This window comes from Haliotis rubra, unplaced genomic scaffold (genome assembly GCF_003918875.1).
Source record: "Haliotis rubra isolate DU_JTF1 unplaced genomic scaffold, ASM391887v1 Scf1359, whole genome shotgun sequence".
NCBI lineage: Eukaryota > Metazoa > Mollusca > Gastropoda > Lepetellida > Haliotidae > Haliotis > Haliotis rubra.
The window spans coordinates 90,953-153,110 of NW_025765291.1; the positions used below are offsets into that span (position 1 = coordinate 90,953).

At 39.3% G+C, this 62,158-nt stretch overlaps 1 protein-coding gene and 1 long non-coding RNA gene across 2 annotated transcripts; both read left to right on the plus strand.

Moving 5' to 3' along the window:
* The first annotated feature begins 13,882 nt into the window (after window positions 1-13,882).
* LOC124268046 lies at window positions 13,883-24,771 on the plus strand. Its single transcript, XR_006896186.1, has 4 exons — window positions 13,883-13,984; window positions 14,689-14,690; window positions 19,720-19,726; window positions 24,762-24,771. It is a non-coding gene; the product is annotated as an uncharacterized LOC124268046 (long non-coding RNA).
* Window positions 24,772-50,291: 25,520 nt separating this feature from the next.
* Window positions 50,292-53,241, plus strand: LOC124268047 (zinc finger protein 709-like). The gene is made up of 4 exons (XM_046703053.1): window positions 50,292-50,431; window positions 50,560-50,879; window positions 50,921-52,318; window positions 52,371-53,241. The coding sequence occupies exons 1-4, from the start codon at window positions 50,292-50,294 to the stop codon at window positions 53,000-53,002; spliced, it is 2,490 nt and encodes an 829-aa protein (XP_046559009.1). The 3' UTR covers window positions 53,003-53,241.
* The last annotated feature ends 8,917 nt before the right edge of the window (window positions 53,242-62,158 follow it).

A 62,158-nucleotide genomic window follows, 5' to 3' on the forward strand; every position in this document is an offset into this window, starting at 1 on the left:
CCCAACACTAAATTAGAGTCAACATTGAATGGTAATTTGTCACTGAATGACCACCATTGACAAAAAGTTCACATGTCTCTGGTCACATCTAATAACTGGTTCTGGTTTACTGGAAAAGTCATGCTCCGACTTGTTCTGGGTTTGCACTGAACGCTGTTCAGTCTGTGCGAGGCCACAAGAAAGTCAATGTCTGAACACACGATCTTGTCCTATCACACAGTACAACCCGTGGCTTGGGCATCGAAGTTAGAAGACGACATGTTCTGCGTAATGCGAGAGTGATCACTGGTGTTTCGCTGAAGATGTTCCCTAATTAGTACGCAACTTGTAGGCAGGGGAACATGGTAGAAATCTTCAGTGAGTAAACGCAAAGATGGGCCTTCGTGATCGGTGTGACCAAACATGTGGAACAGCGTTCGTTGGTAACAGCAGGTGTGGAGCCAGTACACTTAAATGAACCACGAATTCGTTGGTATATGGCCAGATGGTGGCCACATGAATACTTGCAACGTGTGGTAAAACGTGGACAAGCACTTTGAGAATGAATGTAGATGGGATGGACTATATCGCTGTAAATACCCATATAATAAAAAAATCAAAATAACATTCATACATTTTGAAATATAACACGCTCAAGTAAACTTCAACCTGTGTGCAAACCACAGTTGACAAGAACAACATTTTCGAGTGATGCATGCGTGCAGAATGCCAACTTGAGTCAACTATGTAGAATGACTCTTTTCTGGTATATGCAACAGGGCATCGATAAGAATAAATGAAATGGCGTATAAACCATGGATTGTTTCTGTAGTCCTATAATAGTGTATGATCTTACAACATTCAGTTAATGTTTTGCAGTTAAAAACACTAAAACGAATAAAAGATACATATGTGATGAACTGAGAGTATACATTGAAACAAGGATAAGAATGTATCCTAGCAAGTAATATTGAATCAACAGCAGAATGACGTAATAGATGAATTCCCAACTATCCATAATGTATTAGACATCAATTCCGAATACAGGCATTGTATCTATATTAAAGATATAAATATATTACCGTTGGAATGAATATCAAGATACTGAACAGTCTCTTAGTGACTCGGTAATTATAAAGGAGGGAAAACAAGATTATATTTAATGTTAAGGCAATTAACAAAAATGATAACTATAACTTTAGAACCATTATATGGTATCAAGTGTTAATAACACTGACAAAACAACTGGCCTTTAACAGGTTGTTGAACAGTACGAAATATGACGTGTCGAAATTAACGTCAGGGACAAAGCAAATGTCACATTTACATTTACCAAATGTCAGTTGTCGTTGTGTAATATTCCAGCAACTCGTGACTTTGGAGTATTCTTTTGAGACTTTTGAAAATCTGTTGATTCCGGAAACAGATTCAATGGCTTCTTCTGATGTCTCCCTAACTCCATACGATTCAACGTTGTTTGTCACTGCTACAGCAGCAGAGGCCTCAGTAGAACGATTTAATAGTTTTATGGTATACACGTGGAGGAATTATGAAGTATCAGTTGCAAATATTATGTCTGAGGCAATTCATTATTTTCATTTGTACTGATTATCCTCCTGGGAGGGTACGTAAGTCCCAAAACTTTCAAAGTAAATTTAAATTTACCAATTTTTTAACGTAGTATGTTTGTTAATTTAAATTTCGACAAAATGTTTCTACAGTCAGCAGCGAGCTGAAGTGTTGATGTAAATCCAGCTGGGGCCCATGCAGGTAGCAAAGGTACTGTAAGTCTAGTATGGTGATCTCCCTTCAGTTGTTCGGGACCTATAGCCTGTTTTATATTGTCTTAGTAAATAACACAGTTTTAGATTTCCATGCTAGTTTTAGACACCATATGTGATACTCTAGTTATTTTACAGTCTTTCGATGATTATTTAACATTTAAAATTTATTGTGTATGCAAAACCTTTCTCGTCTCGGCTGAAATATTGCCCAGGTGACGTTAAATTTTAAATCGCCCACTCATTCATTTGTACTGTATGTTCCCGTATACTTTTTTCAGGTGATCAACTTACCTAACGTGCGTGTGTCATCTGTGGGACAACATGCTAACCACACACCTACACAGACAACCGAGTGGTTGAAATCATCAGCAATACCCCAAGTATTATCCCTATAATAAATCGCAATCAGCAATTAACGCTTATCCATTTTTCGTTACCTCCTACAAGTCCTACACCTCCAACTTTTCATTGGGCGTCTATTCTGAACCAGAATATTTGTTGACAAAATGTTTCGCAAATGCAATAGATGTTAAGCCTTGTATTCACATCACTTCAACAAGTGATAAATATGGCACATTATTATGATAAGCTTTACGATAAACTGGTGTGTATGTGTAAGTACCGTACTTACATTAAATACACAACATTAACACGAAATACTCCCAAGTTCACTGAACTACGTTTTAAGGAACATCTTCATAACCAACTAACGTTTATAACGAACATCTTCATAACCAAACGACGTTTATAACGAACACCTTCATAACCGACGTTTATAACGAACACCTTCATAACCAACTGACGTTTATAACGAACACCCTCGTAACAAACTGACGGTTATAACGAACACTTTCATAACAAACTGACGGTTATTACGAACACCTTCATAACAAACTGACGGTTATAACGAACACCTTCATAACACGGTTATAACGAACAACTTCATAACAAACTGTCGGTTATAACGAACACCTTCATAACCAACTGACCGTTATAACGAACACTTTCATAACAAACTGACGTTTATAATGAACACCATAACAACTGACGGTTATAACGAACACCTTGATAACAAAGTGACGGTAATAAAGAACACCTTCATAACAAACTGACGGTTATAACGAACACCCTCATAACATACTGACGGTTATAACGAACACCATAACAACTGACCGTTATAACGAACACCTTCATAACAAACTGACGGTTATAACGAACACCTCCATAACACGGTTATAATAAACAACTTCATAACAAACTGACGGTTATAACGAACACCTTCATAACCAACTGACCGTTATAACGAACACCTTCATAACAAACTGACTTTATAATGAACACCTTCATAACCAGCTGACTTGTATAACAAACACCTTCATAACCAACTGACCGTTATAACGAACACCTTCATAACAAACCAGAGGTTATACCGAACACCTTCATAACAAACTGATGGTTATAACGAACACCTTCATAACAATCTGACGGTTGTAACCAACACCTTCATAACCAACTGACGTTTATATCGAACACCTTCATAACAATCTGACGGTTATAACGAACATTTTCATACAAACTGACGGTTATAACGAACACCTTCATAACAAACTGACGGTTATGACGAACACCTTCATAACAAACTGACGTTTATAACGAACGGACGGATCACGCCTGGGGCGTTTTCTTTTCATGGCCAGTTGTTTTATACAAAAGTCGAAATCCTTATAACGAACTTTGTCTATAAAAAAACAAACCGAAGTTTTGACTTAAGTAAACGATTCTTCTCGAATATGAGAAAACGAAGGAAAATGCATTTCCCGGAATAAACTGAAGATTTTAACTCACACATAGTAGACAAGATAAGTTTAGTAAATATTTTACTTGAGTTGTTTTGACTTTTTTGATTTTAGAAATGCATTTGTGTTATAAATTCAGCTGTTTCAAAGTGTCAAACTCAGTTTGAACTTTGAGTACAAACTTAAGTTTGTTTCGAGAAATCAGGTCCAGTGCTCCCTTTGAGTTCGTTATAAAAGCAATTTACAGCATGCCCTCTATGGCGTCATACTTACAAATGCAAATTAAGACGTTAGTGACTGACTAATAAGGTTCAACCCGTATTTACATGTGAGTGCGTGTGTGTACGAGTGTAAATACCCATATGATGAAATATTCGGAAAAAAGATCACTGGTGCCAATAAAGCTCCCATAAAGCAGGAACTACGGTACAGTAGCCATAGTCGAGTGCAGTCGTTGTGTTGTTTCAATAGGATTTCCCGAAAACAGTACCCAGGTTGAGTCTGGATAGTAACTTGCAGTGAAAGGTGAGAGATAAACATCAGAGCAAATCAGTTATATATTTACGTAACATCAGCGTTACCTAATTAATGTCATGTAAACACAGAGATTCAAACTGCAAGAGAGTAAGAGGCTCTCTCTCTCTCTCTCTCTGCGTGTGTGTGTGCGTGTGCGTGTGCGTGTGCGTGCGTGCGTGCGTGCGTGTGTGTGTGTGTGTGTGCGTGTGTGTGTGTGTGTGTGTGTGTGTCCTCATTCGTCGTGATTTGCCAGTTCGTTTCAATGCGTGTTTTTTCCTATATAATTCCAGATATAAACAACCACAATCTATTTCTATTTCAACAAGAGCAATATGTTCAAATATACAGTGCGGTTACAGGTGTGAGATGTATCAGAGTTTATCAGCTCATCGTCCTTATACTGATCATGGTAACCTACATTGGGTACTTCTTCTTCATCAGTGAAGCTATGTGTCGCATGGGCTCGCCAACTTGTTGCGCAACCGAAACAATTCAGAAAACTATCATGGGAGACATTTCTTCTAAGCAACCAACCTCCATCGTTAAACATATTCGGTTTCTCGTACACAGCTACATCTGCAAGGCATTTCCTAACAGGGACAAGAAGATATGGTTACTGGTAGCTGTAGTCTCAACGTTCGGAAACTTCAAGAGACGCAAAGTCATCAAAGAGACATGGGGATCCGCCTTACAAGACAATGCCCCAGGACACGTGTGCCTCATATTCGTTGTCGGGAAACAAAACCAAAGCAATCTTTCACACCGGAAACAATTCCTGAACGAAATACACCATTACGGGGACGTTACACAAATCAATAAAGATGAGACATATCTAAATCTTGTTCATAAGAGTATAGGTATTTTGAAGTGGGCCAACTTCTTTGTACCAAGCGTGAAATTCATCCTCAAAATCGATGATGACGTTGTATTAAATCCATCAAACCTGTACTATAGACTGTTAATGCATAGTTACCACTCTAGATTCATCATGGGATACGTCGGAAGAGGAGCAACTCCACAAAGGGTGAAAACTAAAGAGAATTATCTGCCATATAATTACTATTCCGGAAATGTGCTCCCTAACTACATCTTCGGGCCTTCCTACGTCATATCCGGTGACCTTATCCGTGACCTCTTGACCGTCATTCCCAAGATTCCCTTGTTACACATAGAAGATATATTCATCACAGCCATATCTGCTTCGTATACAGAAGCTGTTCACATTGGAAGATGTGGCTTCATCTATCCTAAAAGCCAGAATGTTGAAGAGTTTCGATGGGGAACATCGTTCGTCTCTTCACACAGCTACCAATCAGCCGAGTTATCTTCGGTCTGGAAATATGCCCGAATACAATCACATCACCTGAGCTATTCTGCCCTGTTTCTTCAGCAACTGTGAACCAGCAAAGTAAATATCAAGGAACCTCAATGTTCAAATACGGATCTTTATGTCATCAAAATTTACAGTAGTAACGACGCCGTATTTATTAAGTTTCATATTACATATTTTAAATGCAACGCTATTATTCGGGGCATTATCCTGAAAAAATAGCGTTACCGTTATTATAGCTAAAATGGATAGAATTTAAAAGAATAAAAACAAACAACGGTATCGGTTTGGAAGGATCTACTGCAAATAACAAATAACGGAGGTCACTGACCCACTTTTTACAAATATGGAAACGTCATAGAACAAGGCAGATGACGTCAGTATTGAGAGTGACGACATTCGACCTTGACCTTTGCCCATACTACCAGCCGCCATTTGTTTCAGTGCTAAGCAACGTTAGAGTTCTAGTCGATGTTTTCATTGCTGTAATTTATGGTACAATTGTTAAGGTTGGCACCGACAAGAAAGTACATAATAACACAGATACATGTGACAAATGTGAATCAGAAATATCGTCAATATTGAACCAAGTTCAAACGAGCCGTAGGTGATTGAACATCAAGAGCTGAGCTCCTTATGATGTCACCTAAGAACGGGCATGATAATGGCCCGTCGTCAAGCAATTTGGGGGCATTATCAAGTTACAGTGGCCCGCTCATTTCGGATAACATGCGGACGTTTTAATGATAATGCTATCCATTTTAGCTATAAAACAGAATATTATTAAGCGATAATACCATATCAGTACTAACTGTAACAACTGTAATCATGGTCAATTACCAAATCGTTTATCAGTTTCCTATGTTAAAAGTCGAACCGAAATACATAAACATGACGTATTACATATCACAGAATATTATTAAGCGAGTATACCAAATCAGCACTAACGACAATATTAAAGTAACAACTATAATCATGTTCAATTACCAAATCGTTTATCAATTTCATGTGTAAAAAGTCCAACCGAAATACAGTAAGATGATTTTCGTTGTTTAACAATAAACTCGTAGCACTGTCATCCGTTTTAAATGCACCTAGGCATCACAATGACGGATGTGTAGGTTGTATCTGTTATCAGCTGCCCTTGAAGAAGCCGGGGCGTCCATCCACGCTGTTGAACTCAGGTAGCAATTGGCTGATGTTGGATTATAGTCTGCGGTCTTACAAAGTAAGCTTGTCTCATTGACGCAAGCCTCTTGGCACTCTTTCTCCGAGATGGAGGGTAGTTTCTTGTCATTGTGTTCGCGTAGGATGTGACCAACATATCTGGTGAATGTCCTTCCATATCGGGCACAGTCTGCAAAGAAAAGAAAAGTAACCTTTGTAACTTGGAAAGTAACTTTGGTGTTTTAATATCACACGTATGTAATTATATATTGAGTGTTTGTAAGGTCTGAACATTGTGCGACAATGAGCTTATACATTTGTGTTTTGGTTTATTTGTTGTTGTTTTTGTTTTTATTTTGTTGTGGGTTGTGTTGTTTATTTTGGTTTTTTTGTTTTGTTTTTGACGTCGCACTCAGCAATATTCCAGCTATATGGCGGCGGTCTTTAAATAATCGAGTCTGGAACAGACAATCCAGTGATCAACAGCATGAACATCGATCTACGCATTCGGGATGATGACATGTGTTAACCAGGACAACGAGCCTGACCAAGCGATCCAGCTGGAAATTGAAAGTACGATAATCTTCGGTATGGCTGAAATGAGAAAAATCGAATTATCTCAAAACATATTATACTAAAGTAATATATCTACATGTCCATTGTCGAAAATCAACTCAGGTCAAAGGTTCGCACGTGTTCAAATGTTGGAAACACACTTACTGAAAACCTCTAGAACTGGCATATCTGATTCGAAACGGGATTTCTGAAGGATTCATTGAATGAATTGAAGTTGTGGTTTGCCTTATGTGACCGTTACTAAAATGGCTTTAACTCTTCATGTAATTGTTTAAAGATTCAGTATGTACACACTTTGAATGCATCCACCATGAGCTTCAGAGAAGATAAGCATCATGTCGCAGACACACTGTCCCTCCAGACAGGAGGTGTTGGCCACCGAGCAGTCAGCAGATGTCTCGCAGGTTCCTAAAGCTGGGCCGCCTGGAACAGTCACTGCAATAGAATAACTCTTAGGTAGAGGGGTGGATACAGCTTTTTGAGAAAGGGTGTGCACAGGTGATTTTCACCCGTTTTTCGCGAGAGTTTCAATGGTCATTTAAGAAACTTTCACTTTACCCCTGCACACACCACCAAGTGGACCAAGATCCAGATGACAATGTTCCGGAGAAATCGAGCTAGTTATATTAGATTATCTCTGATAGCCTGATAGGTCTCTATAGCTCTGATTACTGGCGTGTGCAGCCCTATTTTACTGGCATCAAATATAAATACTGACGCTAACGATGGGGTAACACCTCTTAGTATTTCACTGGTTACAGTTTACTCATACTATGTGATAATAATATAATTGTTTTGCTGTCCTTTTTAAAAGAAACATTTCATTTCAGGTACAGAGAATCGTGTTTTCTTTGGAAGTGCGTCAAACGACTCTTGCACAGATGTTTGATCACGGTCACTACACGGCCTAAAACAACATTCAAAACGTTTGTGGCAAACACGTAGAGGACTAAGTCACATCTGGAGCATTAGTGACGACAAGGAATACCGATGCAGTTCATTATTTAGATTTGTAGAATTAGTTTCCGTTTGGGGGTATTCTAGGTGAAGTATCGACTTGTCTTCGCATATGCTTGTGACATGTTCCACTGATGGTGCAGGATCCGCTCCCTTTTCGAGAACACCTGGTGTTCTCACTCTTTGATAGTGATATAAATACACATACTCATGTAAAAGACGGACGATTGCAATCTAGCCTGCCAATTTACAGAGATTTCCTGAAGCTATGAAAAGGATTTGGTCGCTTTCATTATTATGTAAACTTACATCCAGAGTAAATCATTTGACATTTGGAGTTATCAAATGTGTTATATCTGTTTTAAATATTATCAGAATGAAATATCAAATTGAGAATAATTAGTCTTTAATATTTGCCGAAACATTTTCTTTGGTGGTAAAATATACTCTGCAAACAAAGAAACACACAGGTGTGATTTATTTATACTAATGTGGGGATAACTGTACTGTGTTTGACGAATTGGGGACGTATACCGAACTGAACTGAGAAGTTTATTCAGTAGTATTTGGGCCTTATGATACAGTTTACAAATACAATTTAAATTACACGTGATCATAAACATTTGAGTTTCATATTGATCTTATTTTGAATATCTCATTGAGATAGATAGCTGTTAGATGCTGTACATTACTATTTTGTGACTAATTTGTGAGAAAATTGCCTGAATGGTTAGTGGGCCTCTGTAGACTGATTGTAGCTTCTGTAGATATAGAGTTCTGGCTTGATTATACTTGTCACAGACAAAAAATACATGGTTGCCATCTTCATTATGGTTATGATTACAGATGGGGTTGATTGCCGTTGTATCTTTATTGGTTCTTAGCTTGTTTATCTTGAAGTTTGTTAGCGAAGCTCTAAATTTGAAGTAGACTCTTATTAGGTGTTTGTTCCTGATGTTCATGATATATGATTCTCTTTCCAGTGAAAACTTGAATGAAACGTAGTGGGTAAGGAAACTTGAACTGTTTATCTCATGATGCCAGTTTTGGTGTGATATATCTTTGAGGCTCTGTTTTAAACATGATAAGAAATTATTTACATCTCCGACATCCTGTGCGATCCATACATGTGAGAATCCTATCTTGAACAATGTTTCTCTAATATCAGAAGTCCAGTTTCTTTTTCATCGAGTGATTTAAGCATTCGGTAACACTGGTGTGCGTGGCTATCGGTTGTCATTCGTAGAACTTTTATCCAGTACTTGATGACCTTTACTTGTGTTGATATATAAATCAAATGTCTTCCAGTCTCGCCAAGAATTGCCTTGTTTGAAGCAAATTTTCCAGCTTTGAGAAGGTGTTTAAAGTAGTTTGACTGAACTTTTTCAATTGAAGCTGAATACTTGCATCCCCACACTTCTGCTTCATAGAGGAGTATTGGTAAAACTTTAGTGTCGAATATCGTACATGCAGTTGAAAACGTTATTTCTTTATTTTTCTGTAGGAATCTATTTATTGCAAGGCATGCCTTACTAGCTTGCTGTGCGAGAGTGTCACATGCGTTTGTCCATACCAGTCGTGATGAGAAGATAAGTCCAAGGTATTTGTAATATGTGACGGTTTCGATAGGCAGTCCTTTATAAGTCCATTTTTCATTCTGTGCTAGTTTTCCACCATTTCTAAAAACTATAATTTTGGATTTATTAAACTTCAGTTGTAATCCTGATTCTGAGCAGTAAGCCGATGATGGTAAACGAAAATAACACAACGTCATCCGCAAAAAGTAGGAGCATCAAGTCTTCAATATCTTGGGTGACGAATATTACTTGTACATGATCTATACATGGCTGTTACAAGTTCATTTATATATAATATAAATAACACTGGGCTGAGAATGCAGCCTTGTCGAACCCCTGCAGATGTTGAGAATATTTCCGTTGCGTTGCCTTGCACCATCACACACGCCTTGATCGATGAATACATGTTCTTGAGAAGAGTAATGACTTTTCCATGACATCCTTTTTGAAGCAGTAGAGTTAACATTCTTTTCCTGTCCACAAGATCGAAGGCCTTTCGGAAGTCTATAAAACAACAATAAAATCTACCCTTTGGTTTACAAAGATATTTTGAACATAGTGATTGAAGCGTGAATAGGTGATCTGCTGTAGAATATCAGGGACAGAATCCAGCTTGACTCTCTGATATAAGTTCGTTTGTTTCAACCCATCGTCTTAACCTTTTTTCGATAGTATCAGTAAATATTTTACCCATAACGTTGAGAAGTGAGATACCCCTATAGTTGTTTGGATCCTTTGGGTCTCCTGATTTGAAGATGGGGATGACCATTCCATTGTTCCATTCTTCTGGGAAAGTTCCACTGTCAAGTACTTTAATGAAAAGCTTTTTCAGATATTTGAGGAAAAAATCACTAGTCATTTTGAACAGTTCTGGGGGTATACCATCTTGACCTGGTGATTTACCGTTGACAAGGCCGTGGATTGACTGTTTCATTTCTTCTTCCTTGATTTCATATCTAGAAAGGCATCACTGTCAGCTAAACCATCACAGTCTTCGCATGAGTGTTGGGGATTTGTCTCCTGTCGTAACATCGGGGTTCACTAAGTTCCTGAAATAAATCTGCCATTCGCCTGTGTTTATTGTATTACTTGAAAACGAGTCGAACTGACGTTTCAGAGTCCTCCAAAACTGTTTACAGTTACCGTTCTTGGCAGCGTTTTCTACTTCGTCTGCTACTTTTCTGTCATAAAGCTTCTTTTTGAGTTTACAACACTGTTTGAAATTTCGTTTTGCTGCTAAGTATTGGTCAGTATTAAAGGCGCACATATATCGTCTCATTTTATGTAGCATACTGTATTTTCCGATTTCAAATTCTGGCAATCCACATCAAACCATGCAGGTTGCATCCGTTTCTGAGTTAACTGCAGGCCAGAATAAATGGGACGTATACCGGTGGTGATATAGCCGCAAATTTAGTTATATCGGCGACGCGTAATTCTAGCTCTAATTCAACTCTTTTACGCTGTTTTTTCATGAAAGAAATTCATTATTTAAACCAGGTCAAAGTTCCTCAAGGTCACAGGTTAATCATATCACTCCTAGAACTTACACCATCGCCAGAAAAAGTAGCTCCCTTTTCAAACTTCAAAATCTCTTTTGTGCACACTGACTAAATCTGACAATGAAGAATAAATTATAGTGTAATAGCTAAAAAGGATGGAATTATCCTGAAACCGTCCTCCGGGCCGCTGCAAATTATAATGGCCCGTTGATTCCTTAAGGTTTTAATTACTTTGCGATATCTTGCTAAGGGTGGACAAAGACGTCCTTTGGGTGGATTATTTTTTATCTGCTTGAAAGGGGAAGCAACTCTCACCAACCGGAAGTAATGTAAACGCAGTATTGCTATCTTTCGCGCAGAAGATCACGATTGTAAGTTACGATTTACAATCGCGATATTTACAATTCCCTTACAATAGCTTTGAGGAACGACAATAAATTGTTATTTACGATAATTGTAAAGTTGATCGTTGGGCTTACAACTGATTGTAGCTACGATCGCTTTGAGGAACGGGGTCCAGTTCTGTTGTGACGTCACGCTCCATTTTGACGTCATAAATCTTGTACTATGATCTAACAGGGTTGGGTCAAGTAAACTTTCAATTGAATTAAGATACTGTTTTGACTCTTTTAGCACAAATTCCATCCATTTTGCTAAAATAGGGGAGTTAATTGAAGACCTCGGGCTTCAGCAAATGACAATGTTCTGAAAACATCGTTACCCCAATAGTGTAAGGATACATTAAAAGGTTTTGGTGAATCGGTTATCAAATTGTGACCGTATATGCTGATTATACGGTCGGAAATTTATAGCACTGACCAATCAGATCTCGTGTTACATACTAAGTTGAATTAGAATTTATGTATTATGTACATAACCAACAGATTAAAAAAAATTGTTCATATCTGGCACACTTGGTCACTGACCGAAGTTCACCATGGCACACATGAAACAATCGAACGTCAAGGTGAAGATCACCTGTTCTCAATATCTTGCATGGACCCCATGAGAGTCCAGAACCAATTAGATTTGTGATTTGTGGCCTGGAGAATGCTAAAATAATTAATGGATGGAAAATTGTGTTTGCTTGCTGCGCAATAGGAAGGACGAATGGCCGAAGTAACGTTGTGCCGTTAAATGGGAGAGGGCGGCCAACATTATAACACAACTGCAGCCAAACCTGTCCACTTCCTCTATGCAGTTTCGAGCATAACGTTTCCCACAACGTTATCCGTTTGTACGACAGAAGCAAAAAACGCGACTCGTCACTAAACCAAACACTTCTCGATCGCTGTTGTAGCCATGCTCTGTGTCCTTGACATCACTGTCGTCGCAGCTGGTTGTCTCGGATGAATATCTGAAGACGGTTCCTTACACTCTGGGCTCAAATCCTGATATTGCCGCGCCTGTAGAGGTGGCCACGTGAGTGATTAGCCTGTCTTGACTTGCAGTTGTGACACGTGGACGTCCAGAACAGCCACGTGTTCATCCCTACGTCTGATAACAGTACCAAAGTGTTGCAATGGTGCTTGGCGATACGTGGACAAAAACTGGCTTCGACCGAAGCTGAGTTCCCTGACTGCAGTCGGCCGATGGCTTTGAAGCGATGAGCTTTTGTCAGTCGTGGAATGTTTTTGTAGCGAGCAGTTTTGTCCGAGTCCCGTGCTGGGATTCGAACCACGGACCTTCTGATCCGAAGTCGGGCGCCTTCTCCACATGGCCAAAGAGGTTAACGTAAGGATGACTACGTGCCCTGCTACTTTTTCACATTTTGATTGCTGTAAAATTGTTTATAGACACATAAATTTAAATCCGTCACATGATTCATAATTCACGTTGCATGTCCATTTCATGTTGTTGTGCTTGACCGTCACCCTCCCACGTGGTTGCGTTTCTCCCACCTTTTTCGTACTTTTGGACCGAACTTTATTCTTCCCGCACAAATCACTCCCGATGCATACAATTCATATTTGATATTCATTTTGTAAGAATATCAGCAAAGCTCCGTCATATATTTCCAACTTTTCTACTTTTGCGTTTCTTGTTTTGCAGAGTATATGATGAAGGGCGATGAATAAGGGATGAAATAAAAGGAATAAATCACAGATGATATTTGATAAATATATCTTAAGTAATCAGTAACACCCAGCACCGAAACAATTTTCATGAAAAAGTAACTGATTGTTGCTTGACGCCGCACCCAGCAATACACGCGGCATGCTCCACACACTTGACAGGTTGTATTGATATCTATGTTAAGAGTGTTAAAGTACTGTAGTCATGGTAGCCTCTTTACAAATCTAGGAGACCTGCACCTACTTACAATGTATTTATTAATCAACGGATGTCTGGTTTATGAACTGTGAATGACACGACATGTCTCTGTCTTAAAACTTTTTTACAGGACAAGAATTATTTGTACCTGGAAGCAGTGTGTAAAATAGTTTCCACATTTTGCTAGCCAGTCGGGCTATCTATGCCTGAAAGTTACTAGCCCACAAAATAATTCACTAGCCCGAAATTTGAATGTGCAAACTAAGCGAAAGATTGCAAAAAGGTAAAATACCATCAAAAACCAATAAGAAAACACATGTCTGAAATATTTTGTTTATGCTCAAATATGTGATCTTAAGCTGCTAATATGATTTATCAGACCATGATTTAAAAGTGTATTATACCTTGACAAGTGAAAGAGTCCGATATATTTACAAAATGACCCCTGAAAATTCACTAGCCAGTCGGGCCAGTGATTGTGGAGATTTACTGGCCAGACTGGATTTTCCTAGCCACGGGCTAACGGGTCAGTGCCTATTTCGCACACTGCCTGGAAACGTAATTAGACATTCTCAATAGAACAGTTATTGTCACTGCCATGTTCTCATATTTGAGGTTACTTAGTGGATAAAGTGTTAGACACATGCCGAAGTCCTGGATACGTGTTCACACAAAGTGTGCACTCTGTAGGAAAAGGTAATCAAAAAGGGGGAAGTAATTACCTGGACATAGAGAGTACATTCTGTATCCTGTGTCGTCATAGTAGCTGACGCTTGCCGGGTCTGTCAACATGGCGCTGTAGGCGACACAGACCGCCTTGTTTGGGCTGTAGCCACACGCCATAGCCAGGTCATGTTGATTGCATCTGGCAACACACTTCAACAGACTGTCCGTCTTCTGTTCCGTCCACATTACATGGTCAGTCACTCGCTTGTGTTCAAACACGCCCAATGTCTTAACATAGCACATCCGAGTTGTGCTGTAAACTCCAGCAATTATAATGTAATTCACCACCAAGACAGTTAATGTGAACATGTTTATCTGTAAGATGTCTACACGAAAGAGATGCAACGGTCTGCATCTACCAAGCATAAAGATATCTTAAAAGGTTTATCATGTGAACCCTTGGTGAACAATGGGCATGCATGTTAAATAAACCTATTCCAATTAGAAAGAATCAGTATGAAACGAATCAATACTGACTCGTTTCAGTACATAAAGACTCGTGAGGCGTGATTGTTTATGTTTAATTTACAGGGTTTTTCCATCAACATTCAAAGACGAAACAAAAAATAATGTATATATATTCAGAAATATCATCCTCGATAATCTCCAGGGTATGCGTTACGATCAATCTCCACTATACCCTGGATGCATCCACAGCATGGCCCGATGATTTTATTACCTCCCTTTGCTGGCTCCGCACTCTCATAGTAGCCAATGATCTAAGCCGCCGTTACTTCCGAGCTTGCCAGTGTCAACAATGATAGCAGTTGCAGTCGCGAAGGTGTGTTCGCAGTGCCACTCAGATTTTGGGAGAAATAATACAGACAAATTGACAGATCTGAAACTTTAATAAAACATATGGAAGAACTCCTTCTACCTCTTTCAGAGGATGAATCCAGGGTATAGTGGAGATTGATCATAACGTATACCCTGGAGATTATCGAGGATGCAGAAATATAAGCGACCAAACCCATTGCACATCCACAAGAAATGTCTGCCAAGGGAGTCATTACCTTATGCACAGTCTTGATTCAATTACAGTTTATGCTGTTTCAATAAATAGAACGCCCCATGAAATACTTGAAGGCTAAACAACATCTGTCTGCTGGATGGTGAAGACCAGTTAACAATATTAATGTAACATATGTTATATTGGGGATTACACTTTCTTAGTAAAGTACAGATTCTAGTATTTTGGGGGTTGAAAAAAGGCACCTAATCGCCAGCACACAAAGTCAGCCGCCTAACCCACTCAGCCACCACAACTTCGACTTGTGGAAATGCGCTGGCTGAGCGGGTTAGGCGACTGACTTTGTCACGTTCCTTCAACTTTCTTTCCAAAACTTTCCAAAATACTCGAACCAACGAGTAAATACTTGAAATTTCAAGTTTTTGAAGGACAATTGAAGCAACGAGAAAATACTTGAAATTAGATTGTTTTTGAAAAATATTGAAACATCGAAAAAATATTCGAAGCAACGAGAAAATAATGGAAGTAACGAAAATATAATTGAAGTAACGAAAAAATTCTTGAAGTAACGAGTAAATATTGGCAATTTCAAGGTTTTGATGGAAACTTGAAGTAACGATAAAATGTTATAGCATAAAGTGTAATAGCATGTTATAGCTTAAAGTGATGTGTCATCTGCAAAGAGACGGATATTGCTGTTAATTCCTTCAGCGATGTCGTTGATATAAACTATAAACAATAGGGGTCCTAAGACAGAGCCTTAGGGAAACCCAGCCTAGATTGATCTTTGATTAACCATTCATAACAACTAGCTGAACTCTCGATAACTCTCAAACCATTTCAACAAGCTTATGTATAATATCGTATCTTAGAGGTTTTAAATATCATCTCTCACGTAAAACGTTACAAACAGTATACAAACAATTTATTTTGCCTATTTTCGACTATTGTTGTCCCATTTGGGACAATTGTACCAAACAGAAGGCACTAACACTTGAAAAACTAAATTTTGATGCGCTTAGAACTCTTTTCGATGCTGTTCACGGTACGAGTCATAATCAAATTTATAATGAGACCAATTTCCAACCACTAATCACTCGAAGATACATCCAAAAACTAACATTTCTTTATAAAACTCCAAAATATCCCTCCGAAGGGATCTGACACTACAAACTACAATTTAACTACTATCTGTTGGAATGCTACCCGTCATTATCACTACGCCGTTCAACTACTACATGTATCTGTGAGAATGCTACCCGTCATTATCACTACGCCGTTCAACTACTACATGTATCTGTGAGAATGTTACCCGTCATTATCACTACGCCGTTCAACTACTACATGTATCTGTGAGAATGTTACCCGTCATTATCACTACGCCGTTCAACTACTACATGTATCTGTGAGAATGTTACCCGTCATTATCACTACGCCGTTCAACTACTACATGTATCTGTGAGAATGCTACCCGTCATTATCACTACGCCGTTCAACTACTACATGTATCTGTGAGAATGTTATCCGTCATTATCACTACGCCGTTCAACTGCTACATGTATCTGTGAGAATGCTACCCGTCATTATCACTACGCCGTTCAACTACTACATGTATCTGTGAGAATGTTACCCGTCATTATCACTACGCCGTTCAACTACTACATGTATCTGTGAGAATGTTACCCGTCATTATCACTACGCCGTTCAACTACTACATGTATCTGTGAGAATGTTACCCGTCATTATCACTACGCCGTTCAACTACTACATGTATCTGTGAGAATGCTACCCGTCATTATCACTACGCCGTTCAACTACTACATGTATCTGTGAGAATGCTACCCGTCATTATCACTACGCTGTTCAACTACTACATGTATCTGTGAGAATGCTACCCGTCATTATCACTACGCCGTTCAACTACTACATGTATCTGTGAGAATGTTACCCGTCATTATCACTACGCCGTTCAACTACTACATGTATCAGTGAGAATGCTACCCGTCATTATCACTACGCCGTTCAACTACTACATGTATCAGTGAGATTGCCACCCGTCATAATCACTACGCCGTTCAACTACTACATGTATCTGTGAGAATGCTACCCGTCATTATCACTACGCCGTTCAACTACTACATGTATCTGTGAGAATGTTACCCGTCATTATCATCGCGCTGTTTATTGTCTGCTTGATAACTGATGTATATGAGGGGGAGTGGGGGTAGTCCCGTAAGTTAGACCTTTGGGTCGAGGTAAAAATCCTTTGATGTTTGATGTTGTGACAGAGGTGTTGTTTTAAGGGATCAAGACACTGGTGTTCTACAAAAGGTAAAATGTGTTCACTCAGGAAACCAAATAAGACTATTTGACTATAGATCTTGTTATTTGACGTCATGCAAATTATAATAATACCTTGTTAACCTTTCATGCTAATAATACAACAGCACTCTGTATAAGTAACATCACTACTGGCAATAGTATATCCACAATACAAATTAATATTCTGTGCCAACCAGTTAATCGAATGCCCTTGCATATCATGTACAAAATCAATTACACTCACCCTCCCCATAATTTTTAAGCATAATTTTTTAACATTTTTATGTACAAAATTGCCGACCCCCAGTACATGTGTACAAAATTGACGCTCCCACCCCCCACCTCCCCAGAACAAAATTGGTGACCCCCTCTTAAAACCATCATCACCCTCCCTTGCCATAAATTATGAACGGTCCCCTGTATAGTGATTAAAACATGTTATACATTCATGATACATAAAGCTGAATTATATATGTTACAGTCAATCTGTCAAACCGGTCATTTGGTCAAATGACTGTAACGATCAGTCATTTGGTCAAAAGACAAAAATTCTCAGTCATTTGACCAAATGACTAAATCATTTCGGTTAAAAAATAAAACACAACAAAATGAAGTGAACACTTTATTTATCCAGTTTCAACAATAGAGTTTTGCATTACTTGTTTGGAAAAGTGAGACTTGAATGACACCGTCTGTTGCACAGAAGATTGTTTTTGAAGCATTTGCATTTCTTGGTCCCACATCTCTTGCTACCAGCACAGTTACACTTGACGAAACCCTGGCCTCCCGATAAAGACTCGGCTCCAACAGCAATACGAAGGAATACTGAAGTTTCAGTGTTGACTTCTGATAAAGTTAAGAGTTTCTCTGGGCACAAATCGACCACACCCAGAATGTCCCACGCATCCTCATTTTAGTAATTTGACCAAATGGCTGAAATATTCAGTCATTTGGTCAAATGACTGGTCTGACAGGTTGACTGTAAAATATACACCAAGAACAGTACAAGAGCTGGAACATGTAAGATATCTATGTAAAACTAGCAACCTTGAAATTATTTTACGGTGGACGACAGTCAAATATAATAATGGGCTACAGATCGCCTACACCTGAAGGTAGATCACCACGGGAGCACTTATCTGCTAAACTGGATGAAATAGTCCTGGATCCAATGGCGATGGAGCTGGCTACTGCCCCACGATCCTTGGATCCATCTGTAAACATGTAAGTATCATATGTGTGTCCTAATTGATTATGCTTAAGTTGATGTATGCGTTGATTTTGTTTCAGATTTATTGAATGAAATTTATGTTAACTCCACGCTTGGCTTTATAAATTGCCATGGTGGTGGAGACAACAGATGAGTGAGGGCTTTATGTAACAGATCTGTTTTAGGAGCAGAAAATGTCAGATTGTAGTGGTATTCCAAGGGGAGGAGTAAAAGATATTCTGTTGTATTGTAATGTGTTCATAGAGAGGATTAAGTACACAGCTGTAGCCTGGATTAGATTTAGTAGAGTGTAGTTTATAAATATGCTGCAAAGACAAGTTAATTCGACGTTGTGTGTAAGAGATGGCTCATCAGTCTCCACATATATACTTTGAATTGGACAAGTCCTAAATGCTCCAAGGCAAATCCTGAGGCCTTGGTCAGGAATTGAATCTGGATTTTAATTGCGTTTACAAATTCCACCATAAATGATGGAGTCGTAATGAAGATTAGTGCGGATGAGCGGTCTGTACAGTTGGAGGAGGAGTTTTCTATGTCCTCCCCATTTGGAATTTGAATTAAATCCAGTGCCTTCAGATATGTATTCTTTAAATAATTATGTGCAATAAAAAGGTTAAGTGATGGTCAATGGGACCTCATGTGGCTTGTATTTTCTACAAAAATGAAAGCAGTTGGTTGTGGGTTTTAAAAACCATTTTCAAGACACCATCTACTAGATCTATTTGAATACAAATGTAGTTTCCTTTAAATAGTATGCATGTTTTTACCACGATAAAAATGCTAAAATCATCCACAAAAAGTAATCCATCAACTGAGACATTTCAAAACTTTTATAAAATCCTTTATCTTGATATTAAACAATGTGACAGACAAGATCCTGATTATAGTGATGCGACTGGGGAGCCAACGCGAACTTGCCTATCATTTAAAAACTTGAATATAAATTCAGGCAAACGTTATGTAAATCTTATTTTGTAAATACAGTATTCTTTTTCAAGATCCAAAAGTATAGACACTGCGTGTTGTTTATCAATTATGGCATTATTAGGTTATTGATTTCTCAGTACCAAACTAGTCGATTATCTACCATGCGTTTCATGGTTTTCCAAACGCAGCTTGTTAATGAAATTTGGTCGATAAGAAGAAGGGTCGGTTTAGGGATGGGGACAATTATAGTGTATTAGGAAATTTTCCAGACGTCCAAATGTAATCAATAATAATTAAAAATTTCTAAGCATGATTCTAGTAAGTGTTTCAGGAGTTGATTACATATGTTACCGAAGCAACGTGGTGAGCTTGATCAAGTGCAACATGGAGCTCATGAATAGAACATATTTCATTAAAATCCTCCCCATTATCTGAATCAAAGTCCAATTAATACTTTTCTTTTCTTACTACTAGTTTTCATATGTACTCATTGGAAGCCGTGACCAGGCTGTTGACCTGAACACCGCAAAAATGGAATTTTCAAATATGTCCGAGAAGCATAAAGCGTCAGTTTAGAGAATGATTGTTGTGTACATCCTTGTGAAATATTGACCGGCTTGAGTTATGAACTAAACGGCATCAAAACAAAATCCCGTTTCTATATCCCCACACCCTCCTATTCTTTTCACAACAATGATCAAACCATATTTTATTAATGGGTACCGATACACATACATAAAGGTCTCATTTAACTACGTCTAACATACATTGACTGGTTCTGAATCAATACTCCCCATCGAAATAAGTCTGTCAGATATTAATGAGTCCATAGAAAGTTAATTCTAAAATGTTACCGACGGTATGTCTCTAATATGTTTAAGTGATTGTTGATTAGACGTTTTTGTAACGTCTTGCTATTAGATATGTACTGTAAATAGACGCCTGCAGCTGACGGTTATTTAAGTCAAAGGGTCACAAAACTCAGCGCCTATTCATAAGCCGTCGTATATGCTTCAGAAGGGGATTTTTACATAAGTGGCGGTGGGGTAGCCTACTGGTTAAAACGTCCGCTCGTCACGCCGAAGACCCGGGTTCGATTCCCCACATGGGTTTAGCGTGTCGTGATATTGCTGGAATATTGCGTAAAACTTTGCTCACACATTCTTACATGAGGGGAAGGGGAAAGGCGCACGGGTACACGGAATTAATCCTTTCAGACATTCATTGGTAGGATTCATGGTGGTTGATGGCCTTTCAAGGTGCGGTCCGACTTTCACTGCTCAAGCTGATGATAATAATATTCATAGAAAAGATGAAAACAAACGCGATTCTGCAACGATGGGTATTGTTTGTTTGTTTGTTGTTTAACACCTCTCTCAGCAGTATACCAGCTATATGGCGGCGGTCTGTAAATATTCGAGTCCGAACCAGACTATCCAGTGATCAACATAATGAACATCGATCTACGCAATATTGGGATACGATGACATGTGTCAACCAAGTCAGCGACTCTGACCACCCTATCTCTTTAGTTGCCTTTTACGACAAGCATGGGAAGACCGATTGCACCGATGGGTTGACACTGCTAACATATAGTATAAGTCACTAACTCACAACGCTTGGTGAATATACTGATACGTGTGTTAAACGATACACTCCCCGTTTCACCCTTCTTCGACTAACACTTAATTACTGACGTACTCATTCAGCGGTATTATGTAGTCAGTATCAACGCAATCTATAACTTCCGTTTCTACATTGCAAACCACGACACTAATGATTGCCAAAGGCCTGGCGCTGAAATGCTTGAAGAACCATTTGAAAACTACCTGTATTTTGTATTTAATATGTTTTGAAAACATTTTATGTCCGTTTCAAATACTTACATACATCCTCAGAGATACTGAACGCAAAGATGTAAATATTGTTAAAAACAACTTCTATCAGCGTTAAGGAAATGTGTAGCTTTTACATATACTGCCTGTCTGAGTATGGTTTTACGTCGCTTTTAGCAATATTCCAGCAATATCACGGCAGGGGACACCAGAAATGGGCTTCACACATTGTGCCCATGTGGGGAATCGAACAGGTTCTTCAGTGTGACGCTTTAACCATTAGGCTACCCCACCGCCCCTCTTTTATATATAACCAGAGGGGCAAAGAAAGCATTTCGGGTAACATTTTAACTAATCGAAACTTGAAAGAACTGTTTGTTTTCATAGACACCATCCATGGTTATTGCAAAAGCTTGTCAAAGGAACTCAGTGCCTTGAAATTGTTTTGGTTCAAGGAAAACTGGGATAAAAAATAACTTAGCCATTCATATCCACAACAGGGCAATAACGGCCATCCAGTGTGTCACTGTATTCGGGTCATTTATGTTACCATTCCATCAAAACCTTTGCAAACCCAGATCATCTGTCGTTCTGAGGATATGCTTTTCAAATAGGGGACAACTATTATAACGTCATCGTCGTCATAGACATGATCATTTGTCCCAGTTACAAGCTGACTCTTCACAACAGTATCGCCAATTTCTTGTACTCATCCCAAACAGTCCAGTCCGTTGGTAAATGAGACAAACGCACGCGTTTAATTTCTTGTCAGGCACCCGAAATAATAACATCTTTCCAGCATCGTGTTGCAAAGATGTTTGGCAACAACTGGTCATCAAAAGGGACCAGTTCAGCGGTGGCTTAATATGTATGTATGCACAGTTACAAAAGACATAAACCAACTAGTTATGCTTCAAAACTATTCCTATGGTCAAACGTGTTACCTTGGAAACACAAAACCAATATTAAATCAAGTACTTTCCTGAAAGCAAAATGCACCAGTTCAATGCATGTCTATTAAACGATCGGACTCCGTTTCAACCTCCTCTTGCTAACACTAAATTACTAACGTAATGATTTAGGGTATATATTGTAATCAGTTTCAAAAGAACTTCTTATGCTTCTGCAGTACTAGCCACGATCTCCGTCAAAGCCCTGCTGCTGGGGTGGTGGAAGAGCCATTAAAATGTTTGGAAACCTCCTGTTATTAACAAGGGTTTGAGAACATTTTTATGTCCGTTTCAAATACTTATAGATCATCACACATACTGAACTGAAATATGCAAATATTATTGACAAGAGTGAGTGAGTGAGTTGAGTTTTACACCGCACTCAGCAATATTCCAGATATATGGCGGTGGTCTGTAAATAATCGAGTCTGGACCAGACAATCCAGTGATCAACAGCATGAGCATCCATCTGCGCAATTGGGAACCGATGACATGTGCCAACCAAGTTAGCGAGCCTGACCACCCGATCCCGTTAGTCTCCTCTTACGACAAGCATGGGTTACTGAAGGCCAATATTCTAACCCGGACCTTCACGGGTTTATTGACAAGAACTTGTAATCGATGTATAGAGGATGTGTAGCTTTTTTAATATAAACAAAGGGGTAAAGAAATTATTTCGGGTTTTTCTTTTATCGTAATGAAACTTTTATTGAATTTAATGTTTTAACCTCCTTCCATTCCTGCAACGGTGTGGTGGGGTAGCCTAGTGGTTAAAGCGTTCGCTCGTCACGCCGAAGGCCCGGGTTCGATTCCCCACATGGGTACAATTTGTGAAGCCCATTTCTGGTGTCCCCCGCCGTGATATTGCTGGAATATTGCTAAAAACGGCGTAAAACCATACTCAGTCAGTCAGTCCTGCAACAGTTTGTCAAACGTAATAAATGTGTTAAATTTGTATTACAATATTTGGGTCCACTGGGGTAAGACATGAATATACTATTCCCAAATGCATTTGGACATCACGGCACAGGTTTTCATTTAGTGTGGCACTGTATTCAGGTCTTTCAAGCATCGAGTGTCGTAAATCCTCTAAGAAGTTTGACAACAACTGATCATCAAAAAGGTTGTTATATATTCCAGGTTTCAGAAAGATTCAACGAACTGGTTTTATGTTATGCCTAAAAACGATGCCTATCTTCATTTGCCTTGGAAACGCAAAACATATATTTAATCAAGCCCTTGCCTTAAAACTAAAGTCACCAGTTCAATACATGCCTATCTAATAGCGACGACACCGGGTGTTTGCGAAAGGTTGAGCGTATCCTGCTCCATCAGAGTCACCCTTGGGAAAACACATGCAAAAGTAAATGTTCATCTGGAAAATCAAACCGAAACATACCGAGTCTTATTAACCTATTCAGACAATGACCTACTTTTCAGCCGATCCGAATTTTCTCGTGTTAAAGTGAAAATAGACATCACAAACAGCTATGGTTACACTGAATTTCAATTTCGTGTTTCGTAAGAAAATGGTATTTGTAAATGAATTGTAATTCTAAACTTTAATAACATCGTATTTCTGGATTTTATGGCGAGGTGTAGGCAGCATGACCTTAACTAAGACGTCACAGACTGCCCGTTTGATGAGGTCGTAAAATGATTCACAATGCATCTGGCTAACTGGTTACACCTGTTGTGTGTTTTATGGCGCTTATTCGGCGTAGTTCTGTAACACACAATGCGATTGATATAACACCAAGTCCGTACCAGACCGCCAAACTTTTCTAGCGGCAGAGCCTCGTTTGAGATTTCCACGATTTCCAGGTTTCTGTTTGTCAGTGCTAGCTGTACGACAGAGCAGGCTGCACGACATGTTTGCAAGGATTATAAGGAGCATAGTGCTGCAATATATAAGTGCTTAGATGTATCAAATAATACTGATTAATATTTATGTATCCAGTTTAATGAATTGGTCACAAAATTCTTGACTTGTTATTGAACAAAGTTGCGCAATAGGACGGAACCCAGTTAACAGGAAACGAGACTTTTGTGTAATCAATGTTTTGACTTGAGGTATTGCTTCGCACGTCATAGTTGTCCCTTATGCGTCCGATTCGGAAATGACCACCATAAAACGTTTTGATTAAAACTGGAAATTATTCAGCTGTTAAAACCCTGGATAGAGAATTGAGACAGTGATCAATGCAAGTGAATCGTTAATCGTTTGAACTACCTTTGCGTATTAATCATGTTCGAAAACGATAGTCACTGCATCCTGTTCACTGATAATGTCAGTATTTACCAATGATTCTGTGAGGACTCTGATCGATGGTGCTATACAGAAACCACATTATAGATTAGGTAATTTATTATTGGTATCTAAGTTCCATGCTACTCGACTGTAGGTCGGGCTTATGCAAAAACAACTGATGAATGAAAGTGATCGATAGTTTGACCGATAAGTACTATCTTGTCAAGGTTCCAAAAGTGTACCAACTGGCATCGCAGGGAAGAAAGTTAATTCCAGCAGCATTATTTCTTATATCAGTCTCTTTAGAAACCACGGGAAATAGTTGTCTTTGTGGATAGGTCTTTGACTTTAGAGACCCAACAAAATTAATCGACGGATCGATCATAACAGTATTTTTATATCGGTTGTGATAACTTCTCCATCCTGTGTATGACAATTACGATAATGGGGAGAATATACCACCTTCTAGCATTAAGTATGGAAGCAATTTAGGGTTATTTTTGTTGTTGGTTTGTTGTGTTTTGTCTTATTCCAAGTGATGTAAGTTGAAATTTCAAATCTATGGAACGAACCAACATCTTGCAATTTCAAGAAAAAAACATTAAACATTCACATAGCCCTATAGTTTTCGAGTTTCCATGACAACATTTTTTACTTTTGCTGGTAACTACGGTAGTGTTCATTTCATGGACAGATCGCAAAAACTGTACATTATTTCTTCACCAAAGTTATCACATAAATAGGTCTAGTAGAGATCTGGCACCTTGTGATAGTTGAGGGCTTTAGAAAAAGGCATTTCTCCAGTTTCCATGGCAACAAGTTTGACTTTGGATCCTAACTGAAGTAGTGCTCATTTCCTGGACCGAGCTTAAATCTGACTTATTCAATATTTCTTCACTAAAGTTGGCATATGGATAGGACACGTGGAGATCTGGGCATTCAGGGGGGGGGGGGGACATTTTATCAGTGTCCATGGCAACAAATTTGACTTATACATGAACTTGCGGCTGTGCTCATATCCAGAGCAGGAAAATGTACAATATGTCTTCACCAAAGTTGGTACACAAATAGGTTAAGTGGTGAACTGTTTTTAATGGCATATTGTTCGAGTTTCTGTGTCAACAACAATTCCATATCTGTGATTGTTCTTAGCTTTATCTCAACTGGGGATTTTTGTATCTTTGAGTTTAAATGGTATAGTATAGAGGTCAAGAAAACATTGTTTCATATGCAAAATAAGCATCACCCATCATGCAATGTTGTGCATAACCCATACTTATAACCCTGCAAACCATCAAAGACTGAAAAGCAGAACTCAGCTTAGTTTAGTTACTTACATATAATTTACAAGTTCAGTTTTATAGTATATCAGAGGTGATGTTATAGAACATGAAACCTAGTACAGAAGCAGTGAGGTATGTATGAAGGGAAAACGATACTTTTATCTGTACGTTTGATCAGTGAAACCTAGAACAGAAGCAATGAGATATGTATGAAGGGAAACCAATACTTTTATCTGTAAGTTTGATCAGTGAAACCTAATACAGAAGCAATGAGGTATGTATGAAGGGAAAACGATACTTTTATCTGCATGTTTGATCAGTGAAACCTAATACAGAAGCAATGAGGTATGTATGAAGGGAAAACGATACTTTTATCTGCATGTTTTATCAGTGAAACCTAATACAGAAGCAATGAGGTATGTATCAAGGGAAACCGATACTTTTATCTGCATGTTTGATCAGTGAAACCTAATACAGAAGCAATGAGGTATGTATGAAGGAAAACGATACTTTTATCTGTAAGTTTGATCAGTGAAACCTAATACAGAAGCAATGAGGTATGTATGAAGGGAAAACGATACTTTTATCTGCATGTTTGATCAGTGAAACCTAGTACAGAAGTAATGAGGTATGTATGAAGGGAAAACGATACTTTTATCTGCATGTTTGATCAGTGAAACCTAATGCAGAAGCAATGAGGTATGTATGAAGGGAAAACGATACTTTTATCTGCATGTTTGATCAGTGAACCCTAATACAGAAGCAATGAGGTTTGTATGAAGGGAAAACGATACTTTTATCTGCATGTTTGATCAGTGAAACCTAATACAGAAGCAATGAGGTATGTATGAAGGGAAAACGATACTTTTATCTGCATGTTTGGTCAGTGAAACCTAATACAGTAGTAATGAAATGTATGAACAGTGAAGGATTAAAATATCTAAAACAGTACCTTAATTACTAGGTGACTTTTTCAACACAAGTACTTGCCATTGGTGGATATCGATGACATTGTTATGTACAGCAATGCCAAGTGGACATCAGGACAAGATAAAAACGTTGGATTAGGGAATCGAACCTTGATCTTGGGAGTAACGGGCTAACGCTTTTAACCACTAATAATAACTCTAGGACATGAACAAGAGGAAACAGAATTGGCTGCTTGCATTTCTCATGAGCTCTGGTCCCTTGAATTGAGGTGAAGCTTTCAAAAAACTGTTTTAATTCTTTGAGAAATAAAAAAATGCTTATTGTTTTTACTGGTTACGATCTCAAAAGATGTCGAAAATTGGTGTCTTGACTAGTATTATGACCAAGAGTCCATGTTTTTTAACTTACTGTGTGAGATGGGAACACGTTTTCTCGGAAACTAATAAAGTTCTGTGTATCTAGGTACACTTGTCAAAGCTGAGTTCGGACCCGTGAAGATTTGGGTTCTACAGAATTGGTCTTCAGTAACCCATGCTTGTCGTAAGAGTCGACTAGCGGGATCGGGTGGTCAGACTCACTGACTCGGTTGACTCTGTCATTGTATCGATCGATGCTCATGCTGTTGATCACTAGATTGTCTGGTTCAGACTTGATTATTTATAGACCGCCGCCTTATAGCTGCAATATTGCTGAGTGCGGCGTTAAAAAACAACATTTATGCATTGATGCATGATATTTAACTTAGTGCACAGTGTCTGCAATGGGGACAAGTTATCTAAAAACAAGTCATATGGTAAAATGGCTGAATATATTAATCTATGATGTACTTGTCAAGATTGAGTTCTGGCAACTGCGAAGATCGTTGCTCATGATTACTTCATTCATCATTGGATGGTCTGGTCCAGACACGGGCATTTACAGACCGCCATCACATAGAACGAATATTGCCGAGCAACAACAAATAAACTTCCTGATGGAACAATTTGAGGAAAAACTTGATTTTGACTAATAAATGTCGTCTGCTCACATGTAAGACATCACGCGAACAATATATAACAGCATAGAGTGTGTGTGTCATTAAATACATTGAATGTGTGTGTTATTATGTTTCTTTCTTTGTTGACACATGTCATCATATCCCAGTTGCGTAGATCGATGCTCATGATGTTGATCACTGGATTGTCTGGTCCAGATTCCATTATTTACAGACCGCCGCTGGAATATTGCTGAGTGCGGCGTTCAACAAAAAATATAATAACTTTCTAATTAAACTTTAAAATAGGGCAAAACCAGCCAGTGCCCAATCACATAAATGGGCAAGGAATGTAATTAACAATTTCATCTGCTCTAATATGTTTAAATCATCAAATTCTTCCTGAGAAGCATTTCACCTAACTGTGTTGACAGAAGTACTATAAAAGTGGAATTTCTTCCTTAAATCACACCAGTAAATGTTCTGTAGACACTGGCAATAAATTATCATTACATAATTCGTGATGAATATTTTCAATCAACATCGATTAACTATCGTTATTGATCACATAAATAATGGACACATACGGCTGTGGAATTGCAGATAAACTTTGAATCAAAGAGGAACAGTAGGTTGTCTTGATAGACCAGTAGATATAGATTGGACCTACACGGAAGATCGATATAATCGTGATGAAGCACTAATTGTGCTTTGTCCACAATGCACATTGCAAAGATATTGACATGACCCTAATGTGTGTTCACTATGTTTGTGAGTTGTATATGAATGAATATAAACATTTCGGTACTCAGCATAAGCTTCAAAACCCAGCGGTGAGTTTGACAGGAAGGTACACCTTTCATAGTCTCCAGAAATAAGGTTCTTAAGAGCAATTCATCACTAGAAATCACTGCAAATTCTGCAAAGTTGAGCTTTTCGGAAAGGTAACATAACGTCAAAATGTGGCCAACGTTGTGTGTAGCTTTAGTTTGGACAACTGTGGTCAGTGCTGATGGGAGCTGTGGGAAATGTGATGTCCACGCCTTGTCCGGGTTTGAAGACAGGAGAGTGACCGACAATGTGATGTGGACGGACCAGAATACAACCACTCGAGCTGAGTGTGTTGCCCAGTGTGGCAAATATGACCTGTCTGAGATGTGTGGCTACAACCCAAACTCGGGGGTCTGTGTAGCATACAATACAACGTTCACAGACCCGTCAAGTGCCAGCTATAATGTCGACAGTGGATACAGAATGTACTCGTTATGCAAAGGTGAGCTGGACATTGTTGTAAAATACCATCGGTTCACTGTGGTTCACTTGAAACATTCAAGTTCAGCTGAATACGATTAAGTGCAGCAACAGCTGAGGCATCACGTATGGAAATGATGTTTTTTTTTCTCTCTCTGTGTGAGTGAGTTTGGTTTTACGCCGCTTTTAGCAATATTCCAGCAATATCATGGTGAGGGACACCACAAATGGGCTTCACACATTATACCCACGTGGGGTACAATCGAACCCGGGTGTTTGGCGTGACGAGCGAACGCTTTAACCACTAGGCTACCCCACCGCCCCTGTATTTCTCTGTGGAATGGAATCTATGAAATATGATAAGATGTGAGAAAACGATATTGCCCGTTTATATTTTAACATTTATCATGGGAACGAACGTCCATGACGTATTGCTGAAGTAAGGTATCATATTTTTGCACTGTGAACAGCGGTCACATTCAAGAGCAGTTGATGGTGTCTGAACGATATCCCTGATGTATTCTGGTATTTTCTTGATGAAGTTCTTTCTCATGTAGTATTACATTCTTTCCTTTATGATTTAAAAACAAATTCTTTTCTTTATACATTCCAAGCTTTCAACGAACCCGCCAAGTCGTAGTATGACGAAGACATTCTTTTAAAATGGCCTTTAAGTTATCGAAGACACTGCAAGTCCCTGTGTAGAGATGTACCAGTTTGGGGAGCCCGGAACCTGTGGTCGTGGGTTCGAATCCCAGTTAACCATAATTATGCTAATATGAAGTTTGTCAAACACCGTACACGTGGTCATGAAGTTCCCAGAAGTGGTAAAAGTGGACACATATCACCTTGGGTTGCCCGCCCCCAGCAAGCTGGGATTCGACACAAACTGGCGATTTGGTGCCTTATTCTTGGAGTGTGGGTGCGAATTCCATATGAACCCCAAAATTACTTAGTCTACAATTTTACATCATATCAGAAAATGGTATGGCACATGTGTTACATCTGACTTCTTTCTAAAAGCTTTGTTACTAAATCTTGTTTCAACTTTCAACGCAGACTATATAAAACTTAAATTCTATTTTAAACTGAATTGTAATTCTCTAAATAAACTTCCCTCAAACAAAAATGGTTTGGGGCATATATAAGATTTTGTTTTTCACCAATTTTTATAACCTGGTTTGGTATATATAGCGATCAACCATCATCATCCGTGTTTCGTTTCCGGAGCAGAGCTTTTCAACTATTTCATGTTTCAAGTTAATATCCAGATCTGGGGCGGTGGGGTAGCCTAGTGGTAAATGCGTTCGCTCATCACGCCGATTGGCTCGTCACGCCGAAGACCCGGGTTCGAATCCCCACATGGGTACAATGTGTGATGCCCATTTCTGGTGTCCCCCGCCGTGATATTGTTGGAATATTGCTAAAAGTGGCGTAAAACTAGTCATTCACTATTATCCATACTAGTCTAGTGGTACCTTGTGATTATTTGGGGTTTATTATTTTGGTGCTCTATGATGTCTGACCTATCAGATAAACACTTCAAGTTTGCTGATTAAATTGTACATGCTAGCACAAATATGAGGGTATTTATCAAAATAGTTTGGAATTAATCAGCTGGGAGTGTTCAGTTTTACGCCACTTTATCGATCTTTTGGGGTTTTTTCAGCATCTTCACCACACTTTGGCACGTGCACCTCGACTTGTTCTGGGACGAACGTGGTCTGCAATGACGGCTTTTGTGTGTGTGACATCATGTACCTGAAACTGGGCAGCAGCTGTGTCCAAGGTAAGAATTAAACGTACGTAACAGGTCATCATTACATACATACACACACACACACATACATTTGTATAGCGCCGATATCCAGTACAACTGCTCAAAGGCGCTTTGTTTTCCCTCGATCATTGGATGTCCATCACAACGGCATATCGTATTTTCAATCTCAACTCCCTGGGGATCATACATCTCTTGCTGCCTACTAGGCGCACCGAGTTAATGTGGCTTTCCCATCCTTACGAGGTACCCATTCACAGCTGGGTGGACTGGGACACATAGTCACAGTACTTTGTCCAAGTTTACTGCACGTTGCTGTACCCGCAACTAGGTGTTTGCACGTATTCATGTGGCCACCATCTGGCCATCTACCAACGGATTCGTGGGTTCTTTTAAGTGCACAGGTTTGTGTACTGTACACTAGGGGTTGTGACAACACTGAAAGAGTCTGCACACAAAGTTGACTCCAAGGTTTTTTACACCCGGTCACAGGTGGGCTCGATCCCGGCACCTCCAAGCTCGCTGGATTACTAGCCTGGCGCCTTAGCCAGCTCGCCCACCATCATTACGATTGATAATAACAAGCTAAGTAACCAGAAGATGACAGAGGACATTCCGCCACCACCCTCTCCCTGTTCAAAAACTGATTCTGGAATAGGTGGACACAATCACATTGTGTGGTATGTCAAAAACAAATAATAAGGCTTCATCGGCGTTACACTGACTGACTGACTGAGTTTGGTTTTACGCCGCTTTTAGCAATATTCCAGCAACATCACGGCGGGGGACACCAGAAATGGGCTTCACACATTGTACCCATGTGGGGATTCGAACCCGGGTCTTCGGCGTGACGAGCCAACGCTTTAACCACTAGGCTACCCCACCGCCCCTCCATCGGCGTTAGAGGTGGATGGGGTAGCCTAATGGTGCATGACCATTCTTCCTGACACGGTGAGAGGTTACATGATTTTGTCATAAAGTGCCCATAATTCACAGAGATAAATACACTTGCACAACACTCACACAAGCTCTAGGGATACCTGTGGAAACTCCTTTAGGATAAGACGGTAGTTATAAACACTGACAGGCATTCGAGTGCTTGCACAACGGAATACAGTAAACACCGTGAAGATCAGTGCTTGTCGTAAGAGGCGACTAACAGGATCGGGTGGTCACATGTCGTTGCATCCCAACTGCTTAGATGGATGCTTATTCTGTTGATCTTTGGATTGTCTGGTCCAGACTCGATTATTTACAGACCACCGTCATATAGCTGGAATATTGTTGAGTGCGGTGTTAAATAACAAACCAACAACCATCACCTGGGATACGCGAATGTGATGACAAAGATTGAGCTCAGGTCACAATCAGTTGAAGTTGAGCAATGTTGGGCGCGGAGAGTCCTTGGATGGGTAACCGTGTTTAGCCGCTTGACTCCTGTTAGTTTCTAAGACTTCAGTCCTGCCCCACAACGAAGCACATGTGATACATGTGGTCTCACCTTAGGCAAGCGAGTTTGTTCAAAATTGCCTCTGTCCACCCAGCAGTAAAATTGGGTACCTGGTATGATACGATGGTAGTCTGAATTTGAACCTTGAGCGCCTGACAGGCGACCGGTTGTATTCTCCACAGGGAGTGTTCTGTACTCGTTGACCAGGGGTAATATGTCAGCGCTTTGAGCATGCAATGTGCATGGATAAATGCGCAATATAAATGGACTATTGTTATTATAATGTTCACTCATATAATACGACGCGCTTTTCATTCCAGACTGCGGTGAATCTGGATACGGATCCCGCTTCACCGTCTTTCAGAACAAAGTACTCAATGGCTACAACGACAAAACTGTTTCATCCATTGAAACGATAGAGGCGTGCATGAGTCTGTGTCAGGCGGAAACGGATTTCATTTGTGTGACCGCCGACTATAAGCATACCACGGACACTTGCTATCTGAGCCAAACAGCTTGGAATGATGCACCATCGAGCTCTACTGTAAATAGCACAACATATCATCAGATAATTCGTAATTGTGCAGCAAATGCTTCTTGGTCGGTGTAAGGTTGTCGAGTATTCCTATAAACAGAGGGCAAAAGAAAAGATTTATCATATGAGATCAATTTCAAAAGTTTGAAATGTCATACGTTGGTGATAAAAACTATTAGTTGTACTGGCGCTCAATCAGCCCTCAAACAACAATTCTACACGGTTTGATTTATTAAAATATATTTCTATTTAAGACTATTAAATGTTAATTATCAAAATATTGCATAATGTCAAATATATTTCTTGTTTAAAGTTTTAAACATTGATAATCAAAATATTGCATACTGTTAATATTTTTCTATTAAGACTTATATGATATATGAGATATATGTTGTATAGTGGTACAATGATAAAGTATCGAGTCAGTTTTGTTCAAAGCCAATTCGAAAGATATGTTGTACTCTGCTGCAAAACGAACAGTTTTCTGCAGTGTTTCGCTTTACTTCCATGACCTCTTCACGTGTACACAGCAACTGTAATTCAGAATTTACATGTCTGTTAAATGTTTAGCATAATTCGTGTTACTAAAGTGGCACGGGGGGTGGGGGGGGAAGGGGAGCCTAGTGGTTAAAGCATTCGCTGGTCACGCGGTAGACCCTGGTTCGATTCCCCACATGGGTACAATGTGTGAAGCCCATTTCTGGTGTCCCCCGTCATGATATTGCTGGTATATTTCTAAAAGTGGCGTAAAACTAACCTAATTGTCTGGTCATGACTCCATCGTACAAGTTGTGCTGGTCGCGTGGCAGGAGTACTGTTGTGTGGCGTCATGCAAGAATTAAATATTATATTTTAATTTTTATGCAAATTATGTGAGTTGTGGGTGTTAATTATGGGACAGGACATGTTCAGTCTATTCGCGAACATCTGGAATCATCACTGACTTTCGGTGACCCTTCATTTACATTTTCTTCTGTCTGCAACGCCCAATGGAGAATAATTATCAGCTGGTCGATATTTATTAGGGTTTCATGAAGGACATTTGCACATTGAAACATCAGTGCAAGAATGGATTACCAGTGATTTCTATCCGGTGCACAATTTACTTGTCTTTTCGTGTGTTAGTGACTGGCACCACTTTGGGAAGAATTACCTTTTCGCGAACATCTAGTTTTATCTCTGTTTGCGGTGTTTCATAAACGCATGCACATAATGTTGTTACGGTGGTGGGGTAGTCCAGTGGTTAAAGCGTTCGCTCGCCACGCCGACGGCCCTGGCTCGATTCCCCACATGGATACAATGTGTGAAGCCCTAAGCAACGGGGATACGATGACCAACCGAGTCAGTGACATCACTAGTTGCCTCAAGCCACCATCATGACTTTCTGGAGATCAGTTCTAACCGGATGAACAGGCTCAATGGAATAATGCTCACATTACATTCACTAAAGAATCTAAATATCCAGTGGCATGAACGAAGAGGCGACTAACAGGATCGGGTGGTCATACTCGCTGACTTGGTGTACACATGTCATATGTCGATAGGGATGTTGTTGATCACTGGACTGTCTGATCCAGACTTGATTATTTAGTCCGCCGCCATATAAACTAGCGTCCAAAAGAATTCTCAAAATATGTCAATCTGTTCGAAAATAGCTAAAAGCACATCTCTCGAACACAAAATGTTTATGCCCAGTGAACACTTGCACGTGCATTTCGTATTTAGTGAAAAAACAAACGAATTTACACGCGTAAAATGGAAAACGTGCACAAAGTTACCTGTATGAAAACAGGGTATAAAGCTGACCAGGTGTATTCACTTTCATCGTGTTAATTGATTGACAACCAGGAACATGCCTCGATTAACCCCAGCATGGAGGGAGAGAGCAATCGGTATGCTACAGATGGGAGCAACACAAGGGCATGTGGCTAGGACCATGGGATGCTGCAAATCCACCATCGCCAGACTTGTCACACGTCTACGACAGACTGGCAGTACTGCAGACAGGCCGAGGAGTGGTAGACCGAAGGTCACTGCCCAACAAGAAGACCGGTATATACGGGTGCTTCACACCTAAGGAACCGATACGTCTCTGTGACAACAGCCTTGGACATTCAGTCAGCAGACAGACAGCAGACTCCGCCATCGTGGTCTCCGTGCCTATCGACCGTTCAAGGGCATGACGTTGACGTGCCAACACCGACAGGCCAGGATGAGATGGACCAGGACTATACCACACTGGCAGCAGCGAAACTGGCGAAGAGTGCTCTTTAGTGACGAAAGCAGGTTCCAGCTGTTCTGGAAAGTCTGACGGACGAGATCGCCCGTTCTGTCCCCAATTGAGCACCTTTGGGGACGACTAGGACGTCGTATTCAGAAACGCCAAAATCCGCCATTGACGAGGAACGCTTTGGCAGTTGCCCTGCAAGAGGAATGGCTTCGGATCCCTAATTATGACGTCAGAAGACTCACCTACTCAGTTCGACGCCGGGTTCGGGCCTGCATCACAGCTAGGGGTGTCGACACCCGGTATTGAACAATATATGCTGCCCAGAAAGTTGTAACAGCTCCCAATCGATTCTGCTTTGGTGATCGAATACTGCACAATGCACCCCAATGTCATTCATGTGCCATTAGATCACGAGCTGCGTCGTTTCTCTTCTTGTTATCCATAAATACTGTTGCTCAATTATTGCTTTTACAATAAAACTTTTAATGTCGCCATAATTTGATTTTGTTTTGTTTTAGAACAGAAAAATATTTGTTGGCGTTTCTTTTGGCCGCTAGTTCAGCTGAAACATTACTGAGTGCAGCGTGAAACAGCAAACAACTGAAAACAGTGGCATGAACAAAACGTGTTAACTTTCTGTAACTGAAAGACTGTTGAGGTTCTTGAGAGACATAAAGAAGTTGGTATTCAAGTATAAGACAAATATTATGGATGTCAACTTCTTTTTTTATTGTATACAGGGGCGGTGGGGTTGCCTAGTGGTTAAAGCGTTCGATTCCCCACATGGGTACATTGTGTGAAGCCCATTTCTGGTGTCCCCCGCCGTGATATTGCTGGAATATTGCTAAGAAGCGGCGTAAAACCCCACTCACTCACTCACTTTATTGTATACACAACGTTTCTGGGCTATTCCTTGCCCCTTTGTCAGGTGTCAAACAACGTTTCTGGGCTATTCCTTGCCCCTTTGTCAGGTGACACCTGTATACAATAAAGAAGAAGTTGACATCCATAATATTGTGTCTTATACTTGAAAGACTGTTAAACCGACTTCTTTGTGCAACAGGATCCGAATTAATCTCTGTTTTACAATTATGAACATAATCCCCGATGTAGGCTGTTTAAATTCCAAATCGCCTATGGGTAGCTCCATGCCCCCTGACCGCCATACGGTAAGAAGTTAGACAATTGCTGTTACCTTGCCTGGCAAGGGTGTTATGTAGGAAAAGCAAAGAGAAGTTGTTATCCATAAAGTTTGTCAACATTGTACTTCCCAACTTCTAAAATCCCGCTGAAGACCCGGGTTCGATTCCCCACATGGGTACAATGTGTGAAGCCCATTTATGTTGTCCCCCGCCGTGATATTTGCACGAATATTGCTAAAAGCGACGTATAACTAAACTCACTCACTCTAAAATGTCACTCATAGAAGTTATCGTTTGACTTTCTCTCCATGTGTTGTTCTGGATTAATAAATGCTCACATAGTTAACCACAAGTTAAGAAGAGTCTTGAGCTGATTTAAGCAAAGCTGTTAACCTATTTGAAGAACAGAAAGTATGTTATATCATATGTTATGTTTTATCAAAATATTTATTTTAAAGAACAATGCACGAAATATCAAAATTTGTTGTAAGGCTTTGGCTGCTGGGTCAACATGTTGTTGTCCATAACGTTTGTCGATATTGCACTTCCTAACTTCTAAAATCCCACTCAAAGAAGAAGTCGGCTCAGTTTTTGAAAATATTGAAACTGAGGTTTCCCGAACGGTCGCGATTTTATATTGTGTTGTTTTGAAATGATTTAGCATTTTACACTGAATACAAACTAGTTTTAATATTAATTTGTGATAATCTGGTCGTTATACTGTCCTTCGCTGACAGGTTTTTAAAAAGTATAAATATATTTATTCTTAGTACATACATTTTTGTCGTCACGATATGACTGAAATATTGCCGATGTGACGTAACATATTAACTCACTCACTCCCGAAGGATTGATGAAAGACATAGATGTATGTGTGTTATATCATTTCGATTTCAGTTCCCTGGTAATTTTTCGTGATTGAATATTTCTTATCTGGTTTCAGTTGTTGAACCAAATGTGAATATATTTGATAATTGGAACGTTATTTCATTTGATTATCTATTTTGTGTAACATGTCTGTATATAATGTAACATCATCATAATTTATGCACCTATGTCATTAAAGTGTATTTTTCCCTTTGTCCTTTCCTGTTTTTGCGGAGACCATGCGTCATTGACATGATAAGGAATTTTAAACCAATTCGAATAACTGTTATTTTGTTGGGACAAACGACTACAAAACTATTTCCAAAGGTTCAAGGCGAGTTTTCGTTGAGTCATCATCTGTATATTCCCGGTGTTAGATGTTTACATATGTTTTAGAGAAGGATTGATTTTCGAATGTATTCATTGGACTAGCGATGTCATAATGGCACACCACAAAGTACAATCTCCACGGTCCGATTGCCCCCGTCCACGTGAACATCATGTCACAAACAGTGAAGAACTCTTTCAATTGCGTCTTCTTCACCAGCAGTGAACGTCATAGAATATACACATTGATCACTAAAATCATTAATTACTTGTTCTGTTATTATTAAATTTGATCTGCTTATACAATGTCTTAATGTCTATTATTGATTATTGACAGAATGGGAATATGTTGTTTTAGATAATCGTTCTGTTTACTATGGAACCAAGGAGAAAATAATGTTTGGAATAATAGTCAATACGTAAAAACAATATTGTATTTTACAACTGCTTTTAATACGATATTTACTTGTTGAGGTCGTCCATATCAAGACGTACTGTGTCTTTAGAGCCATTATGGATTACAGAGTTATCTATTTGATGTTGAAATTCTGTATTTACCTATGAATATAAAATCGATGTCCTATATTTGGGTGAAATATCATTAAATACTAAAACTACTTTAAGTCTTCCTCAATGAGGCATTGGTCTTCAGACAATGATTGTGTAGAGATGTCTCTGATAAGATGGCATTCCTGATAAGAAAGAAAATACTGGTCGATGACGGATTATATCGGTGAAAGATAGTAGGCTATGACACGACTATAGTCTGTTTGTAGTGAAAACGTACCGATGAATTTCACTTTAAACAAGAAAGAAAATCAAATAAAGTGAAATTAAGATTGCGAATCCTCATAATTTTACCTTGCCAATTGAACATTTAAATTTTATTCAACTTAGGATAAAAGTTGTTTAACAAACGATCATAGATTCAAATCGCTATTGTTGGTTTGTATTACAAGGGGTTAAGTGCAGTAGTTGGAACACTGAAACAAATGCACACGTGTGGTACGTGATGAGCGTTAACTTAGACCAACTCTACTTGTTCTCGGTGTTTCATTTAATGTGCACACACCCTTGTAATACAAACCAATATTAACGATTTGAAACTAAGATCATTTGTTAAACAACTTTTATCCTAAGTTGAATAAAATTCTGATATTTAAATGTTCAGTTGGCAAGGTAAAATTATGGGGATTCGCAATCTTAATTTCACTTTTTCCGATTTACTTTCTTGTTTAAAGTGAAATTCATCGGTACGTTTTCACTGCAAACAGACTATAGAAATTCTTAGCATGAATTACGAAGACTCATCACTATGCGCTTTTTCACAGTCTGTTACTGACAGGGGCGGTGGGGTAGCCTAGTGGTTAATGCGTTCGCTCGTCACGCCGAAGACCCGGGTTCGATTCCCCACATGGGTACAATGTGTGGAGCCCATTTCCGTTATTGCTGGAATATTGCTAAAAACGGCGTAAAACTCACTCACTCGCTGTTACTGGCATTCCTCCATAATGTCGTATATCTTCTATACCTATTTCGTTATTACTTGCGTTCATGAATATACTCAGCGGCAATAGAAACGTCAGTACGAATTCAAAATTGGATAGGCACTGTAATCAAATCATTACAGAAATGGACATAAGAAGCGGATCAAAAACATTTTTGTGTACAATTTCTTGACACATCAATGAATAACTCAGCACAATTCCAAGACATTACGTGAACGTTTGCAGTCTATTCAGACTCTTGACTTCAGTAATTTAGTGTGACAACCACGAGCGGCAATAACTGCAGCACAGCGTCTATGCATGGAGTGCACCAATCGATTGATGAAGGCCATTGGCACCCTGAATCACACTCTGAGAAAGGCCTGGCGCAATAAATCGGCTGTGTTCGGCCTTGGTATGACATTATTCAGTCTCCTCTGAATTTCATCCCAAAGATGTTCAACTGGGTTTAAATCAGGACTAAGGGCTGCCACTGCATAATGTTGACACCGTTCTGCTGTAGGAAGTCCCGTGTAGCTCTGGCAGTATGGGCCCGGGCGTTATCATGCTGGAAAATGTTGTTCCGGTGACGGCCGAAATGTGGTATGACGTGGGGTCTGAGAGCTTGATCGATGTAGCGCACCGCTGTGATGCCGCCTCCTCTCCCTGGACCAAGGTTCTGGAACACCACAGGACCCACTCTCTGGTTCAGGTCTATTCAACCCCATACCATATGCTTGCACCTCCCCATGAGTCTCTTTTCATAACACATTGGCCACGCTGGCCACGTCGTCGCCATATTCTTGTTCTGCCATCTGCAGTTGATACGCAGTACCGACTCTTATCTGTGAACAGAACAGTTCTCAATTGCCTGTATCGCCAGTTTTGGTGTTGTAGGGCGAACTGTAGACGTTCACGCCGATGAGGAGGGGTGAGGATAGGTCCCCGGTAAGGTCAACGGCAATGGAGGTTCCCGCTGTTAAGACGTCGGCGTACTCTTACGTGTTGATAATAACGCAAGGAACAGAAACTTTGAATAGCAAGCTTGGCAGCTCGGATTTCAAGTTTATGTGTGTCTGTTGCTCTTCTGCTGACCAGCCTCCCCCAGTTGTTTGCCCTTCGCACGCCCCTCCCCATAAATCATTAATTACTTGTTCTGTTATTATTAAATTTGATCTGCTTATACAATGTCTTAATGTCTATTATTGATTATTGACAGAATGGGAATATGTTGTTTTAGATAATCGTTCTGTTTACTATGGAACCAAGGAGAAAATAATGTTTGGAATAATAGTCAATACGTAAAAACAATATTGTATTTTACAACTGCTTTTAATACGATATTTACTTGTTGAGGTCGTCCATATCAAGACGTACTGTGTCTTTAGAGCCATTATGGATTACAGAGTTATCTATTTGATGTTGAAATTCTGTATTTACCTATGTCCTATATTTGGGTGAAATATCATTAAATACTAAAACTACTTTAAGTCTTCCTCAATGAGGCATTGGTCTTCAGACAATGATTGTGTAGAGATGTCTCTGATAAGATGGCATTCCTGATAAGAAAGAAAATACTGGTCGATGACGGATTATATCGGTGAAAGATAGTAGGCTATGACACGACTATAGTCTGTTTGTAGTGAAAACGTACCGATGAATTTCACTTTAAACAAGAAAGAAAATCAAATAAAGTGAAATTAAGATTGCGAATCTTCATAATTTTACCTTGCCAATTGAACATTTAAATCTCAGAATTTTATTCAACTTAGGATAAAAGTTGTTTAACAAACGATCATAGATTCAAATCGCTATTGTTGGTTTGTATTACAAGGGGTTAAGTGCAGTAGTTGGAACACTGAAACAAATGCACGTGTGGTACGTGATGAGCGTTAACTTAGACCAACTCTACTTGTTCTCGGTGTTTCATTTAATGTGCACACACCCTTGTAATACAAACCAATATTAACGATTTGAAACTAAGATCATTTGTTAAACAACTTTATCTAAAGTTTAATAAAATTCTGATATTTTAAATGTTCAGTTGGCAAAGGAAAAAATATGAGGGATCACAATCTTAATTTCCCTTTTCCGATTTACTTTCTTGTTTAAAGTGAAATTCATCGATACGTTCACTACAAACTGAACTATAGAAATTCTTAGCATGAATTACGAAGACTCATCACTATGCGCTTTTTCACAGTCTGTTACTGACAGGGGCGGTGGGGTAGCCTAGTGGTTAATGCGTTCGCTCGTCACGCCGAAGACCCGGGTTCGATTCCCCACATGGGTACAATGTGTGGAGCCCATTTCCGTTATTGCTGGAATATTGCTAAAAACGGCGTAAAACTCACTCACTCGCTGTTACTGGCATTCCTCCATAATGTCGTATATCTTCTATACCTATTTCGTTATTACTTGCGTTCATGAATATACTCAGCGGCAATAGAAACGTCAGTACGAATTCAAAATTGGATAGGCACTGTAATCAAATCATTACAGAAATGGACATAAGAAGCGGATCAAAAACATTTTTGTGTACAATTTCTTGACACATCAATGAATAACTCAGCACAATTCCAAGACATTACGTGAACGTTTGCAGTCTATTCAGACTCTTGACTTCAGTAATTTAGTGTGACAACCACGAGCGGCAATAACTGCAGCACAGCGTCTATGCATGGAGTGCACCAATCGATTGATGAAGGCCATTGGCACCCTGAATCACACTCTGAGAAAGGCCTGGCGCAATAAATCGGCTGTGTTCGGCCTTGGTATGACATTATTCAGTCTCCTCTGAATTTCATCCCAAAGATGTTCAACTGGGTTTAAATCAGGACTAAGGGCTTGCCACTGCATAATGTTGACACCGTTCTGCTGTAGGAAGTCCCGTGTAGCTCTGGCAGTATGGGCCCGGGCGTTATCATGCTGGAAAATGTTGTTCCGGTGACGTGCGAAATGTGGTATGACGTGGGGTCTGAGAGCTTGATCGATGTAGCGCACCGCTGTGATGCCGCCTCCTCTCCCTGGACCAAGGTTCTGGAACACCACAGGACCCACTCTCTGGTTCAGGTCTATTCAACCCCATACCATATGCTTGCACCTCCCCATGAGTCTCTTTTCATAACACATTGGCCACGCTGGCCACGTCGTCGCCATATTCTTGTTCTGCCATCTGCAGTTGATACGCAGTACCGACTCTTATCTGTGAACAGAACAGTTCTCAATTGCCTGTATCGCCAGTTTTGGTGTTGTAGGGCGAACTGTAGACGTTCACGCCGATGAGGAGGGGTGAGGATAGGTCCCCGGTAAGGTCAACGGCAATGGAGGTTCCCGCTGTTAAGACGTCGGCGTACTCTTACGTGTTGATAATAACGCAAGGAACAGAAACTTTGAATAGCAAGCTTGGCAGCTCGGATTTCAAGTTTATGTGTGTCTGTTGCTCTTCTGCTGACCAGCCTCCCCCAGTTGTTTGCCCTTCGCACGCCCCTCCCCAGCCGGTGAGGGACGCATCGGAAGATAACTCGATCTCTGGGTCAGGGGTATAAACAGGGTTTGGTAGCTTCCCTATGTTGTTTATCCACCAATTTAATTCAGGAATAAACAAAGAAGGCATATCAACTCTAGCATCAAAATTCCCTTTATGTATGCCTAAAAGTCTATTCTTCTCAATTTCCATGCGTTTATAGTGTAACCCATTCTCTTCCCACAGAGGTTACTTGTCATACCTTGACGAGTAACCTCTGTGGGAAGAGAATGGAACACTGGGCATATGACAATGTTCCTTTAGAAATTAAGACATATTATAAGTATTTAGGATTAGTTATATCTTCTAGATTATCATGGTCAGTATCTTGTAAACAATTAGCATGTCAAGCCTCTAAAGCTGTCATTCCAGTTTATACATTTTCAAAAAACTTGTAAATGTTCCGTTTTCCACAGCATGTTCTATTTTTGATGGTAAAATTGCGCCGATTTTGTTATATGGGGCAGAGATATGGGGCACAAAATATAATGAGGCAATAGAGAAAGTCAAATCATCTTATTTTAAACGCTTTTTACGGGTTGGGAAGTTTGCTTCAAATAAGGCCATTTTAGGCGATACAGGGCGTTATCCTCTTTTTATTCTCAGCCAAGTTAGAGTGGTTAAATATTGGTGTAAATTACTAAAGATGGAACGACAACGATATCCTTATCAATGCTATAATTTATTACAAACTCTTGATGATAATGGTAAGACCAGTTGTAACTGGGTTTCAAATGTTAGATCTTTGCTATTTACTTGTGGGTATTCTTTTGTTTGGATCGCGCAAATCTTTGGCGATGAAGAGTTATTTCTATTTTCATTAAAACAAAGGTTACAAGATATGTATTATCAAACCTGGCACAATAGTATTTCATCTTCATCCTTTTTATGTCTTTATGATTCGATTAAGTCAGCTATAGAACCAGAGAAATATTTAACATCATTAGAAAATAAGGATTTGATAAGAGTCATGTGTAAATTTAGACTTTCCCTACACAATTTTAATGTCAATTTTTCAAGAAGATATAAACAAGACGATATTGTCCTACTTAAATGTGCAAACTGGTGGCAAAATTGGGTTTTATTGAAGATGAATTCCATGTATTATTAGTTTGTGATACATATAAAGATCTGAGAGAGAAATATTTTCCACACATTAAACATGTCCATAAAGACAATATGTTAATGGTAAATTTATTAAACTCTCAAAATCCTCTTGTTATACATGCAGTTGCAACATAGTTAAAACATATATTTATTGCTAGATAACTATTTCAATTTGTGCTCACGTGACATTAAAAATACATTATATATTAACTGTAAAATGGGCCATAAGGCCGTATATTACCGAATAAAGTGTCTGTCTGTCTGACTAAGCACATTTTTATTTCTCAAAGTCAAACAGTTTTGTTTAAAGCTTTACCTCAATTCAAGGGACCAGAGCTCATGAGACATGCAACCCGTGAAGGTCCAGGTTAGAATATTGATCTTCAGTAACCCATGCTTGTCGTAAGAGGCGACTAACGGGATCGAGTGGTCAGGCTCGCTGACTTGGTTGACACATATCATCGTATCCTAGTTGCGTAGATCGATGCTCATGGTGTTGATCACTTGGTTGACTGGTCCAGACTCGATTACTGACAGACCACCGCCATATATCTGGAATATTACTGAGTACGGCGTAAAACTAAACTCACTCACTCACTTACTCTGCTACAGATACCCGTGACTGCGTGCTCACGGATTTAACTTTCCCTGTAAGTACGGAGTCTACGGACAGACTGAGTTGATTATCTATGTTATTCTCTAAAATACCTAAAGATAAGGCTTAAAAATATTGTTGAGCTTTATTTTGAATGTAGAAAATGAAAAACTGTTGAATATCTTTACTTGCAAGATCTTTATGAATATTTCATTATGGCATATGTACATTACTTTTGGGTTGATCCCACTAATGTTTTGCAGGACATTTTTAGTTATGCTAAGTAAATATATAGGTAAAGACTGTTATGTTATTTTATCGCGGTGCATTTATGGCGTATATTAAACCATTTTAAATAAATTGGGGCATTTTGACTACCCCCCTGGGGCGATTTGACCAAGCCTGGGGCGATTTGACCAAAAATCTGGGGCATTTTGACCAAATTTGCTGGGGCGTTTTGTCGCTGGGGCGATTTGACTGGCACCCATTTTATCGTATCAATAAGAAAATGAATTGTTTGGCAAAAGTGTAATACATTCGATTTTAGAAAGGTATAAGACTTTATGGATGACAACTTCTTTGATTTGTTTTTAGATACATTCGATTTTAGAAGAAAAGAAAACATTTATTGATATACATTCGGCATAAAACATGTGGCATAGGCTACTGTGCTTTCTTTTGTTGTTTTGCGCATATTTCATACAAAGGATTTATTTGATAGCGAACATTTAAACTTTGCTACTTCAAAGTACACGATTGTCAAGCGAATGCTGACAAAATGAGATGATGCGAGTTACCTCCCTTTTGTTGTTCTCCGTTCACATGAGACAGTAACTTCCGATCGTACGAAAGATGAAAAGTCTGAAAATTCATGAGGTTTGTTCATAATTTTGAGGTTTTAGTGCATTGAAATTCCAAATCATATCAATGTGATCAACATGTAACAGTGAATAGGTTAAAGACAGCTTACTGTCAATATGACCATTGTGTTCGACAGCCGCGAGTGATGTTTGACATCAGTCAGATGATCGGCTGCTAGATATGTTATTGATGCTGTCAGTAGATCTATTTAGCAGCCGACACGTTTCGCTAACTGACTCAGGTTGTGGCTCTCACGCCTTCCCTTCCCCTCGGTCCTGGGCCATGGTTAGTTTTAGGTAGAGGACAGTCAGTAAGGGGAACTTGGCCTGTGAGAATAGTGCACTTTATTGAAGTAACTGAGGAAGAAATACGTTTTGTTTACTAGTACAATGCCGATCGCAACACGGCAATTAACGTCTCTTATTTTTGTGGTTTACGTGACTAAACATGCTGGTATGCATCATATTAACCTAGAAGACGACTAAAGATTCTAACGTTGCATTATGCCATACGGTTGACCTTACCAGCGTTTGACGACACCGCTTGCTGTCCGGTAATTCTGCGCAGCAACTGATCCAGTTGACATCCAGTTGAAGATCCGAAGTATGGAAGCGTATTAGGGCCGGATTATTTTCAAAATCACTTCATCAATGTAAGGAAGAGTGTTTCATATTAAATCCAATCATGAATAATGAAGAAAAAGGTTTAAAAGTCTGAAGAAAACGAATTTTCATAAAACTGTCAATTTATCTGTCAATTACTGTTATTTACTTACCTTTAGTGATTAAAAGCCAGTCCCTTGTAGATATTTCAAGCGTAAATGTGGTAGCAGGCGATGCATACCTCAATAAGGAATGCGCTATTGCAGCTGCATAGAGAATTACCAGAAGCTCGAATTACCGGACTTGCTTGTATATTTTACCAGATGCTTGATTCTGAGCAGCAGAATGTTTGTAAAATGGGGGTTGAAGTGCTGTGTCACATTCATGAGATAATCACACTTTTATGACAAGTAGTGCATGATGATGTTAAACAAACATCATTAGTGTACATGACCTTACAGTCGAAGCTTATTCAGTCAGTTAGGAAATAAGCCAGTATTTGGGGTAAAAAACATGTATGAAGCTTTTGTGAATATATTTATGGTTTAAATTATAATCTACACAGACTTTCATTCACAACAGATGTTTTCCTTTGGTATTTAATGACAAAACAGCACACTGTGTTGCTATAAATTGTATAAAATGAGAAATTAAAACCCTGACTTTGAACATAATTTTGTGATTGCTTTTATCAGAACCATAACATATATGTTTAGGGACTTATAATGTAGATAATAGGATCGATATGTACAATTAGTGTCACCTACTGTCAAACACATAAGTTCCCAATATATCGCAATATGTATCATAATCTGGGTACCTGAATCACAATCTATTGCAACACAATACATTTCCTTCAAAAAGAAACTTGACATGCTGTTTTGGAGTTTATTTACTGAGTGCATATAACTGATTCAAAAATGATATCATTACTCAAATTTCCAAAACATGATTATCCAGAAAGTGTTTGGTAAAACCTCAGAGGGCTATTAAAGCCACTTGGTCAGAGTGTAAAATGTCAGTATGTGGTGTGACCACCATGAGCATCAATAACAGCTTGGCATAGAAGAAAGGAGTGGCCATAGAAGAAAGGAGTTTTGATAGATGCTGAATGCGTGCAGGTCTCTGAGGTGGCGGAATGGGGACAAATCCTTTAGATGTTCAGTGGGGAACAAATCAGGTGATCAAGTAGGCAATGGTAACACTTGAATGTTGTTTTGCTGGAGGAAGTCCTGGCAAAACGTGCAAAGTGAGGTCGAGCAGTGTCATGCTGGATAGGTCCACCGTTGGCGTTAATGAAAGAACAATGTGGCGTTGCAAAATCTCGTCTCTATAGCTAACCCGATTCAAAGCACCTACCACATGCACAAGTGCTGTCCGGTCATTATGATGGACATCTGCCCATACCATGACACCTCCAACACCAAATCTATCGACCTGCTATGCACAGTTATCGGCGTAGCGGTCGTTCAATGTCTGTATACACGTGAAAGTCCATCAGCATGTCTGAGAAGACACGAAACTCATCTGAGAACAAACTTGCCCGCCATCTTGCCCGCGGCCATCTCACTCATTGTCTGCACCATTTTTGGCGTTCAGCCTGGTGATGTTGTGTCAAGACCTTCGTCAAACTGGCCTTCTGGCAAAACAATCCAGCTTCCTATAGCAGTTTGGCGCACTGTCTGGTCAGGAGATTCTCCAGATGTCGGTTGTGTGGATGTTTCGGCGTGGTTAGTGAGCGAAGATGTCTTAACCGGATGTAGCGATCCAGGGCGGCAGTGGTAACTCTAAGTCAACCTGACCTGGGTCTGTCATTTTCACTCCCAGTATTGTTGTAGAGGGTCCATAGGTTTGAAATGGTCTGTCTGGACAAACCGAAGCGTGCCTTGCCACCTCATGCTGCTATGCCCTTCCTTGTAAATGGCCACTGGCATTGTGTCATTGAGCTTCTGTCAGCCTTGCCGTTCTTTTGTCGTCTATAATGGCTTAAAGCAATGCATATGGAGTACCGTTGATGTGGCTTTTCAGGATGCACATGCATTTCATGAAGGGTGTTCAAATTTTCTGACATTAAATTACAAAATGAGCAAAGTTCATCATCTGCTAATTTCATTCTCAATAATTCTTTCTTTGTGTAGACAATATTGTGGATAAATTTAAACTGGAAGTCAATCAATTTAGTATCTTTTGTACATCTTCTATATTTTCAAAAATATCTTGCCATGGAATTGCAATATCAAAGATATTTTGCCATTTTTCACATGTTGAAGGTAGGTTTTCAGTAGTTATAAGTTTATCACAGAAATTTCTTGATCTCTTTGGTGCTGAAAGTAAATCTATCAGTGATGTGTTAAGATAATGATTATGAACAATCAATAAATTCTTTCTTATAGTATCTTTCATGAAGGGTGTTTTTAGCGATTCAGTGAGTGATGAGTGTAATGTTACGGGGTTTTTTAACATTTTGTCATCAGCAACCATTCCTCCACATGTTGGGATTCAGGATGGATTGATTTGTGTCAAATATGTTCCTAAAAATCAAATTGTTGCTATGTCAAGTTTCCTTTTTTGAAGAGTATATTTGCCATTACACAGCCCTAGTGGATATACCAGATATGGATCTACACACCACAAATGAATTTCACATGTATTATCATCACCCCCTCACTATCATTTGATCAGTTCCTGTAAGTTTTGTCAGAAGAATATTTGCAAACGCTTTGGTGTTAGCCAGGATTGTGAGTTAAGCAGCATAGCTTTGCATGGGTTGTTGCAGTGTATGAAATAGTGGTGTTCCAATTAATTGAAATAATCGAAGATTGGTCGCAGTGACCAAAGCGACCAAACAATCGATCACATTTTCTCTAAATCGAACACAAACAATTCTGGAACTGCTGTTTTAGTCTTTAAAACACTTGACGATGGAACATATCTTCGAAGTAGTCGGGGCCTGCAAACTTGTTTAATTCTTAGAAAACTCACTTCACTAACTGAAAAGTCATGACTGAATATTTCTTGAAGACTCCAGAAAGTTTATGGTCATGATATATCAGTCATCACTTTAAAGTAGCGAGTTGCATCATCTTATACATATCTGCAATAACAACCTATATAGGAAAATCTGAAAAATGATGCTAACCAATTTTTTTCGATGATTGTTCGTTGGTAATGAAGCAATCATCAATTGTGAGATTTCAACCAATTCCCAACACTAGTATGAAATAAGGGCCGTCCGAACCACCCAAGACGGGTTAGATTTCAGACGGAAGGCCTAGATTTACAGCTAGCCAGCCCGATGGTCTGGTAAAAATTTAGGCGTTATATACATCTGAGTCATATCTTGGTGTCTGGTCTTGTAAAATCCATTTTGGACTGGTGACATTTTGAAGTTGACCAGCCCTGATGTCTGGCTGGAGTTTTGGCTTATTTCATACACTGATTGTTGGTCTGAATTTTGAAATCACTTACTTAGTGCAACAAACATATATCAGGGTATCCTCCACACTTTTTACACAATGTAACTTCAGACTCCCAGAACACTTATCAGCACACTTAGAGGAGTCTGTGCAGAAGAACAAAAATTGTCCATGACCTTGGAGATAGTTCTTTTAATACAGAGCAGGTCCTAATAATTCCTTATTATTACTTTGTTCTTGTTTCACAGGATGGATTCCTGGGATTCCATGGGAAGAGATGGTCTCCAGTGGATTTAATTTTGAACATTCTGAATCTCCCAGACCTGCCTGAAACCAAATACTGAGGACAAAAAGGATGGAGGGCATTTGTGTGTGTGGAATATGCAAAAACAGTTTTGGAGACATACAAGAAATGTCCAAACACATCGTAACCCACATACGTTTAAAACAGTGCAAGAAATGTGAAGAATTCCTTCCTGATTTAGCTTGTCCCTCACCTCACTCCTGCAGCAGTCATGAACCCACGACTGTTGACAGGTGCTTGTGTTGATGGATCTCAGGAGAGACTTGATCCCGGAGGATGTTTGGCAGGTGCTTGTTTAGATGGACCTCAGGATAGATGTGATTCTGGAGATCTGTTGGCAGGTGCTTGTGAAGATGGTTCTCAGATTAGACATGATTCTGGAGGATTGTTGGCAGATGATTCAGGAGGAGGACCTTTGGATAAGGAAAGGAAGATAAAAGTAGCCAGTCAGATTCCAGAATGTACAGGAGGCGAGAGACAAGAATCTTGCAGAGAACAGCCAGATGCATGGAATGACTAATGAAAATCAGGATGGTTTAGAAAGAATGTGGATCAGGATCTGTTGGGATATATCCTAACAGCCCATCATATGAGTGGTGAGTGGTGTAATATGAAGACACAGAAAGAAGGAAGATCTGAACAAACTGTTATGGATGCAAAAAAGAGTGAAAGGAAGCCTGAAGGGAACACCTTAAGAGACAGTCAGGTGGTTGATAGGAATGGCATCAACATTCAAAAGAAGTCGTTCAACGAGGATATGAGTGAAAGTTGGAAGAATGACAATGGAAAGCAAGAGAAGCGAAGTAGTTGAGGAGGAAGACCATGGAAAAGAGCGACAGTTTTGCTTCTTCAGATGTCTCAAGTGGTTCTGAGAATGGAAATGAGCAAGAAGTTGAACACGTAGAGGAAGATCAGAAATATTGCACAAATTCCTCTGATTCTGATGACACAAACACTCATGAAAACAAAGATAAAGTTGGAAGAGGGAAAAGGTGATGATGCTAAATCTGAGGAGGTTCTCAGGTGTCAATTATGTGATAAGGAGTTTGAGAGTTCAAGAGCCCGTAAAAAGTGCATCAAGCAACTCATCCAGCGCGGGTTTGTGTCAGATTGTGATTTGTGCGGCAAGCATTTCAAGAATGGGAACAACTTGGCCAGGCATATGAGGATGCATCGTGGTGAAAAACCGTACAAGTGCAAAGTTTGTGGTAAAAGTATGCTGATAGGAAAACTGTAGCGATACATGAAAGAGTTCATACTGGAGAGCGGCCACATAAGTGTGAGCAATGTGGTAAAGACTTCAGTAATCCGAAGAGTTACAGGTACCACATAAGACAGCATCTTGGTAAGAGGGTAAAGTGTGGAACTTGTGGAAAGACCTTTGCTTCTTCAGCCAACCTGAGTGTGCACGTGAGAACCCATGGTGATCAGCAGTTTCTGTGTGACATATGTGACAAGGGATTCTACCAGTTAGGCAACCTTCGGAGACATCAGAAGACTCATCAACAAGATGGTGAATCTGACACAGAGATGGTGATGAAGATTAACATGCAGGAGGGAACTTGACAAAATCTACCCACATTCGAGAGCGGGCTAAACATCCTCGAGCAGCAGTTAGACAATCTGTTTGTAAAACTGACGGGCTAGATACATATGGTGAAAGTCAAGCTGGCAAGTCACCTGTGTCACGTCTAAAACAGAAATATGCCAAGAGAAAGATTACTAAAAGTGGAGTGAAACCAGAAGAGTGTGTATTGCAGTGTGATTTGTGTAGTCAGGTTTTCAGTGATTATAGCAGCCTGAAGAATCATATTGAACTCCATGTGAGACCCATATCCGTTAGAACTCGCTCATCTTTGAGATCAGGGTCTGCCAGATCTGTAGACTCCGGTCTCAATTGTGACCTGTGTGGGAAGACCGTCTCAACAATGGTGGAGCTGAGGAGGCACATAGCAGGTCATGTTGGCTCAGAAGAGTTAGATGATGGAGATGAGGAAGGAACTGCCTGCCTAGATGGAGATATTAAAAACAGACCACAAGGGATCCATTTCAAATGCTATTTGTGTGAGAGGACTTTTAAACAAAGACATTTACTGAAACGTCATTTTCGGACACATCGAGAAGAAAAGGGTCAGATTGTTTCATGTGATGTATGTGGGAAAGATATCCTAAGCAAAAGATCTCAAAGGCCACATTTATGTGTGGGATGTGACAGTGGCTCCCAGTGTAGGGATACCAATGCTAAAGTGGAGACAGGGAATACTGGTAAAGAGACTGATGAGGCCAATGGAGATAATTCAGATAGTGTTGTTAATGTTAGTGCACTTTTTAGTGACGATAGCTCCAAATCAGATCAAACTAATTCTGGAAGAGATACACATTTGTTGGAAAAGGAAAACAGCAAAAGAAAATACAAAAAAGCTCCCAAAAATAAAGTGTGTGAGATCTGTGGTAAAGCCTACAGTTCTTCCAAGAGACTGAAGTTGCATCGACAAGAACATGACACACCTCCAGAGCCAACATTTACCTGTGAGATGTGTGGGAAGTCTTTCAATCGACTCAGTGGTTTGACACGCCACAAAAAGTCTCACGCTTCACCAAGGCTTTTTCCATGTGAGTATTGCGAAAAGAATTTTAGCTGCAAATCAAAGATGGAAATTCATATCAGGACTCACACTGGTGAGCGCCCTTACAAATGTACAGACTGTGACAAGACGTTCGCCGCCAAGTCAGGGTACCATCAACATCGCCAGCTGCATTTGCTTGGAAAAGTTAGTTGTCAGGTGTGTTCCAAGATTCTTGCCAATCAGTCCTACCTTAAACGGCACATGCGTATTCACACTCAAGAGAAGCCATACAGGTGCAAGCTATGTGGTGAAGCCTTCTACATGTATGGGACATTCCGTAACCATCGCCTTGCCCATCAAGGTATACCTCCCAAAGTCTACACCAAAAGCAACCAGCGACGTGTGAGGTGTGTGGGAAGTATTTTCTCAGTAAGTATTACCTGATTTCTCATGCGCGTCTCCACACACAGGTGAGAAACCATTCACCTGTGAGGTATGTGGTCGAGGCTTTGTCCAAGGTCATGGGCTTCGACGTCATCTCCAGTTCCATGAAAAGGAAAAGTCTCGTCCAGAGAAGAAATTTCAGTGTCAAGTGTGCCGCAACTTCTACCCTGACCTGAAGAACCTCCAGCGGCACATGATATACCATAACAGAGAGAGGAACTGCAAGTGCCAGCTTTGTGATAAGGCTTACATCAGACCAAGTCACCTTAAGAGACATATGATAGACACTCATAAAATGAATCCAAAGTCTATGCAGAAGCCTCAGACACTTCCACAGCCGTGTGAACCTGCTCCCCCTCTTCTACAACCTCCCCCTATTCAACAGACCCTTCTTCCTTCTCTTCAACACCTCTCAGCTCCATCTCCCCATCCTTCCGCATCTCCATCTGTCTCTGCTCTTCCTCACACAGCAACTGCTCATGTTCCTCCTCTAGCTCCTCCTCAACCTCCTCAAGCCACATCACTTGTTCCTCCAGCAGGTCTTGGTTGTGCCCCTCAACCTGCACCTCTTCATCCGTCTCAGCAGCAGCAGTATCAACAGTCTCCAAATAATCTGCAAATGCACACTTTAGCTCCAGCCATGTTTAGCTATTACTGAGGCCAACTATATTTTAGTTATCAAAGGTGGTGAAAGCAATGAAATTAAACTGCATCAAGATGTTTACCAATCCATATGAAAAACATTAAATTCTTCTCTTTTAAACTGGAGCAGTGATTGAGAAAATGTCATCTCTCTAAAAATGGCCCAGGCCTCCCCAGGATACTCAGAAGTCAGTCCTTAAATGATAAATTTTTCAATAAAATTACATTTCTTCAAATTTACATACATTACTGAGAGAACAGTTGACAGTTCTTAATAGTTAAAAAGTGGAACACTGGATGTGACAATTGGAACACTTAAAATACAAAATGAAAAATACTCAAAGGAATATACTTGTACCATGTGATTTAAACAATATTTTATTTCCATTAATGTTTACATTTTTCATAATACACGACATAACAAAATGGAAATAGGATTAGCAAACAGGCCCTTTGTCAATGCTTCTCCGCATATAGTTGTTATGTGTCTTTCTTCTCATACCGTGGATATGTCAGGATCTGAAAATACATGCTACACATTTCTCAACATTTTGGTGAAGGATGTTATGGTGAAGCTGTAGAGTAGGCTCCTTAGAGTCATTTAAGCTGCCTTTATATTATCACTTTGAAGAGGGTTGCTGTCGTCAAAAGTTCCACAATTCACTTTCGAGAGTTGTCTCCCTTGGGCATGCAAGAAGTCTATGAGTATAATTGTGGGTCATGTCCCAGTTCACACTGATTATGTTTCTTGGTTTATTAGCTCCATACCCATGTTCAAAGGTTTCACCTAAATGGTAAAAGCATCACTTCAGCTTTCCTGTGAGAATTGCATCACTTCAGCTTTCTTGTGAGAATTGCATCACTTCAGCTTTCCTGTGAGAATTGCATCACTTCAGCTTTCTTGTGAGAATTGCATCACTTCAGCTTTCTTGTGTGAATTGCATCACTTCAGCTTTCTTGTGAGAATTGCATCACTTTAGCTTTCCTGTGAGACGTGCATCACTTCAGCTTTCCTGTGAGAATTGCATCACTTCAGCTTTCTTGTGAGAATTGCATCACTTCAGCTTTCTTGTGAGAATTGCATCACTTTAGCTTTCTTGTGAGAATTGCATCATTTCAGCTTTCCTGTGAGACGTGCATCACTTCAGCTTTCCTGTGAGAATTGCATCACTTCAGCTTTCCTGTGAGAATTACATCACTTCAGCTTTCTTGTGAGACAGGCATCACTTCAGCTTTCTTGTGAGACGTGCATCACTTCAGCTTTCCTGTGAGACATGCATCACTTCAGCTTTCCTGTGAGACGTGCATCACTTCAGCTTTCCTGTGAGATGTGCATCACTTCAGCTTTCCTGTGAGACGTGCATCACTTCAGCTTTCCTGTGAGACGTGCATCACTTCAGCTTTCCTGTGAGACGTGCATCACTTCAGCTTTCTTGTGAGACGTGCATCACTTCAGCTTTCTTTTGAGATGGGCATCCCCTTAGCTTTTATGTAAGACGTGCATCACTTCAGCTTTCTTGTGAGACGTGCATCACTTCAGCTTTTGTGCGAGACGTGCATCACTTCAGCTTTCCTGTGAGACGGGCATCACTTCAGCTTTCCTGTGAGACGGGCATCACTTTAGCATTCTTCCAATGTGATAGAATTGAAGTACCATTGAAAAAGACATTAATCCCAACTCACTAACTCAAAGGCGTAGGATCATGCCCACGATTACTTCAAACAAACTTTAGTTAATGAACTAAAATTGATAATAAACTCAAACTTAGTAGACAGTTTGAGTTTGGTGGATAGATTACTTAAGTTGTTTGAGCTTTTGTATTTTAAAAATGCAGTTGGGTTAAAAATTCAGCTGTTTCAAATTGTCAAACTCATTTTGAAATTTGAGTAAAAATTTTGATTCGAGAAATTGGGGCCTGGATGCATGAAAACACTTTGAAAAAAATATGATATATGTTTTATTAGACATCATGAACAAAATTATGATCAGGTGAAATATAATTGAATTTCCAAAGGGTTTGGGTTAATATTAACAGTCAAAGTGTTATTTAAACAATTATGAATGATTCAGACAGACAGACAGGTTTATTCAGTAATTTAGGCCCAACGTCCATAATACATACATTTGGCAAAAGTAAATACATACTAAGTATAGCTGAGTATAGTTTAGTATTAATTAATGTTATATTTATACATTCCTTATACAGCGAACTTGTGAAAGATTTTACTCAATGATTTTAAAATATGGATATTGTCCGATGACAACAATCGGATGGAGGTTTCAGTTGTCGGTGGTTGAGTGAGATGAATTGAAGAACAGATCTTTGTTGGGAATATTTTGGACATATTAATAAAATATGGAGTTCATCGTCAATGTAATCAAGGCCAGCAGCATGACAAAAGAGGCGTTCATTATACGGGGTGTATGTATGACGGCCACATTCCACTGCGAATCTGAAGTTACAGCACTGAAACTGAGGTATGATTTTAAGTTGATTTGGTAGCAGTTCACTAGTTAAATATGGTTCGAAGCTGAGAGTTGACTTACATTTGGATGACGAAAATAGTGATGCAAGCCAGGTTGAGTGAAGCAGTCGTAAAATCTCTGTTTAAACATTTCCATGAATGTGGGTATACAGTCTGTGTCTTGAGTTATCCATAAGAAACCAAGTCCATATTGAAATAATATCAACCTAATATGAAAATGATTCTATAATATTTCTTCTGCTATTTGACAGGATCTGTAAACAAAGTGATGTGAAAACCACCTCAAAATGCATGATTTCTAGAAATTAAAATTAAAAAAAATAAACGTTAACAGTAGACATGTCAGATTGATTATATGCCACATTTTACCCGTCTTTCTTCATGCTATTGTGAAGACCCTACATGTTATCAACCCTTGTGATAATCTCCTTCATTTCCTTTCTTTCACCCCTCGATGTAGTAAATATGAATATCATCATAGACTTCTTAGGGACAGTGAGGTAGCCTGGAAGTTCAAGTGTTTGCCCATCCGTGACGACTCAGGTTCGATTCAAGTGTTGAAATGATTTTTTTTTATTCTGGGTATCCTACTTTGCAGTATTAATACATATGACATTATCTGCATATGTGCAGTGTTCCATTCATTCATGACTGACCCATAAGGTTCGGGTTAGACTTGTCCTTCAGTAACCCATGCATGTCGTAAGAGGCGACTAACGGGATCGGGTGGTCAGGCTCACTGACTTGCGTCATCTTATCCCAATTGCGTAGATCGATGCTCATGCTGTTGATTACTGGATTGTCTGGTCCACACTTGAATATTTACAGACTGCCGCTGTATATCAGGAATATTGCTGAGTGTGGCATAAAAATATACTCACTCAGTCACTCATTAATGATTGTTGATTAGAATCCCAGATTCACCCTGAATAAGAGGCAACTAGGAGAAGCAGGTGGTCAGACTTTCTGACTTGGTTGATGCATGTCATCAGGTCCCAAGTGTGTAGATTGATGTTCGATGCATGTCATCAGGTCCCAAGTGTGTAGATTGATGTTCACGATGTCAGTCACTGTATATTATCATCCAGTTTTGATTATATAATCAAAACTGGATGACTTGGTCATCATATAACTTGAGCAAAAGGTATCTAAATCGTGGCAGCCATTACTAAACCCTGCCTTTCATCATAAAAGCTGCATTGTGTTTTGGCCTTTGGAACTAAGTTGTGGAATTTCAGCGAAATGAAGCTGAAGTTTAGAGTAAGTTTAAAACTATTTTTTAGTCACAACTAAGAATCTGACATACACAAGGTTGGCATGCCCCAGCATACATAGTGAAAAGTACAGCAAGAGTTTCCCAGACGGGACTTTGAGGACGAGTATGAGATAAATTCAGTTAACGCATCAAAGTCCTAGACAGCTAGATGAACGGTACTTTTAACATATTTCCAGTTCTATCAATTGATAATGAATCTGTTTTTACCGAAAATATTGCTTAGGTATTGGTTGTTTTTTTTCTGTTTAATAGTGTACTCTGCAATATTCATGCTATATAATGCTGGCTTGTTAATACTTGAGTCTTGGCCAGACAATCCAGTGACTGACATCATGAACATTGATCTATGTATTTGGGAAACTATGACCTGTACCAACCAAGTTAGTGAGCCTAACCCCTGATCCTGTTAGTTGCATTTTTCCACGAGTATGGGATTCTGAAGACCCACTCTACACCATGGTTCTATACTGGGTATGTTTGATAGTGAGACAAAACACACTGAAAGATAGAGATTACACCAAGTCTTAGATTTAAGGGCTGAAATATTGATGAATGCAGCATTAAACAAAAAAGCACCAGCACTTTGTTATCATCAAAATGTATTTACAACATAACTTATATGATTTTCAACTTGATATACCTGTACTTCAACACACAAAAAGGTCTCTCTGCAGTTTGTCTGAATTTGTTAAGAGAACCAGTTGTTTTTTGTTATACTGACTTTATGTATGAGATTGAGGCTATTGCATGTGTTAATATATTTTACAAGGTTAACTGTATACGTTAAATCACAATGAGTATGCTAATGTTGATACTGTTTGTGATGTTAATTGGTTTTACGACATGTTACATGTTAACTGTATACATATTGCTTGTAATGTCAACAAAGTCATTGTTTATACATTTACAACACCATACTTTAAACAACAATGAGTATGATAATGTTGATATTGCTTGTAATGTCAACATAGTTATTGTTTATACATTTACAACACTATACTTTAAACCACAATGAGTATGATAATGTTCATATTGCTTGTGATGTTAACAATGTTATTGTGTTTATACTGCATGATTGTTATTGAGAGTTATTCGCAGCTGGTAATAGTTATCAATCCCACTATTCCTGTTGTATGGTTGAAGCATTGAACCTGTGTTTAAAAGCCTGGTTCTTGGCAGTCTATGCACTGCATCACATTCATGATATGTACTGACAGAATGTTTTTGTTATGTCAGATGAATCTCAGTTTAACTATTAACCATATTGGATTTTTTTCTGAGATATCATGATGCATGTAAAATGTAAATAAATGCCAAAAATTGGGATTGTTTTCCTGCATCAAATGAAAATAAGTTAGGAAATGTGATCTTTTTGCTGCAAAATTTACCTGTTTCAGTGATATTGAATTTTATGTTGTGTTGTAATATGCATTAGAATACTTCTTTTGAAGGGATGCCTGTTTGCCATATATCTGTGTATGTCATAGAACAATTGATATTATTAGAAATGGCTTATATTTATGTGAACAATCATATGTCATATTTATAGTCAACCTTGTTATTTCTTTGTGTCTGTTTTTCTATTATAAAATATATGAAAATGACATGTCTTTTGTCTTGTGTCAGACTGACGTGATAATACTTGGCCACTTATATAGCACTGGACTCCGCATGTTCTAAGAGCTTACAACATGATGGACATTATTACCCTGGATATCCATGCTGCCTAGGCACTGAAAGGTTGATATTCATATGACTTTTACCACCGGGTAACCATTTTCTGATGGTGAACAGAGGCAATTTTGAACATACTCACTTGCCTCAGGTGTGACAACATGTGCTTTGTTGTGGGCAGGACAGAAGTCCTAGATACTCTCAGGACTCAAGCTGCTAAACATGGTCACCCATCCATGGACCTTAACTTCACCAGATTTGTGACATGAGCTCTATGCACAAGACCACACAACACCATGCATACAGGCCCACATGCACACTTGCCATAGCCCCCATTCATTTTAGAATATTTTGTATACTTTCTTCCGTGTTGAAACAATGAGCCAAGGTATTGAAAAATTATGTATATCAAAGGACATCAAATGTAATACTTCTTCAACAAAAATGCTCTTTGACAAATGTGCTTGTCGCTTGAGGCAAGGATGTCTTGCAGTGTTAGCCCTTAACCCTGAAAAGCTGCAGGCCCTAAAGACTCGGAATCATAAAAGTTTGTGGGTCCTGATCAGAATGTGTAATTCCCAGCAAACAAAACATGCGACAACTAACAAAATGAATTAACGAGTTTAATTTAACTCTAGTGACTGACTAGTCCTCATTTTTTACAAATCTATGCTAAGATCCAGGAAAGTCAGAATCCGACTATTCACACAGGGATATGTCAAGAGTCCTGCAGAAAACAAAAGCTGTGGGTCCGAGTGGTTTCCTGTCGGCTTCGGGCCTAAGGACCAACGTTAATTTCGAACCCTGATGTCTTGACTGACAGGTGTCATCGTATCCCAGTTGCATAGATCGATGCTCATGCTGTTGATCACTGGATTATCTATCCCAGACTCCGTGAGTTACAGATTGTCGGAATATTGCAGAGTGCAGCGTTAAACAACAAACTAAATAGGTTAAATACTTGGGTGTTTTGTTTCAGGGGGAGTTACTCTGTATATGCTCACAACCTTTGGCCAGGAAATGACTTCAACCTCAACTTCAACTTGTTTATTCTCATAAAACCACCATCGGTTACAAGAGCAAAGAATATACAATATTTACAAATGTACATAAACATGCGTCATGATGATGAGTTGTTTGCGTAACGATTTATACAAGTGAGATAAAAAGTGATAAACATTTGCTAAGTTTATAATTGGCAGGCGACATGACCTTGTTAAGTGTTGATAAATTGGCCCATTCGTGATATTTTGGGGGGATGAATGATTTTCTGAAAGAATTAAGTGATGTACATTTAAAAAGAAAATGGAATTCGTCACCAACTAAATTGCAGTTACATAGTTTACATAATCGTTCTTCTCTCGGTATGTTCTGCCATCTGCCGGTTTCAATCGGAAGGTTTAGATTTGAGGTTGTAAATTTCCAAATTGGGATATTTATAGATTTTGGAAATAATATATATTTTTCAAAAGCCAGTGGTTTTTTTTAAAATGAATGGGGCAACTGTGTTGGTGGGGTATGAGTTTAAACCTGTCAACCTGGGTGTCCGGTGGGGAAATGCAGAATTTAGAGAATCTACATCTCAAAATGATCATGATTTCATTTCAGATGATGAAAGTGAGGCGTCTTGTGAAGCAAGGAAATCACAAGATGAGAAAATAAATACGTTTGGTTTGTCAGGGGGGTTCGAAACACACACACACACACACCTCTTGGCTACGCCAATGCTAAACATTATCTTCAAGGTGGTCTTTAGAAATTCTCTCTCTCTCTCTCTCTCTCTCTCTCTCTCTCTCTCTCTCTCTCTCTCTCTCTCTCTCTCTCTCTCTCTCTCTCTCTCTCTCTCTCTCTCTCTCTCTCTCTCTCTCTCTCTCTCTCTCTCTCTCTCTCTCTCTCTCTCTCACACACACACAAGAAATATTTCTTCTCTTGAACAAAAGCAGCCATTGATGACTTTCTTGATTGCGTTCTCGTTAATGTAAATGATGTTGCCGATACATTGTCTACCCAGTTTCACATCGTTTGTGCCTGTAAAGAAAAGATTTGACTTACTACAGAACAACCAGAAATTATTGAGAATTTATTATTGTAATTTTTTTTTACAAATTCACTCATTACTCAGGTATTAAATGTGAATATTAGCAGAACATAACTCCAGATTCAAAGACAGGTGAACAGTTAGTATTTTGTCAAGTCACCATGGGCAGCAATGCAGGCTTCAATGCGGCGGGGCATACTACTGATCAAAGAAGTTAGAATGTCGTGGTCCATGCTGTCCCAATATCGGACCACCTCTTCTTTCATTTCAGCAATATTTGTCAGATTTTTCTTATTGACACTTTCCTTCATAAGTCCCCAAACATTTTCTATTGGATTTAGGTCAGGGCTATAGCTTGGCCAATCTAATAATGTCATATTTTGGGTCGAAACCAGGCCTGTGAATGCTTTGAACGATGTTTTGAGTCGTTGTCCTGCTGGAAAATCCGACAATTCCCATAGAACACGTGAGCAGATGGAAGTAAATGTCCCTCGAGAATATCTGTGTACCGCTCACTGTTCATATTCCCTTCAAATACACCGAGGGGCGTTGCCCCTAACACATATATGCCATCCCACACGTTAAATTTCGGACTGTACTTTGGGCGCTGATACAAAGGTTTTTCAGTTTGTTTGGTCCAGAATTTCAGTGTATTAGGAAACAGCCACACAGAACTTTCATCTGAGAAAATCACATTGTCCCTGGTAAAATTTCTATGCTGTAAGCACCAGTTCAACCTTTGCTCCTTTTGCTCAGGTTTCATGATCGGTGATGGAATACCTCGACTTTTCTGCCAACCCATTGCATGCAGCTCGGTTCTAATTGTCTCCTTACAGACAGCCACAGTTCCTCTAATAATCATATCCAGTCTTCAGTTTTCCAAACTCTTTCGTTTGTTTTTAGAAACAAGAATAGCAAGCCGCCTACTGTCACCGACAGTCAATTTTCTGGGCCTACCTTCGCCTCCCTGGTGTTCAATGCCATATCCATTTGCAATATTTTTCAAAACACGATAAACAGTGGACAAAGGGATGCCTGTTCTACTTGAAATCACTTTAGCTGATCTGATGTCCTTGTTGTAATACTCTAAAATCACCTTCCTCTTCTCTAAATCATCCAAACTGAGGATCACTGAAAATGTCGTCTGCTAGCAAGTAAACAAAGGGGGATAACTCTTCACAAACTAATGAAAAAGGATTAACGGAGTTGTCACTCTTGAATGAAACCAAGCACTTGATAGCTGGTCAAGGTTGTTTATACTAGAAATCCAATTAAACATATTCCTAATATTCTCAATAATTTATCGTCATACTATATAAGGCTACCGACAAACAATGGTTTGATGAGGAGTGTCAGATGGAAAAAACACACGAATTAAATAAGATAAGAGAATACATATTCTTAATAAATCAAAGATCTAAACAAAAGGGGCGGTGGGGTAGCCTAGTGGTTAAAGAGTTAGCTCGTCACGGCGAGGATCCGGGTTCGATTCCCCACATGGGCACAATGTGTAAAGCCCATTTCTGGTGTCCCCCGCCGTGATATTGCTAGAATATTGCTGAAAGCAGCGTAAAACTAAACTCACTCACTCATTCCAAGATAAAATGGTTCATCCAACGTTCTGTAAGAGCTCCGCACTCTTTGTTAAATATACATCAATTGTTACCTGAACAACGAGGAGAGTTCTATGGATATAC

Bases quoted from the DNA above. Each gene is read 5' to 3' on its own strand.
- LOC124268047 (XM_046703053.1), top strand. From the start codon at position 50,292: ATGAAAACAAAGATAAAGTTGGAAGAGGGAAAAGGTGATGATGCTAAA. The intron at 50,880-50,920 runs ACATGCAGGAGG...CCCACATTCGAG, and splicing joins AGAGATGGTGATGAAGATTA to AGCGGGCTAAACATCCTCGA. The intron at 52,319-52,370 runs GTATTTTCTCAG...CTCCACACACAG, and splicing joins ACGTGTGAGGTGTGTGGGAA to GTGAGAAACCATTCACCTGT.